General features: G+C 38.7%; 1 protein-coding gene across 1 annotated transcript; it reads right to left on the reverse strand.

Annotated features, from left to right (window-relative positions):
- Window positions 1–40463: 40463 nt before the first annotated feature.
- On the reverse strand, window positions 40464–46441 carry LOC149216526 (uncharacterized). The gene is made up of 3 exons (XM_089389984.1): window positions 46250–46441; window positions 45981–46117; window positions 40464–40860 (listed from the first exon to the last, which is right to left on the reverse strand). The coding sequence occupies exons 1-3, from the start codon at window positions 46439–46441 to the stop codon at window positions 40464–40466; spliced, it is 726 nt and encodes a 241-aa protein (XP_089246110.1).
- Window positions 46442–72089: the final 25648 nt, after the last annotated feature.

Here is a 72089-nt window from a genome sequence, read left to right on the forward strand (position 1 = left end):
AAGTGGTCTCAGAGTTTCCAAGTCAAATTTTGTCATTTCAAAGAGTTTTCAAGCAAAATTTGTTCACTAGGCATTAGGTCTAGGGTTTGCCTTAACTCCTTCTAAAGTTGTCAAAATGTTTGTCCATGTCACCATTCAGCTGAGTCTATCATCATTCATAGGGTTTTCATTGTCATGTCAGTGTCTAATGAGTCATTTTACATCTTGTTCATGCTTCAGTTGTGCCTTGGCAAGGTCATTTCCCTCTCCTAGGGTTTTGAAAGCCAATTTCTCTTGGACAGTCAAATCATCGACAAAACTTGTTTCCTGATGTTAATACACCTTCCCCTATCCTTAAAGTACCTTATCAAATACTTCCCATCCCTTAGATCCGCCAAATTCCTCATTTTTGCACAAACCCTAGTTTCTAGCTACAACCTGGCAATTTTCTAGGTTGGGCCTGTGTTTTGCCCTTTTGGACCCCTTCCCCTCACTCAATCTCTGAGATTCCACTTTCCCCTACTTCCTAACATCCCTCCCTACTCCCCAAAATTTCCACAAGAATTTATAAGCCCCTTATCCCCTTCATTTCGCTTCATTTCGACAAAATTCCTTGTTTCACACATCGGGACAAGTTTCACTCAAATGATGTTTCAGAGCAATCAAAGATGAATTTTGAAAAACGGAGAGAGGTTTCTGTCTAAAACATGCCAAGGAAGAAAAACCTCCGTCACTTTTTGCACAGGTGTCATGGTTTGAGAGAAATGTCAAGAATATCGTTGCCTCATGAGAATCAAAGACACCTCTGAAGTGACCTTGGGAAAATCAAGTTTTCTCATAGCTTGGTTGGCCAAATGATTTTCTTGATGGGTAAAATGATAACTAGATACAAAGAGCTTTCCAATGAGCTATTATGAGCTAAATTTGGGGTTGAGGAAGGCATTCCAAAGTTGACTGCAACAGCACTCTTCCTTGAGGCAGCCTCATTTGGCACTTTTTGACCAGTCTTGGGAGAATTGAGTTTTGACTGGGAAAATGACCTCCAAATTCAATAATTCCAGCTGAGTTGGAAATTAGACTCAAATACCTTTCCAAAGGGCTATCCTGCACCCCATTCTGACACCCGAAAGTGCCCCAAACAAAGCTCCAAAGGGGCGGGACCCGTTGAGCAGGGGGGCGCGACCCGTTGAGCAAACTTTGCCAGATTTCACTGTACAGCTCGGAAAAGCACAGTTTGACTTGGTTTGACTTTTTGGGGTTGAAGATGATTATCTTTGATGTAATTATTGTAACTCTAAGACACTTTTACTCTTGTTTAACACCTCTAGAAGATTCATTCATGTCAAGGGTAAATATTTAATGAATGGATTGGTTTCCTAGCTTATAGAGGCAAGTTGTTTTGACTGCCTAGATTTTAGTGCTCAGTTTAGAATTAGTTGAAACAGCTCCTAGAAGGATGAGCTCAAACCCTAGAGGCAAGGGAAGAGGTTGGCTTGTCTATATTATGTATTTTCTTAATCATTTTCAGGGGTTGGAAGGTTGGACTCTTGAGGGAGAAGCTATCATTGTATATTTTCACTGTATCTCTGCAATTTTTGGCTAAGGAAGACCAGGGTTTTGCAGTCATCTTTGGGATTCTTGTGGACTCATGTGTTGATGGTGTGTTTTCTCAATGTTCTTGTAAGCTTTGTTATGTGATTCATTTCCTTTCTTTACTGCTGCACATTAAACAAATGAAGTGTTAAAGTATGAATTCATGCTAGCCATGATCTGCTTTTAAATTTGTTTAATTTCAATGTTTTCTACTGTCTAAAGGGAATTCAAAGTCATTGTTTTCTCTCTTTAGCTCCTCATATTTCATTCCTGATCATGCATCTCAAGTTAAGGCATCAATATTATTTCCAACCTCGCCCCAAGGAACCCCCTGCAGAAACTGTGTCCAATCCCCGCACCCAAAATTGCAATTCCTCAATTTGCCACCAAAAACCCAAAAAACCCCAAATAAACCCTTTTGATCAGTTTACTAGCCTAATATCAGTGTTACCTTGTTGGTCATCTCATCCCATCGAAGATCTGCCGAGATTGACCGGAGAGAGCCTTCTCCTGCCCCGTAGGGCTAGCTACGAGGCTGAATGGTTTGATGTAGCCTTGAGGTTTACCTTTCTCAGCCTGAGGTGAAATTTCAAGCGCTAACATACTGGTGACCATACTGGGGAAAAACAAATTATTTGTTTGTGGATTGATGTGTTTGTTTCATAAGTCTTAGACGGAGCCTGAAGTTATGCCAGGTAGCCTTCGAAAACGCTCTTGTTTTACATCAGCGTTAGTAGATAAACGCTGCTTCAGTCAATCTCCGTGAGCTTGTGAATATGGCCACTTCATTTACATTTTACCCCAGTACATGTATCAAGTTCAGATCTGATTGTTGATAGTGGACAACGATCAGACACTTGAAAGGCTGAAATCATTCACTGGCGACTCCTTCACTGAAAACTCCAGAGATCAATGCTTCATGGCGACTTCACTGTAGAGAGATCAGTAGCTGTGAGAGTTTCAAGATGGATCAGATTGCAAGAAGATATGCTCCCTTGAGCCGAGATCACATCCCTGGTTTTCCAAATAAAATTCCAAAGGTAGATTGGTCAAGGAATCTGCCTATATTTAATGATGATGGTAAGAAGGATGCTGCTCTACATCTAGTTAGATTTCACATGCATATTCGCAAATTCAAGGTCGATTTTCCTGAAGATTGCTTGATGAAGATATTCTTGGCCACTCTGGAAGGTAAAGCTCAATCATGGTATGAAAGTTTGCCGCCTGCTTGTATTTACTGTTTAAAGGATTTTCATGCTATGTTCATTGAAAGATATAAGGACTCTTATCCATCATTAAATTTAGTTCAAGACTGTTGCAAGCATGCCTATAGTTTTATTGAAATCCTTGAGAAGTTTTATGAAGATGATAATTTCATGGATGAAGAGATCATGGAAGCCCTGTATGAAAATTCGTTTCAGCAGCACATAGAAATCTTAGAGGATACTTGTCAAGATCAGCAGGTTGAAGATGGCCATATGGCTGTAATTGATGAAAGAGAAGAGCTTGTTTCAGATCTGCCCATAGAAGAAGACAGCGTGCAGGGTAGCCAAGATTCAATTTTAGAATGTAATGCAGTCAACTCAACTATTTCAGATCAAAATTCAGATCATGGTGACCAAGAATACCTTGTGTTGAATCCTATAAAGGAGAACTCGACTGTTGAGATTAGCTGGCATGAAGAAAACGAAGTTACAAATCTAAGTGCTCTCACCTCACCGGAACTAGATCTTCATGAGGAGGTCATTCAGTCAGCTCATGAACAACAAGGTGAGATCTTTGCTCAAGCAAGTGAAAAAGTTTTTCTGCATGAATTTGTGGTAGACGATATAAATGATCATCTTGTGCTTCAAGGACCATCTGAAGTTTCTTCTCTTATGATTGATGAATGTAATGAGAATCTGGCTATCATATCATACGAGGATGACTTACCATGTATTAAAACTACAAAAGATCAGATCATTCAGGATTCCATTTCAGATTCTTCCTCATATGTCTCATGTTTTGAAATGTTATTTCAAGAGGAGATCTGCTCATCTACTTGTTCAGAATTTTTTGAGGACCAAGAACATACTCTTTCCGAAGCACATGATGAAGGCAGATCAGAATTTGAATCAAAGGATACCTTGTTCTTTCAGCAGGAGGTGGCAATGGCAAATCTTCATGTTTTTCACGATCCTCTAGCAAGTTTGTTGCAGCCAGCAGTGACAGTGTTTATTGCGATGTTCAGTGATGAAGGAGATCATGGTCAACTATATTTTTGGATGCCCAGTTACTAGTATCTATTGTTGATCATGAGATCTGATCAGGAGAATCAATCAAGAAGCCATCTTCTTGATTGGTTGCATTGGCATTATGATATAGTTTGACGGTAGGTTGTCTTGTAAGAAACATAGGCGGTTATGTACTGCCATCAAGTTTTAAATTTTAAGTTCAGGTCTTGAGTTAGTTTGTTAGAGTCAAGTTTTTCCATCATTTCAATTTGTCATCAAGTCGGTTTGAGTCAGGTTTCAGTTAAGTTTCAGTCGCTTTTTAGTCAAGTTTTCATTCAATAAATGAGTCAAAGTCTTGTGTCGTTTGCCGAAATAATGACTCCATCGCCCAATGGTTGCAAGCACTGGTCTGCTCTCCCAGATGTCTAAGGTTCTTGGCACTTCCAAGGAGCTACCATCCCCATTGGAGCCAATGTTAGTGTCAGTCTTCCCAGCCTTCCTCCAGTGATCAAATATGCTGTTACAAAGTGGTCTCAGAGTTTCCAAGTCAAATTTTGTCATTTCAAAGAGTTTTCAAGCAAAATTTGTTCACTAGGCATTAGGTCTAGGGTTTGCCTTAACTCCTTCTAAAGTTGTCAAAATGTTGGTCCATGTCACCATTCAGCTGAGTCTATCATCATTCATAGGGTTTTCATTGTGATGTCAGTGTCTAATGAGTCATTTTACATCTTGTTCATGCTTCAGTTGTGCCTTGGCAAGGTCATTTCCCTCTCCTAGGGTTTTGAAAGCCAATTTCTCTTGGACGGTCAAATCATCGGCAAAACTTGTTTCCTGATGTTCATACACCTTCCCCTATCCTTAAATTACCTTATCAAACACTTCCCATCCCTTATATCCGCCAAATTCCTCATTTTTGCACAAACCCTAGTTTCTAGCTACAACCTGGCAATTTTCTAGGTTGGGCCTGTGTTTTGCCCTTTTGGACCCCTTCCCCTCACTAAATCTCTGAGATTCCACTTTCCCCTACTTCCTAACATCCCTCCCTACTCCCCAAAATTTCCCCAAGAATTTAGAAGCCCCTTATCCCCTTCATTTCGCTTCATTTCGACAAAATTCCTTGTTTCACACATCGGGACAAGTTTCACTCAAATGATGTTTCAGAGCAATCAAAGATGAATTTTGGAAACCTGAGAGAGGTTTTTGTCCAAAACATGCCAAGGAAGAAAAACCTCCTTCACGTTTTACACAGGTGTCATGGTTTGAGAGAAATGTCAAGAATATCGTTGCCTCAGGAGAATCAAAGACACCTCTGAAGTGACCTTGGGAAAATCATGTTTTCTCCTATCTTGGTTGGCCAAATGATTTTTTTGATGGGTAAAATGATACCTAGATACAAATATCTTTCCAATGAGCTATCATGAGCTAAATTTGGGGTTGAGGAAGGCATTCAAAAGTTGACTGCAACAGCACTCTTCCTTGAGGCAGCCTCATTTGGCACTTTTTGACCAGTCTTGGGCGAATTGTGTTTTGACTAGGAAACCGACCTCAAAATTCACAAATTCCAGTTGGGTTGGAAAGTAGACTCACAGACCTTTCCAACGAGCTATCCTGCACCCAATTCTGACACCTGAAAGTGCCACAAACAGAGCTCCAAAGGGGCGCGACCCGTTGAGCAAACTTTGCCAGATTTCACTGTACAGCTCGGAAAAGCATAGTTTGACTTGGTTTGACTTTTTGGGGTTGAAGATGATTATATTTGATGTAATTATTGTAACTCTAAGACACTTTTACTCTTGTTTAACACTTCTAGAAGATTCATTCATGTCAAGGGTAAATATTTAATGAATGGATTGGTTTCCTAGCTTATAGAGGCAAGTTGTTTTGACTGCCTAGATTTTAGTGCTCAGTTTAGAATTAGTTGAAACAGCTCCTAGAAGGATGAGCTCGACCCCTAGAGGCAAGGGAAGAGGTTCGCTTGCCTATATTATGTATTTTCTTAATCATTTTCAGGGGTTGGAAGGTTGGACTCTTGAGGGAGAAGCTATCATTGTATATTTTCACTGTATTTCTGCAATTTTTGGCTAAGGAAGACCAGGGTTTTGCAGTCATCTTTGGGATTCTTGTGGACTCATGTGTTGATGGTGTGTTTTCTCAATGTTCTTGTAAGCTTTTTTATGTGATTCATTTCCTTTCTTTACTGCTGCACATTAAACAAATGCAGTGTTAAAGTATGAATTCATGCTAGCCATGCTCTGCTTTTAAATTTGTTTAATTTCAATGTTTTCTACTGTCTAAAGGGAATTAAAAGTCATTTTTTGCTCTCTTTAGCTCCTCATCTTTCATTCCTGATCATCCATCTCAAGTTAAGGTATCAATACTGTTTCCTACCTCGCCCCAAGGAACCCCCTGCAGAAACTGTGTCCAATCCCCGCACCCAAAATTGCAATTCCTCAATTTGCCACCAAAAACCCAAAAAACCCCAAATCAACCCTTTTGATCAGTTTACTAGCCTAATATCAGTGTTACCTTGTTGGTCATCTCATCCCATCGAAGATCTGCCGAGATTGACCGGAGAGAGCCTTCTCCTGCCCCATAGGGCTAGCTACGAGGCTGAATGGTTTGATGTAGCCTTGAGGTTTACCTTTCTCATCCTGAGGTGAAATTTCAAGCGCTAACATACTAGCGACCATACTGGGGAAAAGCAAATTATTTGTTTGTGGATTGATGTGTTTGTTTCATAAGTCTTAGACGGAGCCTGAAGTTATGCCAGGTAGCCTTCGAAAACGCTCTTGTTTTACATCAGCGTTAGTAGATAAACGCTACTTCAGTCAATCTCCGTGAGCTTGTGAATACGGCCACCTCATTTACATTTTACCCCAGTACATGTATCAAGTTCAGATCTGATTGTTGATAGTGGACAACGATCAAACACTTGAAAGGCTGAAATCATTCACTGGCGACTCCTTCACTGAAAACTCCAGAGATCAATGCTTCATGGTGACTTCACTGTAGAGAGATCAGTAGCTGTGAGAGTTTCAAGATGGATCGGATCGCAAGAAGATATGCTCCCTTGAGCCGAGATCACATCCCTGGTTTTCCAAATAAAATTCCAAAGGTAGATTGGTCAAGGAATCTGCCTATATTTAATGATGATGGTAAGAAGGATGCTGCTCTACATCTGGTTAGATTTCACATGCATATTCGCAAATTCAAGGTCGATTTTCCTGAAGATTGCTTGATGAAGATATTCTTGGCCACTCTGGAAGGTAAAGCTCAATCATGGTATGAATGTTTGCCGCCTGCTTGTATTTACTGTTTAAAGGATTTTCATGCTATGTTCATTGAAAGATATAAGGACTCTTATCCATCATTAAATTTAGTTCAAGACTGTTGCAAGCATGCCTATAGTTTTATTGAAAGCCTTGAGAAGTTTTATGAAGATGATAATTTCATGGATGAAGAGATCATGGAAGCCCTGTATGAAAATCCGTTTCAGCAGCACATAGAAATCTTAGAGGATACTTGTCAAGATCAGCAGGTTGAAGATGGCCATATGGTTGTAATTGATGAAAGAGAAGAGCTTGTTTCAGATCTGCCCATAGAAGAAGACAGTGTGCAGGGTAGCCAAGATTCAATTTTAGAATGTAATGCAGTCAACTCAACTATTTCAGATCAAAATTCAGATCATGGTGACCAAGAATACCTTGTGTTGAATCCTACAAAGGAGAACTCGACTGTTGAGATTAGCTGGCATGAAGAAAACGAAGTTACAAATCTAAGTGCTCTCACCTCACCGGAACTAGATCTTCATGAGGAGGTCATTCAGTCAGCTCATGAACAACAAGGTGAGATCTTTGCTCAAGCAAGTGAAAAAGTTTTTCTGCATGAATTTGTGGTAGACGATATAAATGATCATCTTGTGCTTCAAGGACCATCTGAAGTTTCTTCTCTTATGATTGATGAATGTAATGAGAATCTGGCTATCATATCATATGAGGATGACTTACCATGTATTAAAACTACAAAAGATCATATCATTCAGGATTCCATTTCAGATTCTTCCTCATATGTCTCATGTTTTGAAATGTTATTTCAAGAGGAGATCTGCTCATCTACTTGTTCAGAATTTTTTGAGGACCAGGAACATACTCTTTCCGAAGCACATGATGAAGGCAGATCAGAATTTGAAGCAAAGGATACCTTGTTCTTTCAGCAGGAGGTGGCAATGGAAAATCTTCATGTTTTTCACGATCCTCTAGCAAGTTTGTTGCAGCCAGCAGTGACAGTGTTTATTGCGATGTTCAGTGATGAAGGAGATCATGGTCAACTATGTTTTTGGATGCCCAGTTACCAGTATCTATTGTTGATCATGAGATCTGATCAGGAGAATCAATCAAGAAGCCATCTTCTTGATTGGTTGCATTGGCATTATGATATAGTTTGATGGTAGGTTGTCCTGTAAGAAACATAGGCGGTTATGTACTGCCATCAAGTTTTAAATTTTAAGTTCAGGTCTTGAGTTAGTTTGTTAGAGTCAAGTTTTTCCATCATTTCAATTTGTCATCAAGTCAGTTTGAGTCAGGTTTCAGTTAAGTTTCAGTCGCTTTTTAGTCAAGTTTTCATTCAATAAATGAGTCAAAGTCTTGTGTCGTTTGCCGAAATAATGACTCCATCGCCCAATGGTTGCAAGCACTGGTCTGCTCTCCCAGATGTCTAAGGTTCTTGGCACCTCCAAGGAGCTACCATCCCCATTGGAGCCAATGTTAGTGTCAGTCTTCCCAGCCTTCCTCCAGTGATCAAATATGCTCTTACAAAGTGTTCTCAGAGTTTCCAAGTCAAATTTTGTCATTTCAAAGAGTTTTCAAGCAAAATTTGTTCACTAGGCATTAGGTCTAGGGTTTGCCTTAACTCCTTCTAAAGTTGTCAAAATTTTGGTCCATGTCACCATTCAGCTGAGTCTATCATCATTCATAGGGTTTTCATTGTCATGTCAGTGTCTAATGAGTCATTTTACATCTTGTTCATGCTTCAGTTGTGCCTTGGCAAGGTCATTTCCCTCTCCTAGGGTTTTGAAAGCCAATTTCTCTTGGACAGTCAAATCATCGGCAAAACTTGTTTCCTGATGTTCATACACCTTCCCCTATCCTTAAAGTACCTTATCAAACACTTCCCATCCCTTAGATCCACCAAATTCCTCATTTTTGCACAAACCCTAGTTTCTAGCTACAACTTGGCAATTTTCTAGGTTGGGCCTGTGTTTTTCCCTTTTGGACCCCTTCCCCTCACTCAATCTCTAAGATTCCACTTTCCCCTACTTTCTAACATCCCTCCCTACTCCCAAAAATTTCCCCAAGAATTTAGAAGCCCTTTATCCCCTTCATTTCGCTTCATTTCGACAAAATTCCTTGTTTCACACATCGGGACAAGTTTCACTCAAATGATGTTTCAGAGCAATCAAAGATGAATTTTGGAAAACTGAGAGAGGTTTTTATCCAAAGCATGCCAAGGAATAAAAACCTCCATCATGTTTTACACAGGTGTCATGGTTTGAGATAAATGTCAAGAATATTGTTGCCTCAGGAGAATCAAAGACACCTCTGAAGTGACCTTGGAAAAATCAGGTTTTCTCCTAGCTTGGTTGGCCAAATGATTTTCTTGATGGGTAAAATGATAACTAGATACAAAGATCTTTCCAATGAGTTATCATGAGCTAAATTTGGGGTTGAGGAAGGCATTCAAACGTTGACTGCAACAACACTCTTCCTTGAGGCAACCTCATTTGGCACTTTTTGACCAGTCTTGGGAGAATTGAGTTTTGACTGGGCAAATGACCTCCAAATTCAAAAATGCCAGTTGGGTTGAAAATTAGACTCACAGACCTTTCCAATGAGATATCCTGAACCCAATTCTGACACCTACAAGTGCCCCAAACAGAGCTCCAAAGGGGCGCGACCCGTTGAGCAAACTTTGCCAGATTTCACTGTACAGCTCGGAAAAGCACAGTTTGACTTGGTTTGACTTTTTGGGGTTGAAGATGATTATCTTTGATGTAATTATTGTAACTCTAAGACACTTTTACTCTTGTTTAACACTTCTATAAGATTCATTCATGTCAAGGGTAAATATTTAATGAATGGATTGGTTTCCTAGCTTATAGAGGCAAGTTGTTTTGACTGCCTAGATTTTAGTGCTCAGTTTAGAATTAGTTGAAACAGATCCTAGAAGGATGAGCTCGACCCCTTATAGAGGCAAGTTGTTTTGACTGCCTAGATTTTAGTGCTCAGTTTAGAATTAGTTGAAACAGCTCCTAGAAGGATGAGCAGTCATCTTTGGGATTCTTGTGGACTCATGTGTTGATGGTGTGTTTTCTCAATGTTCTTGTAAGCTTTTTTATGTGATTCATTTCCTTTCTTTACTGCTGCACATTAAACAAATGAAGTGTTAAAGTATGAATTCATGCTAGCCATGCTCTGCTTTTAAATTTGTTTAATTTCAATGTTTTCTACTGTCTAAAGGGAATTCAAAGTCAATGTTTGCTCTCTTTAGCTCCTCATCTTTCATTCCTGATCATCCATCTCAAGTTAAGGCATCAATACTGTTTCCTACCTCGCCCCAAGGAACCCCCTGCAGAAACTGTGTCCAATCCCCGCACCCAAAATTGCAATTCCTCAATTTGCCACCAAAAACCCAAAAAACCCCAAATCAACCCTTTTGATCAGTTTACTAGCCTAATATCAGTGTTACCTTGTTGGTCATCTCATCCCATTGAAGATCTGCCGAGATTGACCGGAGAGAGCCTTCTCGTGCCCCGTAGGGCTAGCTACGAGGCTGAATGGTTTGATGTAGCCTTGAGGTTTACCTTTCTCAGCCTGAGGTGAAATTTCAAGTGCTAACACAAGCCACGAAAGAAGCTCAATAAACAATGTTGATGGCATATTTTGGCTTCCTTAGATCCAACAAGACTAAGCAAGTAAGTTGAGGAGCTTAGGCCTTCTTTCATTGTGATTTTCATGCATTTTTACCCTCCTGTTTTGCTATGTTTAAGGTCCAATGTGATATTGATGTAAGGCATCAGAGGTCGTTTTTCATTCAATGGCAAAATATGGTTTCCCAAAAAACTATTGATAGGTCATTGTGCATTCAATGGAAAAATACGGTTCCCGAAAAACTATTGATGTTGAAACGAAATTATGTTTCCTATTGAAGTCTCTTATGCCAACATTTCCATATTGATTGCAATTGCAGAAGGCAATGACCAACCACTGAATTAGAATGGTATGCATCGTCCATATAGGCTCTCTAGTCAACCTCAGGGCCAAATGACGCGAATCTAAAATTTCAAGAGACAAATTAGTCTTATAAAGGAAATGTTTTGTAAGATTGTTAAGGCAATGTCTTCTAATATTATTCCTTTTAATTGTAATGTTGTTGTACTTATATGTACAGAAGACTTACTCTATTTTTGTGTCAGGGAATGGTCTCTTGGTTCTTTGCGAGGGATTGTCATTGAATTCTGGGATGCACAATTCAAATTTGTTTCCAGAAGTTATGAATATGGTGATTCCAAGCGTCCTCCACTCCAAATTTATCTCTCTATATCTCCTCTTGGAAGCTGGAAAATATATCTGTTTTTTTCAAATGTTATTCAATTATATACATCATTTCCAAATATTCAATAGATCTAAGAACCGTTGTGTGATTTGATAGGTTTAATACAATGACTATGGAAATTGTAGATACTTTTATGACAAATCAACTTTCCTGAGAAGCATCAGTTAATTAAAAAAGCAAATGGAAGCCATTATAATTCTTTGTATTTCAAATATCGGACTAAATCATATTTGGGCTTCTTAATGTATTTGAATTCTATTACATGTACTTATATAATATATTAATGTGAAACTTCGTCTACTTATGAACAAGGCGGGCCATTACCAATAATATACATCGTATTGAACTAGATTCAAAAGATTTGTAGGCTCCAAGCTATGATATATATTTGGTGCTTTGAGCAGAGACGGGTTTTCAGTATACCTAGCCTCATTTCTTTGGTTCGAAGCGATGCAATTGGGAGTGCAGTCCCATTAATATTCTATAGTTTCACTTCAAAGCTGAACTCCTAATCAATTCTGAGTGCAGACATTGAGGGTGTGTTCAGTCTCATATATCACTGCGTGGTTTATTATATTATTTTCAAATTTTTGTTAGGATCCCATTCAGCTTAACAGTTCTTTCATTCAACATTTCTTTATGAACAATGATAGTTAATAGTTCATAACTTTGTTCAAGGGTGCGCTTTCAAAGGGAAAGATTCCAGAAGAATACCGAAATTAGGACTATTATCTTCTCTCAGGAAATATGGTTTCTAAGAAAGAGTACAATGTACTTATATTCTACTCTTGTATAGGAGGAATTCCTCTTGTATTGTGATTTCATACGGTTCCTTGGATTGAACATCATGTTGCTTCTATTTGGATGAACTTGGCAGAATAATTTGACATGGAGGAGTTGTACTTGTTCTTTGGGTGTAACTAGGGTTATGGCTATGGGTGGTGGAATCACTGGATTTACCTACCAAGAATTACCTGTTTCGCAACTATTAGCAGACTTTTATGATTTTAGGGCCTAAAAGTTATTTTAAATCTAAGAACTGTTGTGACTCTTGGATTGGGCAGCTTTAGTAAGATACTTTCGCAGTGTTGGTGGATTTTAATAAAACTCCAAATTCTTCCTTTTATTGTTTTTTCTGATACCATATGCAGCTTCAAATGGTCATGGTCCTTTAGTTATGGTGGATTTCCATAGTGTGTGACCTTAAAAAATTGTTGCTAAACCTTGTGGATTTATCTGATTTGATGTGTTTAATACAATGACTATGGAAACTGTAGAGTGTGTTGCCAATAGAGTTCCCAAATCTATTTTATATTGTTTTGCATATTGTAGATTAGTAGATTGATCTGGAATTTAATTTTCATTACTGGTCAAAATCATGTACATACTTTTATGACAAATCTACTTTCCTAAGAAGCATCAGTTAGTTAAAAAAACAAATGGAAGCCATTAGAATTCTCTGTATTTCAAATATCAGACTAAATTAGATTTGGGCTTCTTAATGTATTTGAATTCTATTGCCTGTACTTATATAATATATTAATGTGAAACTTCATCTACTTCTAAACAAGGCGGGCCATTACCAATAATATACATCGTATTGAACTAGATTCAAAAGATTTGTAGGCTCCACGCTGTGATATATATATATGGTGCTTTAAGTAGAGACAGGTTTTCAATATACTTGGCCTCATTTCTTTGGTTTGAAGCGATGCAATTGGGAGTGGAGTCCCATTAATATTCTATAGTTGCACTTCAAAGCTAAACTCCTAATGAATTCTGAGTGTAGGCATTGAGGGTGTCTTCAGTCTCATATATCACTGCGTGGTTCATTATATTATTTTCAAATGTTTGTTAGGATCCCCATTCAACTTAATAGTTCTTTCATTCAACATTTCTTTATGAGAATACTAAAATTAGGACTATTATCTTCTCTCAGGAAATATGGTTTCTAAGAAAGAGTACAATGTACTTATATTCTACTCTTGTATAGGAGGAATTCCTATTAGACATTGCAAGACTGTTTGTGGGATATGGAGTTAGACTTACTTGTTTTATTGTATGTTCCTGAACTTGATTAAATGTGCCATTAGAAGACTGTTTGTGGGATATGGAGTTGTACTGTGGCTTTATAGAAGTTTAATGTCATGCAAAATCCGGTATATCTGCATGCGAGACCGTAAATCCTTGCACGCTGTTTTGATTTAATTTTAAGGAAATAGTGTATTCTATAAAAAGAAATACCCAAAAATGGATACAATTTTTTTTTATACGATCTACAGACTTTACAACGATTACATGTCTGCGATATCGGTTTCGGGCCACCGAAAATCTATAAGGGAGGATTTCCTTCATTTTAAAACATTCTGAATATCTCTAAAATGCATAAAATACATTAAATAATGCAAAAAATTCACTTCATTCTAGAAATATTGCAGTCAAAGTAGTTTATCGAGGTCTAAATTCACTTCATTCTAGCAATATTGCGGTCGAATTTGGAGGGAGGTCAAAATATTAGCAAGATTTGCTTTTGAGATGATAACACAATGTTTTTTTTACGACAAAGGCTTTCATTTCAACTTTTCAGAGCTTTAAAAGTTGTCGATATGTCAAAATGCAGCAAATTATTTGTGCATGACCTGGTTTGATAACAAAGCATGTTTCCACAATGAAGTGATCATGGAGAATTGGAGCTGATCACTTTATAAATGTTTCAATTTCTTGTTAAAGAACAAATTCCTGTTGTTCGATTAAGCACAAATTTTAGGATTTAGATTTTGAACATGTACATTTCTTGCCCCGCTGTTTGATTGAAGATAGGTTTTAGGAATCCTTTGGAACATAAATTTTTTTATAAGACTGAAAATTTTGGTCATCCTGATTACCTTTACAAATTTAGTTGATCTGACAGCTGCTGGCCTTTCGATTCGTCTTATTAGGTGTGAAAATATTGATAAGGATTGGCGGAAAAAGTAGATATTAGCAAACAAACTAGAATCATTAATTCGATAAGAAGCCAAAACTACTCTTTCGTTTCTTCGCTTCAGACTACCAGAATTTATGGTCTAGGTCAGTAATCTTCATGCTCGAAATTTGCCATTGAAATTTATAATGGAACTGCACAAAAGGTACAAACAGTAAAAAATAACAATTGATCAACTCTTTATATCTAAAGAGCAGGTTCATATATTTGCCTTGGTGTTTATATCTGCCAAGATTATGTGTCAAAACTTATCCCTGCAGAAGAAATCAATTTTTATTTCTGAATGAGATCTTGCATTCTGATTTCTTTTTCGGTCACTCCATGGACTTGTGAACAAGGGTTTGCTGATTGCTGCCATAGAGAAATCAATACAGTTGAAGTTATCCACAATGGAGGTTAGAGCGGGCGTGGATATCTGAGGGATGGGTTGCATATCTTCCAAGAGGTTTTTAAGAACAACCAGCATCCAAGAGAATCTGAAGCGGCCATTTCCTTCTGTCGCAGCGATACCAATACTAGACGACTTGGTCCTGGCAAACAACCATGAATTTGTTGCTCTGGTTTGCAAGGCCAATAAGTTTGCCAAGAAACTCCCAACTCCATCAGAGCCAGAAAATGTACTTTGTTTTATCAGCAAAGATTCTGAAGGTGAGTCCTTTTCTTGCTTTGCTTGTTGGAATTCATTTCTCTTTGTTTTTCTTCTGAAGAACATTTATTTGTCTATCGACATCTGATCTTAGATTCTTAGTGATCCAAATACAGTATCAAAACTTTAAAGCATTAAAGTTACCTTTCCAATTTTGTTTTTCCTTCTTTGAAAATGCTTTCTGTGAACTCTATATGCATTACACTTGGCCAAATGCATTATGCACCAATAATGAACCCTTTTCACTAGGAAATGGCCTTTTAAAGGTGAACCACTAATTACAGGCATTTTCCTTCTGCAATGCTACTGTTACAGAGCGCTCTTCCATTAAAATTGTCTAAAACTTGCGCTTCCCCATATGCATGTTTTGGTTCAAGCAACCACTGACAACCAACCTCAATATTTGGTTATGATAGTGTTGACAATTTGATGGGCTAGGATGAACCCAGGACCAACCTTTCTTTGGTAGGCCATTCTACCTAGTTTCATCAAACTCTTCTGAATCTGTGTCCTCTTAAGTTCACCTCATTTTTGAGGAAACTAAGTTTAGCTAGCTCCTCGAAGTCTTACACAACCCTTAGTCATAGTTGCAATTTTGAATCACCGGTATGACTCATACTTTCAAGTAAAATGTGATTTGAACAAGATTGAGGGGCCACCTTGTGAGTCCGACTTGGTTGTCTGCCTATAAAATTTGCTGTAAAAAAGAAAACCTACCCATTTAGCTTGCTTTTTTGACCTGATTTTACAGTAGGGTAGAGTATGTCAGCTCTGTAGACTTTAACAGTCAAATTGTTGTGTATAAGTGGATCCCTTGTGCCACTTTGGTGTCTGGCTGATCTTGGCCGTGATCTTATAATTAAATTATTATTATTATTATAATATTTTTCAAATATATATAAATAATTTCCTGAGAACTCTCAAGTCTTACCTCAGTTTTAGTAAACTCTTGTCACTTTAGACTTTGCCATTTTATTATTTGAATAAGTCTAGTGGCTTTGGTTTCATCATCAAGTTTTCTACGACCATTGAATGATGGCATAGCCTCATTGGTTCTATTTCAAGGCGGGGATTGGTATCTCGAACATCTTTAGAATTATTCTTATATGGAATAAATTTTTTGTTTCTCAAGTCAATGACCTCCAATTTTAATGAAATTGGCTAATGAAGGCATTAAAATGAGGCAAAAAACTGAAGATTCCTAATCAGTGGTTTTGGCTTTAGTTAAATGTATATTTTTAAGAACGTCATGATAGATCTGTTCAATAGTTAAGACCACCTACATCAGGGTACAGCAGCGCTTGGTGCTCTTGATGATCCAACTGCATTCCTACTTGGAGGAGTTTCTGGACATGCTGGCCTATTTTTCTCAGTAAAAGATGTCTGCAGGGTATTAAATACTGATCCCTGTAGATAGAAACACAGTTCCTACAGAGGCTTACCCATACACAGCAAAGACAGCTAGCTTAACAGGCCTTCAAAAAAGCACTCTACCCATGTACAGGAGGAGGTGGTGGTTGTTACTGCTTTTCTTTCCACCCTGCCCAAGAGGTGTTACAATTTGTGTGACCCACCATGCCCAGTTCGACGTGAACTGTTCTCGATACACCGTTCCCAAGAGGTGAATGGAACTAATAAGTGCATGGACTAAGATAGTAGTCCTATTAAGGCTTATTGCCGCCATGGGCCAAGCAATGGACTTCAGCTAGTGGTTTTCTTATTCAAGTCAAATGTGATTTGAGCAAGATTGAGGGGCCACCTTGTGAGTACGACTCGGTTGTCTTCCTATAAAGGTTGCTATAAAAATGGAAACATACCCATTTAGCTTGTTTTTTTGACCTGATTTTATAGTAGGCAACTAACAGTGTTTTCCACTGGCCAAAATCCTTGCGGTTTTATAATATGCAGTACAATCTATAGATTTTAAAATAAGTCATTTTTGAAAATTTGCATTATATGGGCATTGCAAACACTCTTATTAAAATTGAAGAATAATTAGCTGGGGTCATATTTAATTGAGTCAATCTGCTGACCATGCTTTTCTACAGGCTGCATTACTACCAAAGAATTGGGTACTGTTATGCGCTCTCTAGGACAGAATCCATTTGAAACTGATCTGCAGGACATGGTCAGTGAAGTTGATGCTGATGGAAATGTGACAATTGATTTTCTAGAGTTCCTGAATCTTATGGCTCGAAATATACAAAACTACAAATGGACAAGTATGATTTCTCATAAATAAAGCTGAGTAAAAAACCAACCTCCAACATTCCTCCGATTTTATCATGGACACTGGAAAGCTTGGTAATTTTTTTCTTTCAAAGTTGTCCGGACTTGAAGCTATAGGCTTAATGTAGGTTGGGTTGGTCTAGCATATGTACACCAGATGATTGCACTATCCATTTCTTTTCATCAGCTGTGAGAGATCTTCATCTATTTACTTTATCATTCTTTTCTGCGTATTATTTTATTATTTTGAACATTTCTGGTTGATTGATTTTTATAGATTCTTTTGGCATTCACCCATTTTGCAGTACATGATCCAACTGCATTCCTACTTGGAGGAGTTTCTGGACATGGTGGCCTATTTTCTAGGGTAAAAGATGTCTGCAGGGTATTAAATATTGATCCTTACCTCGATCGTTATTTATGTAGTAGGTTGCGCTGAAATAATGGCATACTGCCATGGCCCATATGTATGGTTGATTTAGGAACCAACTACACTATGGAGCTTTGGCTTGCCAAGGATGCATATTAGCTACCATCTATCCCATTGTTCCTAGTTAATTTCTTAGTTGCAAGGTATCGAAAAATATCTTTAGTAGTAACCTTAATGTTGCCTGTAGTAGCCTCTCTCTCCTCCATGCACTCTTTCAAGCCTAGCCTTTTAATCCTTAATGCAGACCTTCGGAGGCCCTCCACAGCTCAACGTAAGCCTATTTGGCCTAATAGGTTTCCTCACCCAGATTTAACCCACCTTGTATTTGCTAAAAGTGGTATGTGCCTGAGTTTCTTCTCTAGGCAAATCTCTTATCTCATTAAATGAGATTAACAGTATGCTTATCATTTTACATTACATACAAATATGCACATCAACACAACTAGATATCATATGGTTGGCTCAGTTGGCAGTATTTATTGTTTCTGACATTGATCATTAGGTGGCATGTGTTTCATGTTCTAAAGGATTTTCTTGGATTAATGCAAGACTGCAGTAGTGCAATAGACTAACTTGCTGGTTCTTCCACAGATTGTGATTCAGTTGTTTGCTGCAGTAACAATTCTGATCATCTTCTTGCCATTGCTGATAGTCATACGAAAATTGAAGCTCAATGAACAGTGGCTTTCAAGGCTATTGTTGCTTTACTTACTTTACCTTTGTGGTGGTGTTTCTTTTCAACACTGGCTTTTAGGGCTATTGTTGCTTTACTTACTTTACCTTTCTAGTAGTGTTTCTTTTCTTAAAGCCCGCTCATGGCAGGGACTTGCTCCCATGCAGCTTCTCCTGTTTACCCATAAAATTAATAAGCATAATAATTTAATTCTAAAATTCCTTCACAACTATACCTCAATTAAAGAAATATTTTATAGGAATAAGAACGTACATTGATTAAGCAAACTTTTATTACGAAACCTTTTATTTGTATAAGACTTTATCATTTATAAAACAATGAAAAAGTGTGACCTCCAGGAAGCAACATATGTTATTAGTATCACCACTCAAGTCTACTCAAACCCCCAAAATGATACCTACCCATCAAAGTATAGTTGAGATACAAGAAGGTCATCTGTATTCCATCTTTCTTAGGATGAAGTTGCATACTTAGCTTTGTAACCTTTCCAAAGTTTATCAACAGATTTACCAGTGATGTCATGGAAGAAACCCACGTCCCATCCATCGCGCAGTTTCGAATTCATCTTCGCAACGAAACCAGAGGCAGCGGTGTCACAATACTGGAGGAAGTAGGCAGTCACTTCATAGCCCTTGTCCCAGTCGTCACCACTGTCGGGCTTAGACCAGTGCGATGGGGCAAAACCCGTGGTGAGGTGAATATAATCCGCAATGCCTGTGAGCAGCCCTGAGGGCGCAAAGCCCATGTCATCCCACTCCCAAACGCGGGTCACCTCATGGTATAGAACACCGGTGATCTCAAACTTTACGTCGCCTTGGTAACTGGCAACATACTCGGCGCTCAAATCACTACTACACCAAGGGCACTTTTGAGACAAAAGAAATCTTTTGTCTCAAAAAAAATCTTTTGTCTCAAAAAATCATTTTTTTATTTTAGTTATTTAATATTAAAAATTAATATCAATTGATTTGTCTTAAATATAAACTTTAAGACAAAAATAGGTTGAGACAAAAATATTTTAAGACAAAACGTTATATTTAAGACAAAAATAGTTTAAGACAAAAATATTTTAAGACAAAACTAGTTTGAGACAAATATATTTTAAGACAAAACTTTATATTTAAGGCAAAAATAATTTAAGACGAAAATATTTTGAGACAAAACTTTATATTTAAGACAAAAGTAGTTTGAGACAAAAATTTAAAGACAAAACTTTATATTTAAGACAAAAATAGTTTAAGACAAAAACAGTTTAAGACAAAACTTTATATTTAAAACAAAAGCATTTTGAGACAAAAATATTTTAAGACAAAACTTTATATTTAATGCAATGACCACTTTTATCTTTTAATATTTATAAGAACTACTGTTGGTTTGAAAAAGTATTAAGAATGAATATATAGATATGAGAATGTGAATATTAAAAAAACTATTAAGAATGAATATATGGAGATGAGAATGTGAATATTAAAATACACTAGAAATAAAGAAAAAAATGATTTAAAAGAAGAAATATGAAGAAAAAATCATTAGGCGTATATTAGTAGGTAACATATTTGTAATGATAATGAAGCTTGAAAAGAAAGAGGTATTCCTGTTGCTTAAGAGATGCATTTCTAACATTTAAGGCCATAAAGAAAAGTGTAATGATCATGATGTTAAGGGAGTAATTTAGGCTTTTGAAATTTTGTTTATGTAACCTTTGAAGTTAGCCATGGGGCCTCTTCCTAGTAGTGTTGGAGGATTGGATGTAAGAGGCAAGCAACTTGGTGTATGTTAATCTCTAAGAAGGTAGTTAAGTATACTTGTTACTCAGAAGTTACCAGTGTCTCGAGAGAGCTAAGTGAATATTTGAAGAAATAAAATAATATCTCTGATATCACAATAAGGTGGAGCATTTGAATACAAAAATACCAACATTTAGATATGGCATATGCATTTTTCTCCAAGAAGGTGGTGATATATCTCAATGTAAGTTAGGTATGATCAAACTCTAAGAATAATAATTATAGACAATCCCCTTCCTAATCGTGAATCATGAAGCTCATCTCATGGAACATCAGAGGGCTCAACAGCCCGGGGAAGGGACGATTAATAAGGACATGCTACAACAGGAAAAGCCTCAAATTCTCTTCTTACAGGAGACCAAGTGTAATTCCACAACGTTGGACCAGATCCTTGCCAAAGCATGGCCATGAAGCAAAGAAGTGGCGGTGGAATCCATGGGAGCCTCAGGAGGACTAGCCATCATTTGGGATGATAGAGCTATAACACTTACCAACATACATGCCATTAAGCACTTTATTTAGGCCAAGTTTCATTTAACAGGGACAAATGTTCATGGACACTTAACTAATGTCTACTTGCCCCGGGAAGCAACAAACTAAGTAGACACATTGAACACCCTTACTCAGATCAACTCAGAAAGATCCCACCCACTTTGAATCACAGGAGGGGACTTCAACATGACTACAAGATTGGAGGAAAGAAGAGGAAGACGGATCAAGCTAGACTGTGAAAGCACGCACTTCAAAAACTACATTCATAACAACAGGTTTATAGATATGGAATTCAATAATGGCATTTATACTTGGAACAACAAGCGTGAAGATGCCCACCAAATTGCATCTCGGTTAGATAGATTCCTGATCTTTGATAACGCAATACATATTGGCGGGGATCTCTTGGCCTCTATATTGCCACTCTCTAGCTCAGACCATTGGCCTATTAGGCTTCACTGGCAAAGAATGGGAAACAATGTTCGCAGGCCCTTTCGCTTTGAAGCCTTTTGGCTGAATCACCCCGATTTTCATAACCTGATAACAGAGACATGGAGAAATTTCACACCACCAGAAGGTGCAAAAATGTACAAGCTCCAACAAAAGCTAAAACATATCAAGGAAAAAATAAAATAGTGGAATCGCTTTACCTTCGGAAATATCTTTCAGGCGCAAAACACTCTTGAACAAGAAATGCAAAAATTACAGTAGAGAATCATAGCTGAAGGCAGATCCGAAACCATAGCAGAACAGGAACGTCAACTACAAATGTAGATCTCAGAAAGAGCAAGAAAGGCAAAGATTCTTTGGAGACAAAAATCGAGGATCCAATGGCTTAAAGAGGGCGAACGCAATACAAATTTCTTCCACCATACCACTATCCAACGGAGAATGCACAATAGCATTACTCTCCTCCAAAATCGACAAGGGGAACATCTAGAGAAGCATGAAGATATAGAATAGGAACTCCTCACCCACTTTTGGAGGGTGCATCAAGAAACGGAGACTGATCGGCTGCCAGCTATAGAGAATATCATCAAGATTATTCCTAAGATCGTAATTGAGGAACATAATCAAATACTCCTCGGGCCTATTTCTTTACGGGAAGTGGAGACAACTATGCGACAACTCAAAGTTGGGAAAGCACCCGGACCAGATGGGTTCCCTTCGGACTTCTTTCACAACTTCTGGGATCTAATCAAGGAGGAAGTCTGGCAAGTAGTAGAGGAGTCCAGACTTAACAGATGGATGCTTCCATCCTTGAATGCCACCTTCATCACCCTCATCCCTAAGGAGGAGAACAGCCAGACTCCGACAAATTCCGACCTATTGCGCTATGCAATGTATTGTATAAAATTGTCTCCAAAGTGATCGCCACATGCCTCAAGCCCCTGCTTCCTCTTCTTATATCACTGGAGCAATAAAGTTACATGGAAGGAAGGCAGATCATCGATGGCATAATTCTCACTCATGAAATCATTCACTCCCTAAAGCAAACCAAAAAGGCAGGTATGCTCCTAAAATCGACCTCTCAAAAGCTTTCGATACTTTAAGCTAGAAATATATTCAAAAAATACTGCTAGCCTTTGGCTTTACCCCCCTCGGGTAATATGGATTATGAGTCTCATCACTTCTACCTTTTTCTAAATTCTTGTCAACGGGACCCCCTCCACCCCCTTCCACCTGTCCAGAGGTATCCGAAAATGGGACCCTCTCTCACCCTTTCTATTTGTTATTATGGCGGAAGGTCTTGGACGTTACATCAAAGATTCCCTTCAAAACCAGCAATTACGTGGCCTTTCTTTCCAGAATACCCTTGCTTTCACCCACCAGCAATTTGTGGATGACAATATGTTATTTGGTCATCCTTCGGTCCAGGAAGCCCGTAAGCTGAAATCAATTTTATCTGACTTTTCGGATGCCTCTAGCGCTTGCATTAACAAATCAAAATCTCAAGTCTTCTTCTTTCACACACCTCCCATCACTCAAGTATCCATAGCCAGAATTTTGGGCTTCTCGATTGCATCTCTGCCCTCCAAATACCTGGGAGCTCCAATGACAGCCTCTGCCTTAAAGCACTCATCCTAGAAAATTCTCCTAGAAAAATTGGAAGCCCATATATCTTCATGGACCTTCATAGCTCTCAATATGGTGAGTGGCCTAGTTCTAATCAAGGCAGTGCTACAATCTATGCTGCTCTACCTCTTCACGGTCTTGGCAGCACCCAAATGGGTTCTTAAAGCAATAAAAAATCTTCAACGGGATTTTTTATGGGGGAATACGAAACAAAAAAAGAAAATGGGCTTTGGTAAAGTGGGAAATAGTTTGTCACCTAAAATCCTCTGGAGGCACTGGATTACAGGATCCTCAGCACAGCAACGAGGTCATGGGAGTGCACATCTAGTGGAGATGGCTCTCGAACCCATATACTCCTTAGGCAATCCTCTGGACAGCTAAGTATGCTCATAATAGACCAGTGGATGAAGATGGCTCTCCGGTCAATTCAAAAGATAAAAACTACAGATCTCTCAAATCCAAGACCAGTGGATGATTTAATTCGGCTCAAATAAGTTGGCACAAGCTCTCTAATTTGGAATGCTGCTAAACAACATAAAGATCTAATCCAACAACAACATTTTTGGGAAATCAGGAATGGAGATAATGCGAGGTTTTGGGAGGACTCCTGGCAGCAAAGACCAAAATTGAAGGACCTACTCAAGCCCCACCAGCTTCAGGATTGGGTAGAGCAACCGACGATCAACGTAAATCAACTTTGGGAGGAAGTTCAAAACCAAGGTTATAGGCAATGGCTATGCTTGAACCTCACTCTTGGGCAAGCCACGCAATCCATCAAAGATAGCCTGGATACGGAACTCTCAAACAGGAAAATTCACCAATCAGATAAGAAAGACATCATCAGATGGGGTTATGAAACGAGAGGTACCTTCACTTCCCGGGAAGCATATCATATAATACTAAGGGACCATACTGTCAAGGATAGCCTTTGGCACAAAGTTTGGGAACCACCAATTTGGCAAAAAATATCCACCTTTCCCTGGTTGCTGTACCAAAATAGAATCCTTACCTGGGATAATCTAAGGAAACGGAGTTTTCACAGACCTTCCATCTGCTCAAATTGTAAACAGGCAGAAGAAACTAAGGAACATCTCCTAAACTCATGTCTATTAGCAACCCGACTTTGGGAGAAGGTTAGCTTCAGATGTCAAAGAGATGGACGAAATAAGGAGGATTTAACCAGTGCTATTCATTCTTAGGCACCTCACCCTTATAAAAGAAAAATCTTAAACATCTTATGGAAGCTAATACCAGGTTTCCTCATGTGGACAATCTGGAAAGAGAGAAATAGCCGCATCTTCAAAGACCATTCCTCTCCCATAGAAGTTATATGGATCAATATATGTCAAAACATACGAGAAACCTTGATGCTCCAAACGTGGCTTGATGATGATTTCCCATCCACACCACAGGAACAAAATATATGGCTGAACTGGAACCTTCAGTGGAACCATGAGCAGGTACACCTAAGGAAAATCCCTCCCTCTGGAGATACACCTAACAAATGGACTCCACACCCACCACACATGGTACTGCTCAACTTTGATGGAGCATCAAATGGAAATCCAGGTAAAGTAGGATTTGGGGGAATATTTATAAATCACAAGGGCAATGTTCTCCAAACATTCATGGGGTCAATAGGTTGGGATACAAACAACTCAGCTGAATTAGAAGGAATTTGGCAAGGACTTCTCCTGGCTCAAAACAATAGATTCTTCCCACTCATAATTGAAGGGGACTCTCAGATCTTAATTAACATGATCAACCAGATCTTACAGGGAACTCTAGCACATAAAGTGGGTAGCAGTTGGAGATTGGCGTAAAGGCTGGAACAGATTGAACAGTGGATACTCATTCATATAGCAGTTACCATCAGGCACACTCGTTAGAATGGTAACATAGTAGCAGACCTCCTAGCAAACATTGGCATTGAAAGTGGTAAGACTCTTCATGTAGGAGCTCTTAGCACTATAGCCAATACTCATCAATTGCAGGATTTCAATCATCTAGTGCAAAAGGAAAGGGAAAATGCAGAGGAAACGCACCCGGATGTGGGTGTCAACAACAACATTTAAATGACAAGACGGATCGCCGGTGGGTTGGGAAGCCATCTGGCTAAGTGCTTCGTCTTGAGAGCTCACCGCAGATGGATTAAAAACACCTTGCAGGTGACATTTATTAACTCCCAAAGCTGTGACGAGCTCACCTCGTTCAACACCATGGTCCCTGCAAACCATTTTGTTACTCCTCCCCTTCTCCATGGCATTTGTCCTCTGCAAGCGACTGAACCGTGTTTCAGAACTGCTACAGGCAGTCGCTGCCTAATTCTCCCTTGTCAGAATTATGGTAATGGTTTTCATTTTTCGCATTCCTGTCATTGTTTTATTGATTGTGGTTCGCCCACCCCTGCTCCCGCTCATCATCGCCTTCATTCCAATTCTTTCGCTGTCAATTCAGCCGTGGCTCACCTCAGGCACCACATGCGTAGTAGGCGTGGAGGTTCGCATGGAGGTTTTAACCGCTCGTGAGCTTCTACCAGTTCCACCTCTAACTCCCTGGACTCAACTACTGAATTTCCCAACTCGCTCATTAACCCCACTCATAGCTACCCGAATACCAGAAGTGGGAGAGGTTGGACGGAAAATGTTGTCCACACTGTGGATCTCCCACTTCCTCCTCTTTTTGGCCCTCACAGCACACAATTTCATTTCTGCAGTTCACTAAACAGGCCTACAATCACTGCTACCATCACAATTTCTTTCAAGGAAGATTCTACGACACAAGCTACTCTTTCCAGTCGTGGGAATAAGCAGAACAGGGAAGAGACAGGTAGTCATGGGATCAACAACAAGCATCAAGGTGAAAGCAGTAAGGTTCTGCATGACAAAGATAAAGTTGGGGACGTTGGTAAGAGACAGATGGATGTTGAAGGCACTGTATATTATCCAAGTGTTCAAGATCGCGGCGCGTCTGAAGAGGATGACGATTGGTATCAGTTTGCCTACCAGATTGAGGAAGAGCCAGCTCTGGAGGAACCACCAGCCTAACATGTGGCCTCATGCAAAGGCCTCCATCTCCCAGGTAGATTCGTCTAACTTTTTGTGGTTTTTGGTCTCTCGCAAAGGTGTCTGACTTCCAGGCAGATATTTTTCTATGATTCGTGGTTTTGTGGTCTGGATGTGTTCTGTCTTCACGCCAAGTGTCTTGAATTCTATGGTTGACTCTCTGCTAGGTGGAAATGGCATACTGTTACTTGGTTATGTCCCTATCTTTTTGGTTCAGGATTGCATTCCTCTTTGTTCATTTTGGAAAACCAAGGTCTACGTTGAAATAGTTATTCTGGTTCAATGGTTGGTTTCCCCCATAACAGGGGTAGTCTTCAAATCTTCTTGGACTGGTTTCCCCTCTGTTGGGGCAGTCCAATACCAACAGTTGCATTTTGTGATGATGACTGATGCTTAACATCTCTGAGATCAGGTTTCTTTGTAACTTTTTTGTATTATATTAATAGATTAGTACTACTTAGAAAAAAAAAAAACCTATGCTTAATACAATTAACAATTAAGACACAAACATATCAATTTAAGATGATATTATCTAATTACAACTGAAAAATTGATTGCGACAGTGCACCCTAAGTCGGCCAGCTTGTAGACAGCTATTGTCTTGCACCTATATCGAGGTTGTTATTTTAATTACCATTCATGTTATCTTATATAAAGACAACGATTTGTTGGGCTCTTTGTTTTGTGGGGGTAGTCGACTAAGAAGAATGCGACAAGTTTTACTAACAAGATTTCTCGAACATCAATTCCTCTTCTATCCCTTTCATATATGCTGATATGATTAGAGACAACTTGTTTATTTTTGCATTTGGCACTACTACACGAAGGGGGACTTTAAGACAATTTTTTAAGAGAAAATAAATATTTTGTCTTCAAAATTTCAATATGAGGCAATATTAAAAAAAGGTAAAGGTAAAGGATTAGGGGTTTGTCTACTAGCATTCACTGAGTGGTTGGTTTACCATGGTTGTGAAGTGATATTCAACAAAGGAAAAGCATTCCTGAGAAACATAGCCACGGGCCAGGTGAAGCAGATCAGGGTTTATGTGAAGAACTTGTATAAGCTAGATGTGGAAGAATTTGCTACATTAAGCACTAAGGCGGAGAAAGTGAAGGTCGCAATGTCGACGAACTTTGGCACAAAATACTTGGTCATTTGTATCATGGTACCTCCAGTATTATAAAACAAATAACCACTCGCCTCTCTAAAGGAGCACTTAAGCAATAGGATATATGCAAAGGATGTACATTACAAAAGTACATAAAATCCACATTCCATGATCAGGACAACAAAGCACATGCAATCCTAGAAAGGATCCACTATGATGTTTATGGAACTTTCTTGACAAACTACACTGTCAGACACAAATATTTTGTCACTTCTATTGATGACTTCTCACGGAAGTGTTGGATATTCTTCACATGGAATAAAGATATTCTCTGAGCTCGTAGAATTCAAGACACTAGTTGAAAACGAAGCTAGCAAGAAGGTGAAGGGTCTGTTGTAGAGGCTGCAACACCCTCCAAAATTTTGGCCTGCACTTAAATTTCAGAGCCTACTATGGATATTGTGATCAATTGTTCCTTAGTCACTGATTGGTAAGTTGATGATCTCAAGCTCCCCTTTTCAATCTTAAGAGTCGTTTATGCTTTTATCTTTACATAGAATGTGTCATCTTTGGGCATGGGGGTAATCGCTTGTCATGCAAAGGGAGGTTTGTTTTGCTTCAAGGGGAAATATTTATGAGAATGATAAATGTTTAACACTCATTTCACACAATCTTACACAAGTTTCGCCTTTATCCTCCCGAAGTCTATAATCGAAGCCGCACTTGCCGTAAGCTACCACAAAGGTTGTTGCATTAAGTTAAGTATGTGTTATATGTTTTGGATGGTCTATGTTGTATCGATAAGTTTTCAAGTGTGTGATCGTAGTGAATTTTTATCACTATTCACATAATTTCCACTGATCCCACACTTAGCTAAATTTCGGAGTTTCCTTAGCATCCTAGCCTCATCCAACTTTCCTAAACTACATACTTTACATATGTAACCCTCAAGATTTTCCGTTGCTTGTTCGAACCATGCAATGCGTAGAAATCCCAACCTCCCTTACCATTTAAAAATGCACAGTGGTTTCCTCCAGTGTCCTTCCCTCAGCCAGAACCCGCTGTCTCCAAAAACTGTCTCCAAATGATGAAAAATGAATTTGGGGTAAGGCCAAAACCCCTTTCATATCAATATTCAACCCTGATACCTGTGGGTTTTGGCCCACAAACTTATCAGAAGAATTATTCGTGGCCTTAGCCTTTAGAAACCAGGACCATACGACTTAGTCGATTTTTCTTTATAAATCGGGACCACAGCACTTTATTCGAAATACACAGGAATACATGGGAAAGCACACAGTCGAAAGCATGGCCAGACTTCAAAAAGAATGAACCCGCGTTCATAAATCATCAGGTCCCCACATCCAGTCCATTGGCATCCTGCTGTGCTCTCTATTCACCAATCTTTGTCATCCATTACTTTCTCGGATCCAACGGTCAACATTCACTCTAAATATTCAAACTGGCACATCAATCCTCCACCGTCGATCTGCACTTAGTGGATCTGATGGTCCACATTGATTTCAGGTGGACAAATAGCACGAGGATTAACCGCCTGATAAAGCGGTTTCCTCTCTCCTCCTCGCTACTACGTGTCAATCACTAAGTGGAATTGGGTTCTCACCCTTCAATATCACTTACCACTTTTCGCTCACCCAAAATACCACTTACACTGTTTCGAAACCACTTTTTTTCACAAAATAACTTCCGTGCTCTTCCACCATGTGATGACCGTCGATCTGTTCCATCAGAAACGGAGACTGGGTGATATTCAAACTGGCACATCAATCTTCCACCGTCGATCTGCACTTAGTGGATCTGATGGTCCACATTTATTTCAGGTGGACAAATAGCACGAGGATTATGGACCTCCGTTGCTTGTTCGAACCATGCAATGCGTAGAAATCCCAACCTCCCTTACCATTCAAAAATGCATAGTGGTTTCCTCCAGTGTCCTTCCCTCAGCCAGAACCCACTGTCTCCAAATAGAGGGTTGTCTCAGAGGAGGACCGTCGAGCTCGTGGCAATAGTTTGAGACAACCCTCTATTTTTGGTTGTATGTTTCATATTTGTCTTGTTTTTCTCTCTCCTCGTTTCTTGATTGTGAAATCTCCAAACTCCGTTTCTCGTCTCGTTGTCGTTTTTCATTTCGTTTCCCCTTTCTGATTTCTAGTAACATAGATTTCAAGCCCTTCCTTCTAGCTTTGGTTGAATTTCTGCATTGCTCTCAACTCCAAAGTTAGGTGATAGAAGGGATGGCTAGAAATATCGGTACCTAAGATAGAGTTAAAAAACTAATCTTTATTATTATAAAGATTAGTTTTTTATTATAATGGATTAAAGATAAATTTTTGAAAGTTTTCTCTTTAGATTTTGTCTTCAAATACATGTAGTATTTATGGTTCTGCAAGTGGCAATAATTTGAGACAACCCTCTATTTTTGGCTCTATATATCCTCGTGCTAAATTATTCAAATTTCTCTATAGCACGAGACAACTGCGTGACATTCTCTATAGCTGGCAGCCGATCAGTCTCCGTTTCTTGATGGAACAGATCGACGGTCATCACATGGTGGAAGAGCACGGAAGTTATTTTGTGAAAAAAAGTGGTTTCGAAACAGTGTAAGTGGTATTTTGGGTGAGCGAAAAGTGGTAAGTGATATTGAAGGGTTTAGTTTTGGGCATATGGTTTTAGGAATAATCTTGATGATATTCTCTATAGCTGTTGCAAGCACTGGTCTGCTCTCCCAGATGTCTAAGGTTCTTGGCACCTCCAAGGAGCTACCATCCCCATTGGAGCCAATGTTAGTGTCAGTCTTCCCAGCCTTCCTCCAGTGATCAAATATGCTCTTACAAAGTGTTCTCAGAGTTTCCAAGTCAAATTTTGTCATTTCAAAGAGTTTTCAAGCAAAATTTGTTCACTAGGCATTAGGTCTAGGGTTTGCCTTAACTCCTTCTAAAGTTAAGGAATTTAGACTTCTGTGATCCATAATATGTTAGATAATCTTCGGCATAATCACATAATCAATCTTGTGTCGACGCGTTTCGAACCAACCAGTGTGGTTCATCGTCAGGACAAGTTGAGGAACTAATCTGGCTTAGCGTGAATAAATAGCGTGTGCAGAGACTCCAACGGCTATAATGCTAACGGCTACTTTTGACCGAATGAACTTGGTCAAACCACCAACCTCGGTAATAGGTATAATATTATTATTATCCAAAAATCAAATTCCGTTGGTCATTATATATAGTAATTAATCTATATTTAATTCCTATAAAATACAAGAACTAATCTATATTTAAATAGGATGGTCCTTCTAAAGTTGTCAAAATGTTGGTCCATGTCACCATTCAGCTGAGTCTATCATCATTCATAGGGTTTTCATTGTCATGTCAGTGTCTAATGAGTCATTTTACATCTTGTTCATGCTTCAGTTGTGCCTTGGCAAGGTCATTTCCCTCTCCTAGGGTTTTGAAAGCCAATTTCTCTTGGACGGTCAAATCATCGGCAAAACTTGTTTCCTGATGTTCATACACCTTCCCCTATCCTTAAAGTACCTTATCAAACACTTCCCATCCCTTAGATCCACCAAATTCCTCATTTTTGCACAAACCCTAGTTTCTAGCTACAACCTGGCAATTTTCTAGGTTGGGCCTGTGTTTTTCCCTTTTGGACCCCTTCCCCTCACTCAATCTCTGAGATTCGACTTTCCCCTACTTCCTAAAATCCCTCCCTACTCCCAAAAATTTCCCCAAGAATTTAGAAGCCCCTTATCCCCTTCATTTCGCTTCATTTCGACAAAATTCCTTGTTGCACACATCGAGACAAGTTTCACTCAAATGATGTTTCAGAGCAATCAAAGATGAATTTTGGAAAACTGAGAGAGGTTTTTATCCAAAGCATGCCAAGGAAGAAAAAACTCCGTCACGTTTTACACAGGTGTCATGGTTTGAGAGAAATTTTAAGAATATCGTTGCCTCAGGAAAATCAAAGACACCTCTGAAGTGACATTGGAAAAATCAGGTTTTCTCCTAGCTTGGTTGGCCAAATGATTTTCTTGATGGGTAAAATGATAACTAGATACAAAGTTCTTTCCAATGAGTTATCATGAGCTAAATTTTGGGTTGAGGAAGGCATTCAAACGTTGACTGCAACAGCACTCTTCCTTGAGGCAGCCTCATTTGGCACTTTTTGACCAGTCTTGGGCGAATTGAGTTTTGACTGGGCAAATGACCTCCAAATAAAAAAATTCCAGTTGGGTTGAAAATTAGACTCACAGAACTTTCCAACGAGATATCCTGCACCCAATTCTGACACCTTCAAGTGCCCCAAACAGAGCTCCAAAGGGGCGCGACCCGTTGAGTAGGGGGGCGCGACCCGTTGAGCAAACTTTGCCAGATTTCACTGTATAGCTCGGAAAAGCACAGTTTGACTTGGTTTGACTTTTTGGGGTTGAAGATGATTATCTTTGATGTAATTATTGTAACTCTAAGACACTTTTACTCGTGTTTAACACTTCTAGAAGATTCATTCATGTCAAGGGTAAATATTTAATGAATGGATTGGTTTCCTAGCTTATAGAGGCAAGTTGTTTTGACTGCCTAGATTTTAGTGCTCAGTTTAGAATTAGTTGAAACAGCTCCTAGAAGGATGAGCTCGACCCCTAGAGGCAAGGGAAGAGGTTGTCTTGCCTATATTATGTATTTTCTTAATCATTTCAGGGGTTGGAAGGTTGGACTCTTGAGGGAGAAGCTATCATTGTATATTTTCACTGTATCTCTGCAATTTTTGGCTAAGGAAGACCAGGGTTTTGCAGTCATCTTTGGGATTCTTGTGGACTCATGTGTTGATGGTGTGTTTTCTCAATGTTCTTGTAAGCTTTTTTATGTGATTCATTTCCTTTCTTTACTGCTGCACATTAAACAAATGAAGTGTTAAAGTATGAATTCATGCTAGCCATGCTCTGCTTTTAAATTTGTTTAATTTCAATGTTTTCTACTGTCTAAAGGGAATTCAAAGTCATTGTTTGCTCTCTTTAGCTCCTCATCTTTCATTCCTGATCATCCATCTCAAGTTAAGGCATCAATACTGTTTCCTACCTCGCCCCAAGGAACCCCCTGCAGAAACTGTGTCCAATCCCCGCACCCAAAATTGCAATTCCTCAATTTGCCACCAAAAACCCAAAAAACCCCAAATAAACCCTTTTGATCAGTTTACTAGCCTAATATCAGTGTTACCTTGTTGGTCATCTCATCCCATCGAAGATCTGCCGAGATTGACCGGAGAGAGCCTTCTCTTGCCCCGTAGGGCTAGCTACGAGGCTGAATGGTTTGATGTAGCCTTGAGGTTTACCTTTCTCATCCTGAGGTGAAATTTCAAGTGCTAACACAAGCCACGAAAGAAGCTCAATAAACAATGTTGATGGCATATTTTGGCTTCCTTAGATCCAACAAGACTAAGCAAGTAAGTTGAGGAGCTTAGGCCTTCTTTCATTGTGATTTTCATGCATTTTTACCCTCCTGTTTTGCTATGTTTAAGGTCCAATGTGATATTGATGTAAGGCATCAGAGGTCGTTTTTCATTCAATGGCAAAATATGGTTTCCCAAAAAACTATTGATAGGTCATTGTGCATTCAATGGAAAAATACGGTTCCCGAAAAACTATTGATGTTGAAACGAAATTATGTTTCCTATTGAAGTCTCTTATGCCAACATTTCCATATTGATTGCAATTGCAGAAGGCAATGACCAGCCACTGAATTAGAATGGTATGCATCGTCCATATAGGCTCTCTAGTCAACCTCAGGGCCAAATGACGCGAATCTAAAATTTCAAGAGACAAATTAGTCTTATAAAGGAAATGTTTTGTAAGATTGTTAAGGCAATGTCTCCTAATATTATTCCTTTTAATTGTAATGTTGTTGTACGTATATGTACAGAAGACTTACTCTATTTTTGTGTCAGGGAATGGTCTCTTGGTTCTTTGCGAGGGATTGTCATTGAATTCTGGGATGCACAATTCAAATTTGTTTCCAGAAGTTATGAATATGGTGATTCCAAGCGTCCTCCACTCCAAATTTATCTCTCTATATCTCCTCTTGGAAGCTGGAAAATATATTTGTTTTTTTCAAATGTTATTCAATTATATACATCATTTCCAAATATTCAATAGATCTAAGAACCGTTGTGTGATTTGATAGGTTTAATACAATGACTATGGAAATTGTAGATACTTTTATGACAAATCAACTTTCCTGAGAAGCATCAGTTAATTAAAAAAACAAATGGAAGCCATTATAATTCTTTGTATTTCAAATATCGGACTAAATCATATTTGGGCTTCTTAATGTATTTGAATTCTATTACCTGTACTTATATAATATATTAATGTGAAACTTCGTCTACTTATGAACAAGGCGGGCCATTACCAATAATATACATCGTATTGAACTAGATTCAAAAGATTTGTAGGCTCCAAGCTGTGATATATATCTGGTGCTTTAAGCAGAGACGGGTTTTCAGTATACCTGGCCTCATTTCTCTGGTTCGAAGCGATGCAATTGGGAGTGCAGTCCCATTAATATTCTATAGTTGCACTTCAAAGCTGAACTCCTAATGAATTCTGAGTGCAGACATTGAGGGTGTGTTCAGTCTCATATATCACTGCGTGGTTTATTATATTATTTTCAAATTTTTGTTAGGATCCCCATTCAGCTTAACAGTTCTTTCATTCAACATTTCTTTATGAACAATGATAGTTAATAGTTCATAACTTTGTTCAAGGGTGCGCTTTCAAAGGGAAAGATTCCAGAAGAATACCGAAATTAGGACTATTATCTTCTCTCAGGAAATATGGTTTCTAAGAAAGAGTACAATGTACTTATATTCTACTCTTGTATAGGAGGAATTCCTCTTGTATTGTGATTTCATACGGTTCCTTGGATTGAACATCATGTTGCTTCTATTTGGATGAACTTGGCAGAATAATTTGACATGGAGGAGTTGTACTTGTTCTTTGGGTGTAACTAGGGTTATGGGTGTAACTAGGGTTATGGCTATGGGTGGTGGAATCACCGGATTTACCTACCAAGAATTACCTGTTTCGCAACTATTAGCAGACTTTTATGATTTTGGGGCCTAAAAGTTATTTTAAATCTAAGAACTGTCGTGACTCTTGGATTGGGCAGCTTTAGTAAGATACTTTCGCAGTGTTGGTGGATTTTAATATTACTCCAAATTCTTCCTTTTATTGTTTTTTCTGATACCATATGCAGCTTCAAATGGTCATGGTCCTTTAGTTATGGTGGATTTCCATAGTGTGTGACCTTAAAAAATTGTTGCTAAACCTTGTGGATTTATCTGATTTGATGTGTTTAATACAATGACTATGGAAACTGTAGAGTGTGTTGCCAATAGAGTTCCCAAATCTATTTTATATTGTTTTGCATATTGTAGATTAGTAGATTGATCTGGAATTTAATTTTCATTACTGGTCAAAATCATGTACATACTTTTATGACAACTCTACTTTCCTAAGAAGCATCAGTTAGTTAAAAAAACAAATGGAAGCCATTAGAATTCTCTGTATTTCAAATATAAGACTAAATTAGATTTGGGCTTCTTAATGTATTTGAATTCTATTGCCTGTATTTATAGAATATATTAATGGGAAACTTCATCTACTTCTAAACAAGGCGGGCCATTACCAATAATATACATCGTATTGAACTAGATTCAAAAGATTTGTAGGCTCCACGCTGTGATATATATATGTTGCTTTAAGTAGAGACAGGTTTTCAGTATACTTGGCCTCATTTCTTTGGTTTGAAGCGATGCAATTGGGAGTGGAGTCCCATTAATATTCTATAGTTGCACTTCAAAGCTAAACTCCTAATGAATTCTGAGTGTAGGCATTGAGGGTGTCTTCAGTCTCATATATCACTGCGTGGTTCATTATATTATTTTCAAATGTTTGTTAGGATCCCCATTCAACTTAATAGTTCTTTCATTCAACATTTCTTTATGAGAATACTAAAATTAGGACTATTATCTTCTCTCAGGAAATATGGTTTCTAAGAAAGAGTACAATGTACTTATATTCTACTCTTGTATAGGAGGAATTCCTATTAGACATTGCAAGACTGTTTGTGGGATATGGAGTTAGACTTACTTGTTTTACTGTATGTTCCTAAACTTGATTAAATGTGCCATTAGAAGACTGTTTGTGGGATATGGAGTTGTACTGTGGCTTTATAGAAGTTTAATGTCATGCAAAATCCGGTATATCTGCATGCGAGACCGTAAATCCTTGCACGCTGTTTTGATTTAATTTTAAGGAAATAGTGTATTCTATAAAAAGAAATACCCAAAAATGGATACAATTATTTTTTTATACGATCTACAGACTTTACAACGATTACATGTCTGCGATATCGGTTTCGGGCCACCGAAAATCTATAAGGGAGGATTTCCTTCATTTTAAAACATTCTGAATATCTCTAAAATGCATAAAATACATTAAATAATGCAAAAAATTCACTTCATTCTAGCAATATTGCAGTCAAATTAGTTTATCGAGGTCTAAATTCACTTCATTGTAGCAATATTGCGGTCGAATTTGGAGGGAGGTCAAAATATTAGCGAGATTTGCTTTTGAAATGATAACACAACGTTTTTTTTACGACAAAGGCTTTCATTTCAACTTTTCAGAGCTTTAAAAGCTGTCGATATGTCAAAATGCAGCAAATTATTTGTGCATGACGTGGTTTGATAACAAAGCATGTTTCCCCAATGAAGTGATCATGGAGAATTGGAGCTGATCGCTTTATAAATGTTTCAATTGCTTCTTAAAGAACAAATTCCTGTTGTTCGATTAAGCACAAATTTTAGGATTTAAATTTTGAACATACATTTCTTGCCCCGCTGTTTGATTGAAGATAGGTTTTAGGAATCCTTTGGAACATAAATTTCTTTATAAGATTGAAAATTTTGGTCATCCTGATTACCTTTACAAATTTAGTTGATGTGACAGCTGCTGGCCTTTCGATTCGTCTTATTAGGTGTGAAAATATTGATAATGATTGGCGGAAAAAGTAGATATTAGCAAACAAACTAGAATCATTAATTCGATAAGAAGCCAAAACTACTCTTTCGTTTCTTCGCTTCAGACTACCAGAATTTATGGTCTAGGTCAGTAATCTTCATGCTCGAAATTTGCCATTGAAATTTATAATGGAACTGCACAAAAGGTACAATCAGTAAAAAATAACAATAGATCAACTCTTTATATCTAAAGAGCAGGTTCATATATTTGCCTTGGTGTTTTTATCTGCCAAGATTATGTGTCAAAACTTATCCCTGTAGAAGAAATCAATTTTTATTTCTGAATGAGATCTTGCATTCTGATTTCTTTTTCGGTCACTCCATGGACTTGTGAACAAGGGTTTCCTGATTGCTGCCATAGAGAAATCAGTACATTTGAAGTTATCCACAAATGAGGTTAGAGCGGGCGTGGATATCTGAGGGATGCGTTGCATATCTTCCAAGAGGTTTTTAAGAACAACCAGCATCCAAGAGAATCTGAAGCGACCATTTCCTTCTGTCGCAGCAATACCAATACTAGACGACTTGGTCCTGGCTCCTGGCAAACAACCATGAATTTGTTGCTCTAGTTTGCAAGGCCAATAAGTTTGCCAAGAAACTCCCTACTCCATCAGAGCTAGAAAATGTACTTTGTTTTATCAGCAAAGATTCTGAAGGTGAGTCCTTTTCTTGCTTTACTTGTTGGAATTCATTTCTCTTTGTTTTTCTTTTGAAGAACATTTATTTGTCTATCGACATCTGATCTTAGATTCTTAGTGATCCAAGTACAGTATCAAAACTTTAAAGCATTAAAGTTACCTTTCCAATTTCGTTTTTCCTTCTTTGAAAATGCTTTCTGTGAATTCTATATGCATTACACTTGGCCAAATGCATTATGCGCCAATAATGAACCCTTTTCACTAGGAAATGGCCTTTTAAAGGTGAATCACTAATTACAGGCATTTTCCTTCTGCAATGCTACTGTTACAGAGCGCTCTTCCATTAAAATTGTCTAAAACTTGCGCTTCCCCATATGCATGTTTTGGTTCAAGCAACCACTGACAACCAACCTCAATATTTGGTTATGATAGTGTTGACAATTTGATGGGCTAGGATGAACCCAGGACCAACCTTTCTTTGGTAGGCCATTCTACCTAGTTTCATCAAACTCTTCTGAATCTGTGTCCTCTTAAGTTCACCTCATTTTTGAGGAAACTAAGTCTAGCTAGCTCCTCGAAGTCTTACACAACCCTTAGTCATAGTTGCAATTTTGACTCACCGGTATGACTCATACTTTCAAGTAAAATGTGATTTGAACAAGATTGAGGGGCCACCTTGTGAGTCCGACTTGGTTGTCTGCCTATAAAATTTGCTGTAAAAAAGAAAACCTACCCATTTAGCTTGCTTTTTTGACCTGATTTTACAGTAGGGTAGAGTATGTCAGCTTTGTAGACTTTAACAGTCAAATTGTTGTGTATAAGTGGATCCCTTGTGCCACATTGGTGTCTGGCTGATCTTGGCCGTGATCTTATAATTAAATTATTATTATTATTATAATATTTTTCAAATATATATAAATAATTTCCTGAGAACTCTCAAGTCTTACCTCAGTTTTAGTAAACTCTTGTCACTTTAGACTTTGCCATTTTAATATTTGAATAAGTCTAGTGGCTTTGGTTTCATCATCAAGTTTTCTACGACCATTGAATGATTGGCATAGCCTCATTGGTTCCATTTCAAGGCGGGGATTGGTATCTCGAACATCTTTAGAATTATGCTTATATGGAATAAATTTTTTGTTTCTCAAGTCAATGACCTCCAATTTTAATGAAATTGGCTAATGAAGGCATTAAAATGAGGCAAAAAGCTGAAGATACCTAATCAGTGGTTTTGGCTTTAGTTAAATGTATATTTTTAAGAACGTCATGATAGATCTGTTCAATAGTTAAGACCACCTACATCAGGGTACAGCAGCGCTTGGTGCTCTTGATGATCCAACTGCATTCCTACTTGGAGGAGTTTCTGGACATGCTGGCCTATTTTTCTCAGTAAAAGATGTCTGTAGGGTACTAAATACTGATCCCTGTAGATAGAAACACAGTTCCTACAGAGGCTTACCAAAAGACAGCAAAGACAACTATCTTAACATGCCTTCAAAAAAGAACTCTACCCATGTACAGGAGGAGGTGGTGGTTGTTACTGCTTTTCTTTCCACCCTGCTCAAGAGGTGTTACGATTTGTGTGACCCACCATGCCCAATTTGACATGAACTGTTCTCGATACACCGTTCCCAAGAGGTGAATGGAACTAATAAGTGCATGGACAAAGATAGTAGTCCTATTAAGGCTTATTGCCGCCATGGGCCAAGAAATGGACTTCAGCTAGTGGTTTTCTTATTCAAGTCAAATGTGATTTGAGCAAGATTGAGGGGCCACCTTGTGAGTACGACTCGGTTGTTTGCCTATAAAGGTTGCTGTAAAAATGGAAACATACCCATTTAGCTTGTTTTTTTGACCTGATTTTATAGTAGGCAACTAACAATGTTTTCCACTAGCCAAAATCCTTGGGGTTTTATAATATGTAGTACAATCTATAGATTTTAAAATAAGTCATTTTTGAAAATTTGCATTATATGGGCATTGAAAAAACTCTTATTAAAATTGAAGAATAATTAGCTGGGGTCATATTTAATTGAGTCAATCTGCTGACCATGCTTTTCTACAGGCTGCATTACTACCAAAGAATTGGGTACTGTTATGCGCTCTCTAGGACAGAATCCAATTGAAGCTGATCTGCAGGACATGATCAGTGAAGTTGATGCTGATGGAAATGGGACAATTGATTTTCTAGAGTTCCTGAATCTTATGGCTCGAAATATACAAAACTACAAATGGACAAGTATGATTTCTCATAAAGCTGAGTAAAAAACCAACCTCCAACATTCCTCTGATTTTATCATGGACACTGGAAAGCTTGGTAATTTTTTCTTTCAAAGTTGTCCGGACTTGAAGCTATAGGCTTAATGTAGGTTGGGTTGGTCTAGCATATGTACACCAGATGATTGCACTATCCATTTCTTTTCATCAGCTGTGAGAGATCTTCATCCATTTACTTTATCATTCTTTTCTGCGTATTATTTTATTATTTTGAACATTTCTGGTTGATTGATTTGTATAGATTCTTTTGGCATTCACCCATTTTGCAGTACATGATCCAACTGCATTCCTACTTGGAGGAGTTTCTGGACATGTTGGCCTATTTTCCAGGGTAAAAGATGTCTGCAGGGTATTAAATATTGATCCTTACCTCGATCATTATTTATGTAGTAGGTTGCGCTGAAATAATGGCATACTGCCATGGCCCATATGTATGGTTGATTTAGGAACCAGCTACACTATGGAGCTTTGGCTTGCCAAGGATGCATATTAGCTACCATCTATCCCACTGTTCCTAGTTAATTTCTTAGTTGCAAGGCATCGAAAAATATCTTTAGTAGTAACCTTAATGTTGCCTGTAGTAGCCTCTATCTCCTCCATGCACTCTTTCAAGCCTAGCCTTTTAATCCTTAATGCAGACCTTCGGAGGCCCTCCACAGCTCAACGCAAGCCTATTTGGCCTAATAGGTTTCCTCACCCAGATTTAACCCACCTTGTATTTGCTAAAAGTGGTATGTGCCTGAGTTTCTTCTCTAGGAAAATCTCTTATCTCATTAAATGAGATTAACAGTATGCTTATCATTTTACATTACATACAAATATGCACGTCAACACAACTATATATCATATGGTTGGCTCAGTTGGTAGTATTTATTGTTTCTGACATTGATCATTAGGTGGCATGCGTTTCATGTTGTAAAGTATTTTCTTGGATTAATGGAAGACTACAATAGCGCAATAGACTAACTTGCTGGTTCTTCCATAGATTGTGATTCAGTTGTTTGCTGCAGTAACAATTCTGATCATCTTCTTGCCATTGCTGATAGTCATACGAAAATTGAAGCTTAATGAACAGTGGCTTTCAAGACTACTGTTGCTTTACTTACTTTACCTTTGTGGTGGTGTTTCTTTTCAACATTGGCTTTTAGGGCTATTGTTGCTTTACTTACTTTACATTTCTAGTAGTGTTTCTTTTCTTAAAGCCCGCTCATGGCAGGGACTTGCTCCCATGCAGCTTCTCCTGTTTACCCATAAAATTAATAAGCATAATAATTTAATTCTAAAATTCCTTCACAACTATACCTCAATTAAAGAAATATTTTATAGGAATAAGAACGTACATTGATTAAGCAAAATTTTATTACGAAACCTTTTATTTGTATAAGACTTTATCATTTATAAAACAATGAAAAAGTGTGACCTCCAGGAAGCAACATATGTTATTAGTATCACCACTCAAGTCTACTCAAACCCCCAAAATGATACCTACCCATCAAAGTATAGTTGAGATACAAGAAGGTCATCTGTATTCCATCTTTCTTAGGATGAAGTTGCATACTTAGCTTTGTAACCTTTCCAAAGTTTATCAACAGATTTACCAGTGATGTCATGGAAGAAACCCACGTCCCATCCATCGCGCAGTTTCGAATTCATCCTCGCAACGAAACCAGAGGCAGCGGTGTCACAATACTGGAGGAAGTAGGCAGTCACTTCGTAGCCCTTGTCCCAGTCGTCACCACTGTCGGGCTTAGACCAGTGTGATGGGGCAAAACCCGTGGTGAGGTGAATATAATCCGCAATGCCTGTGAGCAGCCCTGAGGGCGCAAATCCCATGTCATCCCACTGCCAAACGCGGGTCACCTCATGGTATAGAACACCGGTGATCTCAAACTTTACGTCGCCTTGGTAACTGGCAACATACTCGGCGCTCAAATCACTACTACACCAAGGGCACTTTTGAGACAAAAGAAATCTTTTGTCTCAAAAAAAATCTTTTGTCTCAAAAAATCATTTTTTTATTTTAGTTATTTAATATTAAAAATTAATATCAATTGATTTGTCTTAAATATAAACTTTAAGACAAAAATAGGTTGAGACAAAAATATTTTAAGACAAAACGTTATATTTAAGACAAAAATAGTTTAAGACAAAAATATTTTAAGACAAAACTAGTTTGAGACAAATATATTTTAAGACAAAACTTTATATTTAAGAGAAAAATAATTTAAGACGAAAATATTTTGAGACAAAAATATTTTAAGACAAAACTTTATATTTAATACAATGACCACTTTTATCTTTTAATATTTATAAGAACTACTGTTGGTTTGAAAAAGTATTAAGAATGAATATATAGATATGAGAATGTGAATATTAAAAAAACTATTAAGAATGAATATATGGAGATGAGAATGTGAATATTAAAATACACTAGAGATAAAGAAAAAAATGATTTAAAAGAAGAAATATGAAGAAAAAATCATTAGGCGTATATTAGTAGGTAACATATTTGTAATGATAATGAAGCTTGAAAAGAAAGAGGTATTCCTGTTGCTTAAGAGATGCATTTCTAACATTTAAGGCCATAAATAAAAGTGTAATGATCATGATGTTAAGGGAGTAATTTAGGCTTTTGAAATTTTGTTTATGTAACCTTTGAAGTTAGCCATGGGGCCTCTTCCTAGTAGTGTTGGAGGATTGGATGTAAGAGGCAAGCAACTTGGTGTATGTTAATCTCTAAGAAGGTAGTTAAGTATACTTGTTACTCAGAAGTTACCAGTGTCTCGAGAGAGCTAAGTGAATCTTTGAAGAAATAAAATAATATCTCTGATATCACAATAAGGTGGAGCATTTGAATACAAAAATACCAACATTTAGATATGGCATATGCATTTTTCTCCAAGAAGGTGGTGATATATCTCAATGTAAGTTAGGTATTATCAAACTCTAAGAATAATAATTATAGACAATCCCCTTCCCAATCGTGAATCATGAAGCTCATCTCATGGAACATCAGAGGGCTCAACAGCCCGGGGAAGGGACGATTAATAAGGAACATGCTACAACAGGAAAAGCCTCAAATTCTCTTCTTACAGGAGACCAAGTGTAATTCCACAACGTTGGACCAGATCCTTGCCAAAGCATGGCCATGGGAGCCTCAGGAGGACTAGCCATCATTTGGGATGATAGAGCTATAACACTTACCAACATACATGCCATTAAGCACTTTATTTAGGCCAAGTTTCATTTAACAGGGACAAATGTTCATGGACACTTAACTAAAGTCTACTTGCCCCGGGAAGCAACAAACTAAGTAGACACATTGAACACCCTTACTCAGATCAACTCAGAAAGATCCCACCCACTTTGAATCACAGGAGGGGACTTCAACATGACTACAAGATTGGAGGAAAAAAGAGGAGGACGGATCAAGCTAGACTGTGAAAGCACGCACTTCAAAAACTACATTCATAACAACAGGCTTATAGATATGGAATTCAATAATGGCATTTATACTTGGAACAACAAGCGTGAAGATGCCCACCAAATTGCATCTCGGTTAGATAGATTCCTGATCTTTGATAACGCAATACATATTGGCGGGGATCTCTTGGCCTCTATATTGCCACTCTCTAGCTCAGACCATTGGCCTATTAGGCTTCACTGGCAAAGACTGGGAAACAATGTTCGCAGGCCCTTTCGCTTTGAAGCCTTTTGGCTAAATCACCCCGATTTTCATAACCTGATAACAGAGACATGGAGAAATTTCACACCACCAGAAGGTGCAAAAATGTACAAGCTCCAACAAAAGCTAAAACATATCAAGGAAAAAATAAAATAGTGGAATCGCTTTACCTTCGGAAATATCTTTCAGGCGCAAAACACTCTTGAACAAGAAATGCAAAAATTACAGCAGAGAATCATAGCTGAAGGCAGATCCGAAACCATAGCAGAACAGGAACGTCAACTACAAATGCAGATCTCAGAAAGAGCAAGAAAGGCAAAGATTCTTTGGAGACAAAAATCGAGGATCCAATGGCTTAAAGAGGGCGAACTCAATACAAATTTCTTCCACCATACCACTATCCAACGGAGAATGCACAATAGCATTACTCTCCTCCAAAATCGACAAGGGGAACATCTAGAGAAGCATGAAGATATAAAATAGGAACTCCTCACCCACTTTTGGAGGGTGCATCAAGAAACGGAGAATGATCGGCTGCCAGCTATAGAGAATATCATCAAGATTATTCCTAAGATCGTAACTGAGGAACACAATCAAATACTCCTCGGGCGTATTTCTTTACAAGAAGTGGAGACAACTATGCGACAGCTCAAAGTTGGGAAAGCACCCGGACCAGACGGCTTCACTTCGGACTTCTTTCACAACTTCTGGGATCTAATCAAGGAGGAAGTCTGGCAAGTAGTAGAGGAGTCCAGACTTAACAGATGGATGCTTCCATCCTTGAATGCCACCTTCATCACCCTCATCCCTAAGGAGGAGAACAGCCAGACTCCGACAAATTCCGACCTATTGCACTATGCAATGTATTGTATAAAATTGTCTCCAAAGTGATCGCCACATGTCTCAAGCCCCTGCTTCCTCTTCTTATATCACCGGAGCAATAAAGTTACATGGAAGGAAGGCAGATCATCGATGGCATAATTCTCACTCATGAAATCATTCACTCCCTAAAGCAAACCAAAAAGGCAGGTATGCTCCTAAAATCGACCTCTCAAAAGCTTTCGATACTTTAAGATGGAAATATATTCAAAAAATACTGCTAGCCTTTGGCTTTACGCCCCTCGGGTAAGATGGATTATGAGTCTCATCACTTCTACCTTTTTCTAAATTCTTGTCAACGGGACCCCCTCCACCCCCTTCCACCTGTCCAGAGGTATCCGAAAATGGGACCCTCTCTCACCCTTTCTATTTGTTATTATGGCAGAAGGTCTTGGACGTTACATCAAAGATTCCCTTCAAAACCAGCAATTACGTGGCCTTTCTTTCCAGAATACCCTTGCTTTCACCCACCAGCAATTTGTGGATGACAATATGTTATTTGGTCATCCTTCGGTCCAGGAAGCCCGTAAGCTGAAATCAATTTTATCTGACTTTTCGGATGCCTCTAGCGCTTGCATTAACAAATCAAAATCTCAAGTCTTCTTCTTTCACACACCTCCCATCACTCAAGTATCCATAGCCAGAATTTTGGGCTTCTCAATTGCATCTCTGCCCTCCAAATACCTGGGAGCTCCAATGACAACCTCTGCCTTAAAGCACTCATCCTAGAAAATTCTCCTAGAAAAATTGGAAGCCCATATCTCTTCATGGACCTTCATAGCTCTCAATATGGCGAGTCGCCTAGTTCTAATCAAGGCAGTGCTACAATCTATGCCGCTCTACCTCTTCACGGTCTTGGCAGCACCCAAATGGGTTCTTAAAGCAATAAAAAATCTTCAACGGGATTTTTTATGGGGGAATACGAAACAAAAAAGAAAATGGGCTTTGGTAAAGTGGGAAATAGTTTGTCACCTAAAATCCTCTGGAGGCACTGGATTACAGGATCCTCAGCACAGCAACGAGGTCATGGGAGTGCACATCTGGTGGAGATGGCTCTCGAACCCATATACTCCTTAGGCAATCCTCTGGACAGCTAAGTATGCTCATAATAGACCAGTGGATGAAGATGGCTCTCCGGTCAATTCAAAAGATAAAAACTACAGATCTCTCAAATCCAAGACCAGTGGATGATTTAATTCGGCTCAAATAAGTTGGCACAAGCTCTCTAATTTGGAATGCTGCTAAACAACATAAAGATCTAATCCAACAACACAATTTTCGGGAAATCAGGAATGGAGATAATGCGAGGTTTTGGGAGGACTCCTGGCAGCAAAGACCAAAATTGAAGGACCTACTCAAGCCCCACCAGCTTCAGGATTGGGTAGAGCAACCGACGATCAACGTAAATCAACTTTGGGAGGAAGTTCACAACCAAGGTTATAGGCAATGGCTATGCTTGAACCTCACTCTTGGGCAAGCCACGCAATCCATCAAAGATAGCCTGGATACGGAACTCTCAAACAGGAAAATTCACCAATCAGATAAGAAAGACATCATCAGATGGGGTTATGAAACGAGAGGTACCTTCACTTCCCGGGAAGCATATCATATAATACTAAGGGACCATACTGTCAAGGATAGCCTTTGGCACAAAGTTTGGGAACCACCAATTTGGCCAAAAATATCCACCTTTCCCTGGTTGCTGTACCAAAATAGAATCCTTACCTGGGATAATCTAAGGAAACGGAGTTTTCACAGACCTTCCATCTGCCCAAATTGTAAACAGGCAGAAGAAACTAAGGAACATCTCCTAAACTCATGTCTATTAGCAACCCGACTTTGGGAGAAGGTTAGCTTCAGATGTCAAAGAGATGGACGAAATAAGGAGGATTTAACCAGTGCTATTCGTTCTTAGGCACCTCACCCTTATAAAAGCAAAATCTTAAACATCTTATGGAAGCTAATACCAGGTTTCCTCATGTGGACAATCTGGAAAGAGAGAAATAGCCGCATCTTCAAAGACCATTCCTCTCCCATAGAAGTTCTATGGATCAATATATGTCAAAACATACGAGAAACCTTGATGCTCCAAACGTGGCTTGATGATGATTTCCCAGCCACACCACAGGAACAAAATATATGGCTGAACTGGAACCTTCAGTGGAACCATGAGCAGGTACACCTAAGGAAAATCCCTCCCTCTGGAGATACACCTGACAAATGGACTCCACACCCACCACACATGGTACTGCTCAACTTTGATGGAGCATCAAATGGAAATCCAGGTAAAGTAGGATTTGGGGGAATATTTATAAATCACAAGGGCAATGTTCTCCAAACATTCATGGGGTCAATAGGTTGGGATACAAACAACTCAGCTGAATTAGAAGGAATTTGGCAAGGACTTCTCCTGGCTCAAACCAATAGATTCTTCCCACTCATAATTGAAGGGGACTCTCAGATCTTAATTAACATGATCAACCAGATCTTACAGGGAACTCCAGCACATAAAGTGGGTAGCAGTTGGAGATTGGCGTAAAGGCTGGAACAGATTGAACAGTGGATACTCATTCATATAGCAGTTACCATCAGGCACACTCGTCAGAATGGTAACAAAGTAGCAGACCTCCTAGCAAACATTGGCATTGAAAGTGGTAAGACTCTTCATGTAGGAGCTCTTAGCACTATAGCCAATACTCATCAATTGCAGGATTTCAATGATCTAGTGCAAAAGGAAAGGGAAAATGCAGAGGAAACGCACCCGGATGTGGGTGTCAACAACAGCATTTAAATGACAAGACGGATCGCCGGTGGGTTGGGAAGCCATCTGGCTAAGTGCTTCGTCTTGAGAGCTCACCGCAGATGGATTAAAAACACCTTGCAGGTGACATTTATTAACTCCGAAAGCTGTGACGAGCTCACCTCCTTCAACACCATGGCCCCTGCAAACCATTTTGTTACTCCTCCCCTTCTCCATGGCATTTGTCCTCCGCAAGCGACTGAACCGTGTTTCAGAACTACTACAGGCAGTCGCTGCCTAATTCTCCCTTGTCAGAATTATGGTAATGGTTTTCATTTTTCGCATTCCTGTCATTGTCTTATTGATTGTGGTTCGCCCACCCCTGCTCCCGCTCATCATCGCCTTCATTCCAATTCTTTCGCTGTCAATTCAGCCGTGGCTCACCTCAGGCACCGCATGCGTAGTAGGCGTGGAGGTTCGCATGGAGGTTTTAACCGCTCGTGAGCTTCTACCAGTTCCACCTCTAACTCCCTGGACTCAACTACTGAATTTCCCAACTTGCTCATTAACCCCACTCATAGCTACCCAAATACCAGAAGTGGGAGAGGTTGGACGGAAAATGTTGTCCACACCGTGGATCTCCCACTTCCTCCTCTTTTTGGCCCTCACAGCACACAATTTCATTTCTGTAGTTCACTAAACAGGCCTACAATCACTGCTACCATCACAATTTCTTTCAAGGAAGATTCTACGACACAAGCTACTCTGTCCAGTCGTGGGAACAAGCAGAACAGGGAAGAGACAGGTAGTCATGGGATCAACAACAAGCATCAAGGTGAAAGCAGTAAGGTTTTGCATGACAAAGATAAAGTTGGGGACGTTGGTAAGAGACAGATGGATGCTGAAGGCACTATATATTATCCAACTGTTCAAGGTCACGGCGCGTCTGAAGAGGATGACGATTGGTATCAGTTTGCCTACCAGATTGAGGAAGAGCCAGCTCTGGAGGAACCACCAGCCTAACATGTGGCCTCATGCAAAGGCCTCCATCTCCCAGGTAGATTCGTCTAACTTTTTGTGGTTTTTGTTCTCTCGCAAAGGTGTCTGACTTCCAGGCAGATATTTTTCTATGATTCGTGGTTTTGTGGTCTGGATGTGTTCTGTCTTCACGCCAAGTGTCTTGAATTCTATGGTTGACTCTCTGCTAGGTGGAAATGGCATACTGTTACTTGGTTATGTCCCTATCTTTTTGGTTCAGGATTGCATTCCTCTTTGTTCATTTTGGAAAACCAAGGTCTACGTTGAAATAGTTATTCTGGTTCAATGGTTGGTTTCCCCCATAACAGGGGTAGTCTTCAAATCTTCTTGGACTGGTTTCCCCTCTGTTGGGGCAGTCCAATACCAACAGTTGCATTTTGTGATGATGACTGATGCTTAACATCTCTGAGATCAGGTTTCTTTGTAACTTTTTTGTATTATATTAATAGATTAGTACTACTTAGAAAAAAAAAAAACCTATGCTTAATACAATTAACAATTAAGACACAAACATATCAATTTAAGATGATATTATCTAATTATAACTGAAAAATTGATTGCGACAGTGCACCCTAAGTCGGCCAGCTTGTAGACAGCTATTGTCTTGCACCTATACCGAGGTTGTTATTTTAATTACCATTCATGTTATCTTATATAAAGACAACGATTTGTTGGGCTCTTTGTTTTGTGGGGGTAGTCGACTAAGAAGAACGCAACAAGTTTTACTAACAAGATTTCTCGAACATCAATTCCTCTTCTATCCCTTTCATATATGCTGATATGATTAGAGACAACTTGTTTATTTTTGCATTTGGCACTACTACACGGAGGGGGACTTTAAGACAATTTTTTAAGAGAAAATAAATATTTTGTCTTCAAAATTTCAATATGAGGCGATAGTAAAAAAAGGTAAAGGTAAAGGATTAGGGGTTTGTCTACTAGCATTCACTGAGTGGTTGGTTTACCATGGTTGTGAAGTGATATTCAACAAAGGAAAAGCATTCCTGAGAAACATAGCCACGGGCCAGGTGAAGCAGATCAGGGTTTATGTGAAGAACTTGTATAAGCTAGATGTGGAAGAATTTGCTACATTAAGAACTAAGGCGGAGAAAGTGAAGGTCGCAATGTCGACGAACTTTGGCACAAAATACTTGGTCATTTGTATCATGGTACCTCCAGTATTATAAAACAAATAACCACTTGCCTCTCTAAAGGAGCACTTAAGCAATAAGATATATGCAAAGGATGTACATTACAAAAGTACATAAAATCCACATTCCATGATCAGGACAACAAAGCACATGCAATCCTAGAAAGGATCCACTATGATGTTTATGGACCTTTCTTGACAAACTACACTGTCAGACACAAATATTTTGTCACTTCTATTGATGACTTCTCACGGAAGTGTTGGATCTTCTTCACATGGAATAAAGATGAGACATTCTCTGAGCTCGTAGAATTCAAGACACTAGTTGAAAACGAAGCTAGCAAGAAGGTGAAGGGTCTGTTGTAGAGGCTGCAACACCCTCCAAAATTTTGGCCTGCACTTAAATTTCAGAGCCTACTATGGATATTGTGATCAATTGTTCCTTAGTCACTGATTGGTAAGTTGATGATCTCAAGCTCCCCTTTTCAATATTAAGAGTCGTTTATGCTTTTATCTTTACATAGAATGTGTCATCTTTGGGCATGGGGGTAATCGCTTGTCATGCAAAGGGAGGTTTGTTTTGCTTCAAGGGGAAATATTTATGAGAATGATAAATGTTTAACACTCATTTCACACAATCTTACACAAGTGTCGCCTTTATCCTCCCGAAGTCTATAATCGAAGCCGCACTTGCCGTAAGCTACCACAAAGGTTGTTGCATTAAGTGAAGTATGTGTTATATGTTTTGGATGGTCTATGTTGTATCGATAAGCTTTCAAGTGTGTGATCGTAGTGAAGTTTTATCACTATTCACATAATTTCCACTGATCCCACACTTAGCTAAATTTCGGAGTTTCCTTAGCATCCTAGCCTCATCCAACTTTCCTGAACTACATACTTCACATATGTAACCCTCAAGATTTTCCGTTGCTTGTTCGAACCATGCAATGCGTAGAAATCCCAACCTCCCTTACCATTCAAAAATGCACAGTGGTTTCCTCCAGTGTCCTTCCCTCAGCTAGAACCCACTGTCTCCAAAAACTATCTCCAAATGATGAAAAATGAATTTGGGGTAAGGCCAAAACCCCTTTCATATCAATATTCAACCCTTAGACCTGTGGGTTTTGGCCCACAAACTTATCAAAAGAATTATTCGTGGCCTTAGCCTTTAGAAACCAGGACCATACGACTTAGTCGATTTTTCTTTATAAATCGGGACCACAACACTTTATTGGAAATACACAGGAATACATGGGAAAGCACACAGTCGAAAGCATGGCCAGACTTCAAAAAGAATGAACCCGCGTTCATAAATCATCAGGTCCCCACATCCAGTCCATTGGCGTCCCACTGTGCTCTCTATTCACCAATCTTTGTCATCCATTACTTTCTCGTATCCAACGGTCAACATTCACTCTAAATATTCAAACTGGCACATCAATCCTCCACCGCCGATCTGCACTTAGTGGATCTGATGGTCCACATTGATTTCAGGTGGACAAATAGCACGAGGATTAACCGCCTGATAAAGCGGTTTCCTCTCTCCTCCTCGCTACTATGTGTCAATCACTAAGTGGAATTGGGTTCTCACCCTTCAATATCACTTACCACTTTTCGCTCACCCAAAATACCACTTACACTGTTTCGAAACCACTTTTTTTCACAAAATAACTTTCGTGCTCTTCCACCATGTGACGACCGTTGATCTGTTCCATCAGATGGTTCTGATGGTTCCTTCAGGTTCCTCTGTATTTTGATATGGACCATTGATCTCTGAGATCCAACGGATCCTGTGCATTCTCTCATTCGTCTGCCATTTGATGGATTCTGCGCTTAAAACACAGTTCTGCCACCGACTCTGTCTACACACGACACACCATATATAACAATATTTTTGTTAATCAATTTATCGCCATCGATCGTTATAGTGATCGATGGTCGATCAACAATCTTGTAACACAGGAATTAAGCCATCATCGCATATATACGGATAACACGAAAAGGCATTATTACATATACACACACTGAAATCCACACAATATCAACACTGAACACAATTTATATTATACACAATATGATTACAGATCTAAGGCATTTCAACCTTGGGAGAAAATTCCCCTTCAACTGCATTTTGATGGATCTGTTCTCAGAAATTTAATTTGTTCTCACTCTTTCCTATTGAACACGCAGGTTCATCATTTATAAACACATTCGATCAGATCACTGAAAGGATCCGATCAAATCCTCTCCATGAATCACTCAACTGTCCCTAATTCTCTCTACATGCATACATACATATGGTAGATTACATTAAATAAGTCTTCTAGAGACTTTATCCATTCTATCAAACTAGCTTTATTTTAATACAAATGTCCCATGTTTACTCCGATGGTCCACGTCGTCGTCCTTTCTTCGCTTTTGATTCCTTGTTTGATTAAGAGTTTCGAATGCTCCTGCATTAGGCTCAAGGATGTCATGTTTGTTCTAGGCCTAAAGAAAAATCTCATCTTTGTTGCAATTTTGGAAGACCATGGTTGTGAAGTGATATTAATCAAAGGAAAAGTGTTCCTAAGACACATAGCCACGGGACAGGTGAAGCAGATCAGGGTTTGTGTGAAGAACCTATATAATCTAGATGTGGAAGACTATGTTGCATTAGGCACTAAGGTGGAGAAATTGCAGGTCGCGATGTCGATGAACTTTGGCACAAAATACTTGGCCATTTGCATCATGGCACCTCGAATATTATACAACAAATAACCACTAGCCTCCCTAAAGGAGCACTTAAGTAGTAGGATGTATGTGTAGGTTTTAATCCCGTAAAAAAATTACCTGCATATGAATTCTAAAACACAGAAAATAAACAATGCGAGAGCATTGTTGGCTACTTGAATTGTTTATTGATTAAACAGTCGAGTACCACATTAATTTGTCAACCCGGGAAAGTCCTTTTATTTCAAAGGTGACCTCGTACTGTATGTACTTAATTCTAAAAGCATTAAAAGTTGTAGTATACAGAATTCTATCTTCTGTCAAACTCCTTACTCTAGTTAAAATATGTTGCAGAGATGAAATGAAAGCAGTTAACTAAGAATACAATTCTGCAAAGAAAAATAATGGCTGCTCTGTTAGCAGAGGATCAAGACCCTATCCTCAAGGTAAGGATGTTCAGCACCTATCCCTATAACCAAATTGCCAACACACACTGCAATTTCTAATCACTGGTGAAGTATTCTTTTGCAATATCAAGCAATTAACAAAACAGAGTATCAGCAAAAGGAAATTATTAGAGGTAATGCTACAGAATCCAAACAGAGTATCAGCAAAAGGAAGTTATCAGAGATAATGCTACTGAATTCAAAAACACTCACACACTAACAGAAAATAAATGGGTGAATCTTGTGAAGAAGGTGGGCCCTGTCCCTCTCACAAGATTCCCCAGAACACAGATGCCAGATTAGATGCTCATAACAACCTTTTATTCATCTGCCAAAATGTCCAGTTACAATGAAGATTCAGACTTGCTTTTGTTTTTCAAAATTTCCCTTACAACTTGTTTTCTTTCTTCCCCTTTCTAATGTAGATGTCTCATCTTTATAGAGGAGACATCTATTACAATAGACTGCCATGGTTCATTCAGTTTAACCTTTTTGTCAAAAATAAGAAATCCATCGTTGTTACAAGATGCCGTTACAACAGTGTGACGGTGTATTCTTTCTTGGGTCTCTTACTGTTACACAGCTGGTAAACAAACCTCAACCGTCTTCTTGGAATCCTCGTACTATCCTTTGCCGCTTCACCATTGTTGCTGATTTAGTAAACTCATGTTGTTCCTGGTGTTTCAGCAACTGTAACTGTGTTTTACCCTTTCTGGACAGTTGCTGATCGTGCTGTGTCAGCATGGAACTCTGCCGATCTTCTGATAGTTGCTGTTTGTCATTTCCGGTATTCCAGTTGTTGCAAAATAACGTTTTCCCTGCTTTAGATAGTTGTTGTTGCTGGTGTTGCAGCAACTGCGTAGTTGCTGTTTCTAGTGTTGCAGCAACTACGTAGTTGTTGTTTCTGGTGTTGCAGCAACTATGAACTATAATTTCTGCAAACTTTAGACAGTTCAACGGTTACTTAGCAACTTGGTTAACTTCTCCAAAGATTAATTATAAAGATAACATGAATATGTAATGAATGATTAAACATATAGTAATGAGGAGAGTTGCTTCATACCTTGGAATGATTAGGTCATTATATAATCAAAAGCTTTCAAATTATGGATTGAAAAGGGTAATATTATAGCAAAAATACAAGGTCAAAAGTGCTCAATTTGGAGTCCTAACATCCCCCCCAACTGAAAGGGTTGCATGTCCTCATGCAATGCTTACTCTGAATCTGAGTCGGAGTACTGGGATGAACAGTGTAAATTACTGATACAGTAGCTATGGAAAGTGTTATCAAACCTGTCTCTGAACCCACAGACACTCTCTAGTTGCCTCCATGCTGCCACCTCTTCCTTTTTGGATGATCCAAACTGACCCTTGTATTGCTGACCAGATAACCATAAGAGGGGAAATTTAAATTTGTAGCCAATCCATTTTTCAGCACATTGTTCCATACATCTAACATAGTAAGGTACCCTTGAAATTGCTGCTTGTAGATTAGGGGGATTGTAGGGATGATACTCCTGTCTTTCCTTGGGACAGTTTTCCCAGAATAGGTTGTTGGCTTTAATAGCCATAGGTGCCTTTGTTTTCACATAGTGTTGGCAATCTCGCAAGACCACTGCTTGTAGTTGCCTAATGTGATCAGTCATCCCAGGTTCACTTAACATTCTTTGGTGTTGTGCAATGAAAGTAGCTACATTTTGGGGTTCAGCCCTAATCCAAAGGAGGCAGTTCTGTTCATTGTGTTGTGCTGAGATGAAAGCATTTTGCCAAGTGAGTTGGTTGGCTAGAAAGGAAATGAAAGCTCTGAGTTGTATGTTGCCAACCAGAGGAGTATATTCATTTTTCTGTCTTCAGACATAGCTTCGTTGTGGAGATAAAACTCACACAACAAATTCTGATCATTCTTGGGTGCTTCTGCAAAGGTTTCAATAAATTGTTCTGATGTAATCACCTGATGAGGTCTGCCATCTCTAACTGCCTTTATTTGTAAGAATGTTAGTCGTTCCCTCAAAAATGCTACATAGTTGAAGGAAGGTTTTCTTGTAGCAAGTATTCTTTGAACCAAATCAAAGATCTGGGACAGTCTGGCTTTTAGTTCCTTAATTTCTTTGTACTGAGCTCTAGACTGCTAAAGTGCTTCCCAATTCTTATATGCATAATTGAACCAGATTCCCTTTTGCTGTTGGAATGCTTTCCCTTGTGACAACTCATATTCTTTCCACCATATTCCCTTTAATTCCTGAAAACTAGCGGTCTCTATGCATGCATCACTGACAGAGGGAGATTCAGTTTGTGTAAAGGCATCAACAATAATTTTCTGTTCTGTGATAATTGGAGTAGGCCGGGGTGGTTCGATGTCTTCTTCTCCATTTCCTGCTGATTCCTGTGTAACAGCCAATGCTTCTTCTTCTTGTTCCATAACAGTTAGGGTAGGCCGGGGTGATTTTATGTCTTCTTCTCCATTTCCTGCTAATTCCTGTGTAACAACCAATGCTTCTTCTCTTTGTTCCATAACAATTTGGGTAGGACGGGGTGATTTTATGTCTTCTATAACAACAAGTTCTTCTCTTTCTTGTTCTGTAATTTTTGGGGAGCCTGCTGGTTCTTGTGTTACAGCAAGTTCTTCTACTTCTTTCTTTACACTTTTTGGAGATCCTGTTGGTTCTTGTGTTACAGCAGGTTGCTCTGTTTCCACTTGCACTGTTCTTGGAGAGCCTGCTCGTTCTTGTGTTGCAGCAGGTTGCTCTGTTTCCTCCTGCACAGTTTTTGGAGAGCTTGCTAGTTCTTGTGTTGCAGCAGGTTGCTCTGTTTGCTCCTGCACAGTTTTTGGAGAGCCTGCTTGTTCTTGTGTTGCAGCACGTTGCTCTGTTTTCTCCTGCACAATTTTTGGAGAGCCTGCTGGTTCTTGTGTTGCAGCAGGTTGCTCTGTTTCCTCCTGCACAGTTTTTGGAGAGCCTGCTGGTTCTTGTGTTGCAGCAGGTTGCTCTGTTTGCTCCTGCACAGTTTTTGGAGAGCCTGCTGGTTCTTGTGTTGTAGCAGGTTGCTCTGTTTTCTTGTGCACAGTTTTTGGAGAGCCTGCTGGTTCTTGTGTTGCAGCAGGTTGCTCTATATCAGTAGAGGGTTGTGGTGGTTCTGTGTTTGCTTCTGCAATTTGTGCAACAACAGGTTCTTTCATTTCAACTACAACAGCAGAAGTTTCTGGAATGGCTCCAGTCACTGGTACTGCAACTATCTTGTATCTTGCTTGAGAGTATAGTTCACAACACTTGGCGCACATATATTCACTCTCTTTACTCTTCTCCGCTGCAGATGCTACCTGTGCTAAAATGTGTAGGTTGCGTTCATTTTGATAAGCTTCTTTGACCCTTATTATTTCCTCCTGATAATCCTGAATTTGGGATTTCAGAAATTCAATTTCTTCCTGCAGGGCAGATATGGTAGGCTGAGCTTGTGGAACTGCAGGTTCCAGTGGAGGCAGAGGTTGTGTTTCAACATTCATTTGAACATTTATACCCCAAACAGGTGGTTCTTGTGTGTCACCTGGTGGGGTAGTGGCTGTTTCTTGTGTTGCAGCCACTTGGCCAATATTACCTTGAGTGTCGGCAGCTGGTTCTTGTGTGACGGCTGCCTCAAAAGATAATGTCACGACACTGTGAACACTCTGCATTTCAGCCCCAGAGGGTGAGGAAGAGGAGTGTTCACGGCTGGTGGGAGTACGGGTTCTTAAGATGATGGGTGGAGAGCTGGGGAGAGTGGGGCTAGGGGGTTCAACTGTTACAGACGACCAAGTCCTTTGCTTGGGTAGAGAAGCACGGAATTCATATATTTTTATTTTTCGGCTAGCTTTCTTTAAAATAGGGGTAGTGGCGGAAATAGCAGCTGCCTTGACCGAAGCCCTAATTCTTCTTCTTTTCGTTGGGGTTTCATTTTTCTGCTGCTTCTTTCGTTTGAGAAGGGTAATAGGGATGTTATCATCAGAGTCGTCGGTAGAAATACCAAGTATGGGAGTGGATGGGTCGGTTTTATTGGGGGATGGGGTTGTTTGCATGGGTATTTCTACTGCTGATTGTACATTTTCAGCAACTTGTGGGGGAGTTTGCTGGGGAATTTCTTCGGGTATTTGCTCTGAAATATCCTTTGTTTGCTGAGGAATTTCTTCGGGTATTTGCTCTGAAATATCCTCTGTTTTCTGAGGGATTTCTTCATCCTGCTGAGGTATGTCCTCAACTTGGTGAGGAATTTCCTGCTCTCGCTGAGGGATTTATTCCTCTTGGTGGGGATTAATGAGGGGAGGGGGGTTATTTAAGGCAAGGCCTTTATTTATCAATAATTGAGCTAGACGGTGGTGTTTCAAGGAATGGAGCGGACGCTTTGCGTTGACAGTGTAATGTGACATATTTTTAAGACATCCCAATAGATAGTATGGCATATTTATCAACTGACCATGCCTCAAGTGATTCAACAAGACGAAATCGTGCTGGTAAATTACCTGGTACTGGCCTTCGCACGTCAGGTATTGCTTTACAAACTTAGCAACTTTCGGCCATGGTTGAGGCAGTGATTGAAGTGCTACGCCTCTGCCCTTGGGTTCCACCTGCTCGCCTAGTTGAAGAAAATCCTGCTGCGCGTTGAGGATCAGGTGCTTCCTACTGAACTAGCGTGTGCCATTAGCTGGTAGCCCGGTAGCTTAGGTTATAACTTCCTCTGTGACTAGAATTTGTACTCCCTGAACGACAGAAAACCCCCTTGTTAAATTGCATGCAAACTCAAGGACTTGCTGTGCGTCGAAATTTGGAAGTCTCCTAAAATAATCTAGCCATCCCGCTTGCAGGAAGATTTGGTAGGCCTCGGGATAGAGATCAAGAAGTGCTGTTGTGCCAGGTTCGTATGTGATGAGATTTCCTCCCATAGCTGTTGTTTCAGTCAGAATTCTCAGTACAGAGCCAAGTTTCCGAGTTCAGTCCAAAGTAAACTGTTACAAATGGTAACATGACACGATGAGGTGACTTTTACATATTACCGGGAGAGTTAAGGGCAGCGGCAGTTGGCGTGCTATACAATTATGACAGCGCTTTGGTAATCCCCCCCCAAAAGCTACGAATAAGTGATATGATTGGAAGTACAATTATTCGGTAGTCCTATCAACGTCTCCGCATTAACTATTATTTAATATCCATGCATAATCATGCGTACCTTTATATTTTACCTTTTTAGTTGCTGCGTCGAAAAGTCTTGTCTTGTCTTTTGCTGGATTAATAATGATTAAAGCGGGTCTAAAAGTATGATAATACCAACGGTTTTTATTACTGACGGGAAGTAATAGTGGAGGATTGTAATCATCATAGTGTATGGCTGGTTCTTTTGGTAGGAAATGGTATGTTTTATGCAAATAATAATTCATTTCTTGGGAACTGAAGTGGAGAAATTGGTGCTTTGTTTTTTAGTATAAATGAGAGAAATACTGAAAAAGGCATTACGGCATCGGTAAGTGGTATTGCAGCAACGAGAGTTGGTGTTGCAGCAACGGGAGTTGGTGTTGCAGCAACAGGAAATGGTGTCGCAACAACGGGAAATGGTGTCGCAACAACGGGAAATGGTGTTGCAGCAACGGGAAATGGTGTTGCAACAACAAGAGTGGTGTTGCAGCAACCTGAAATGGTGTCGCAACAATAGGAAATGGTGTTGCAGCAACAAGAGTGGTGTTGCAGCAACGGGAAATGATGAAAGACTGATTTATGGTCCAAAAAACGTTCCCAAGTCCGCAAAGTGATTCTTTTGAAGTTTTTGTTCTCAGCCATTTTCCAAAACTAAGATTTGCAAAATAATGAATTGTAATATGGCAACCCTTGGCAAGGATTATTAGTTGAAAAGAATATCTAATCTAAAAAATAAATAAATGAACAGAGATTTAAGTGCCTTGAGGGACAACAAGTTCCCCCAGGAAAGCATAGTGTATATCCGTCATGCAAGTAGCTTTAAAATCTTCTTTAGAAACAGGCCGCTGATACAAACGGAGTCGATACCCATTCACTAGTAGTGGTGTTCTGCTATCATCAATCGTTAAAAGTCTAACTGTCCCATTTGGAAAAACAACATCTACTTCATAAGGCCCTAACCACCTTGTTCTTAACTTACCTTGGAAATTCTCAAAACGGTAGTCATAGGTAGAGCCCAGTTACCTTTCTGGAACTGCTTTTGCTTGATGGTTCTGTCATGCCACCTACTTCTTTGTTGATGTATCATGGTTGTTTGATGGATGGCATCCAGTCTCTTCTCGTCCAATTCCTGAAGCTGCTGCAACTTGGCTGTCTGTGCATCAGTCAAGTCAAGGTTAACAGCTAAAGCAGTTCTTAAAGTTTTGATTTCAAACTCTACAGGGAAAACAACATTTTTTCCAAAAACTAATTCATAAGGTGAAAAGCCCATAGTATTTCTCCACGTAGTTCTATAGGCCCATAATGCCTCAGGCAACCTTTGAAACCAATCCCTTCTATTCTCCTTTATTTTTTTTGTCAAGATGGCTTCTATGACTTTATTGGTGCTTTCTACCTACCCATTTGCCTGGGGGTGATAATGTGTAGTCAGTTTGTGCTTAATATGATATTTCTGAAGTGTATCCTTGAAGCCATGAGAGTTGAAAGGAGGTCCTCCATCCGTGACTAGTTCTCTAGGCAATCCAAACCTAACAAAGATCTCTTCAAATAAAAATGTTAGTACTGATTCTTCATTAGCTTTAAGGAGTGCCTTAGCTTCTACCCATTTAGTCATATAATATGTGCACACTAGTATGTACACTCTTTGATTGGATGGGGGATTAATGGGACCTATAAAATCTAATGCCCATTTCTCCAAAGGTTCGAGAATTACCTGGGGTTTGAGTGGCATTTCATCCCTGTGATTAGGCTGGCCCATTCTTTGACAGCTATCATAGGCCTTCCAATATTTCTTTGCATCTTTGAAGAGTGACGGCCAATAATAACCCATTCTGAGTACCTTGTGTGCTGTTCTTTTATCTGCAAAATGCCCTCCACAAGGGCCATCGTGACAAGCTTTTAACACATCATAAATTTCATCTTCACCAATGCATCTCTGGATTTCTTGATCGAGTCCTGTGTGTAAAAGGCCCCCACTTATCCAGCTGTACCTAGCACTTTGCTGAATGATCTTTCTTTTTTCCTTGTGTGATAGGTGCGATGGTAATTTTCCTGCAACTAAATAGTTGGAAATGTCTGCATACCAAGGTGAGTGAGTAGATACTGCAAATAAATATTCATCAGGAAAAAAATCATCTACTGGAATATTTTCATCAGTTTTTAATCGAGAAAGGAAATCAGCAACTACATTTTCTTTTCCTGGCCTATCTACAATTGTGATGTCAAATTCTTGTAATAATAATAACCATCTGGTAACTCGAGCATTTGTAACTGATTTATTCATTAGATATTTAATGGCCGAGTGATCAGTATGCACAAAAGTAATGTAGCCAGTAATATAATGTCGAAACTTATTGATAGCATAAATGACTGCTAGGAATTCTTTCTCAGTGACTGTATAATTCAGTTCAGCTGGTGTCATATTCTTACTGATAAAATAAATAGCATAGGGAAGACTATTTTCTTCTTGGCCCAAGACAGCTTCAATTGCAGTATCTTGAAGCATCTGAAGATATATGAAAGGGTAGTGCCCAATTAGGTCCTCTCAAAATGGGAGCTGTAGACAACTGATGTTTAAGTTCATTAAATACTTTTTCACAATCATCAGTCCACTTAAATTCAGCATTTTTTGTTAATAACACAAATAGAGGAGAAGCTATTTTGGAAAAATTCTTGATAAATCTTCTATAGTATCCAACATGTCCTAAAAAGCTTCTTACATCAGTTTGTGTTTTGGGGATAGGGAGGGTCTGAATTACCTGTATTTTGGCTGGATCGACTTGAATTCCTAGGAATGAGATGAAGTGACCCAATACAATACCTTGATTCATCATCATATGACATTTTTCAGTGCTTAAGGCAAGGTGTGCTTCTATACATCGCTTAAGTACTTTTTCAAGGTTCTGCAGTGCATCCTCAAAAGTCACTCCATAAGGAGTAAAGTCATCCATAAATATTTCTAAGGAATCATTTAGCATATCAGAAAAAATCCCTATCACTGCTCTTTGAAATGTTGCTGGAGCATTACATAGCTCGAATGGAAGAACCCTGTAAGCAAAGGTCCCCCATGGGCTAGTAAACGTGGTCTTGTCTTGGTCTTGGGGTGCAATCTTAATCTGATTGTATCCACTAAATCCGTCCAAAAATGAAAAGAATTTCTTACCTGCCAAATTATCTAATACCTGATCAATGAATGGTAAAGGGAAATGGTCTTTCTGGGTGGCTTTATTTAAGGCTCTGTAATCCACACATACTCTCCATTTGCCATTTTTCTTGGGTACAATTACAAGTGGGGAAACCCACTCACTATTAGATATAGGATATATAAATCCTGCATTCAACAGTTTTTGAAGTTCTTCCTTCACAATTTCCCTTAAATTGGGATATCCTTCGCTGGGGTTGACAGACTGGGCGGGATCCTTCTTTAATATAAATGCGGTGGGTGCATAGCTCAGGAGAAACCCCCTTCATGTCTGTATAATCCCATGCAAATGCTTCTTTATTCTCCCGGAGTAACTTTATTAACTGTTGTTTTTCATTATTAGTTAAGTTGGGATTTATATTTAATGTTTTGCTAGGCTCAATTTCTATTGTTGTACTTTTGGAGGAGCTGCCTGCTATTGTGTGAGATAAATTTTTAGTTTTCATGTTCTGCTGAGATTCAGATTCCAAGATTGCAGTGAAGTGATTATAAATTTCTGGGCTGACCGAAAAAGGTTTAGAAATGAAGCTACTGATTAATTCATCTTCGGTAGAATCTTTGAAAGTTAAAGCTTGTCCGATAGTCAGGATAGGTTGGGTTTCTTCATCCTCATAATCTACCCATACAAAATTGTCATTATTAATCATGGGTGTAGCATGAGGATAAAGGGTAAGTTGTTTGGTTTCCTGCCCATTAGAGATGGTCATTGATCCTGATCTACAGCTGATGAAAGCATCTGCTGTAGCTAGCCAAGGTCTTCCTAGAATCAGTGGATGGCCCCCCAACTTTGTTTTAGTTTGTAACACCACAAAATCAGCTGAGTAATTCGAGGATTCTACAGAAATTATTAGGTCTTCAATGACTCCTTCAGGTTTAATTGTAGAGCGATCAGCCAGCTCTAGAATAGTTGGAGTTTCCCTAATAAAGTTTTTTAACTGCAGCAATTGTGCTGTTTCAAGTGTCACAATGTTTATTGCAGCACCCAAATCTACTAGAACTTTAGAGACGAAGATTTTTCCAACCTGAACTGTTACTGTAGGGTGACCAGGGTCACCATATTTCACAGGAGGATCTTTTTCTGTCATTAAAGCAGTCAGTTCTCCCATCACATGAACTGTGAGGGGGTCCTTAGCTTTTCTTCCAGGTTTTTTTATACAGATATCTCTAATAGTCCTAGCATAAATGGGAACATCTCTTAGCGCTTGCAACAATGGAATTTTAACATATAAATTCTGTAGTTCACCTAAAAGGTTAAAAGCAGGTTGCTCAAGCGTTTTGGTGGGAGCTAGACGTTCAGGGAATGGCGGATCTGCTGTTTGAGCATTGTTGTTAGATGCTGATTCAACTGTTTCAGCATTATTGTTAGCCATTTTTTCTTTTCCAACTTCCTCTTTATGAGAGTCAGTAATGTCATCAATGATGGGTTCAAAAATTCTCCCTGAACGAAGATGGATATTGTTACATTGCATAGGGGAGACAGGCTGATTTTGAACATCAATTACTTGCAGAGCTTTATTATTATTTGGGTTGGGGTTAGGTTGCACAGGCAGCTATGGTCTAATTGCTTGGTTATTCGGAGGAGTGTTGGATGGTAAGGAAAGAGATTGTTGATGCTGAGGAAATGGCATCTGCTGGGCTGCCCAGTTCAGATTCCATTGATTAAAATACGATTGCTGGGGAGCCCAAGGATTCCACATGGTAGGATCAGGAAAAGGAAGACTTGGTTGCTGCATGGGTAGAAAATTCATCGTATTAAAGGGTGGGTACTGCATTTGGTTCATGGGTGGGTAATTCGTTTGAAAAGGAGAATGATTATTCCAACGACTAAATGCTGTGTTAGAATTCATACCTTGTCTTTGTGGCCATTGCCTCCTCTGTGTCATCAGGTACACTGCTTCAGCTTCTTCTTCAGTTGACTGCAGTGCTACTTTTATTCCTGGCAGAGAGGGGCATTGCTGGGTCTCATGGTCCTTTTCACAGATCGTGCAGACTGGTACCTTATCTAGTGGGCATTCCCTGAGTGGGTGTTTTTCTCTGCATTTAGAACAAAAAATAGCTAGGGCAGCTTCTGCTTCTGCCTGTTTCTTTTTTACCTGCACAGCATCAATTTGTGAAGCAAAAGAGCTTAACATTTCAATTTTAAATTCTTCCAACAAATTACCTATTTCAGCGCTTATTGCTCCTCCACTTACTGACTTCTGGACTCTTGAGTATACGTTGTCGCTGATTTTTGGTCTGCTTACTGCTCCTCTTGAACATCTCATATAGAGGTTGATAATTTCATCAAATGGTTCCTTAGAAATATCCCCTTTTCCAAGCATATTTAACATGTCCAAGCAGTCACCTCGTACCCCTTTCAACAGTATTGTTTTCAGAATATCTTTACTCATGGTAGGGTGGTCAGACTGCTGCAGATTATACTGCAGTCTTTCCACAAAGTCCTCTAGATTCTCGTCCTCTTTCTGAACCATTTTAAACAACTCTTCCTTCCTCTCTCTTGTTCGGCAGTAATCCTGATATTTGGCCAGAAAAATTTCTTTCATCTGATCCCAGGTAGTGATTGCCTGAGCTCCTAAGCTCATAAACCACCTTAACGCATTCCCTTTCAGTGTTGCTGGAAACAGTTTTAGTTTCTGATTAGGGCTCACATAATCATAACTCCTACATAGTATATCAAATTCAAAGAGGAATTCATCCGGGTCTTCAGAGGATAACCCATGAAAGTTGGGTAATGCTGAAAGTGGAATGTTCTTCATAGGGGTTGCCCCTCTCGGGAGCTCCCCAATAGGGAACTCCAGGGTAGAGAGTGAGTTTTCCCCCCTTCCTTCTGCTCTGTTATCCTCCATTGGTCTTTTTCCTGAATCGCTTGCTCTATCTTTAGTATCTTCTATCTCTTCAGGTTCTTCTACCGGTTCCTCAGTGTGCTCTGGTACTTCCAGCTTCCTTTCAAGTCCTAGTACCTCCTTCGTCTGTCGATTTGTTTGTGAGGAATACTGGATCTGAGGTCTCTAGGAACTCGTCCTCTGTGATGTCTCGGCCTTTGAAAGAATTTCGTCAATGAAGGTCTTTCTTCCTCCCCCGCCTTTGCCACCTGTGAAATTAGGTTTCCTGCGTCCTCTCATGCACCTGTTATTTTTAAAAAGAAATCATTAATGCTTTTAAAATCTTTAGTCGCCTTCCCCGGCAACGACGCCAAAATGTTGGCTACTTGAATTGTTTATTGATTAAACAGTCGAGTACCACATTAATTTGTCAACCCGGGAAAGTCCTTTTATTTCAAAGGTGACCTCGTACTGTATGTACTTAATTCTAAAAGCATTAAAAGCTGTAGTATACACAATTCTATCTTCTGTCAAACTCCTTACTCTAGTTAAAATATGTTGCAGAGATGAAATGAAAGCAGTTAACTAAGAATACAATTTTGCAAAGAAAAATAATGGCTACTCTGTTAGCAGAGGATCAGGACCCTATCCTCAGGGTAAGGATGTTCAGCACCTGCCCCTGTAACCAAATTGCCAACAGACACTACAATTTCTAATCATCGGTGAAGTATTCTTTTACAATATCAAGAAATTAACAAAACAGAGTATCAGCAAAAGGAAATTATCATAGGTAATGCTACAAAATCCAAACAGAGTATCAGCAAAAGGAAATTATCAGAGATAATGCTACAGAATTCAAACACACTCACACACTAACAGAAAATAAATGGATGAATCTTGTGAAGAAGGTGGGCCCTGTCCCTCTCACAAGATTCCCCAGAACACAGATGCCGGATTAGATGCTCATAACAACCTTTTATTCATCTGCCAAAATGTCCAGTTACAATGAAGATTCAGACTTGCTTTTGTTTTTCAAAATTTCCCTTACAACTTGTTTTCTTTCTTCCCCTTTCTAATGTAGATGTCTCCTCTTTATAGAGGAGACATCTATTACAATAGACCGCCATGGTTCATTCAGTTTAACCTTTTTGTCAAAAATAAGAAATCCATCGTTGTTACAGGATGTCGTTACAACAGTGTGACGGTGTATTATTTCTTGGGTCTCCTACTGTTACACAGCTGGTAAACAAACCTCAACCGTCTTCTTGGAATCCTCGTACTATCTTTTTCCGCTTCACCATTGTTGCTGATTTAGTAAACTCATGTTGTTCTTGGTGTTTCAGCAACTGTAACTGTGTTTTACCCTTTCTGGACAGTTGCTGATCGTGCTGTGTCAACATGGAACTCTGCCGATATTCTGATAGTTGCTGTTTTTCATTTCTGGTATTCTAGTTGTTGCAAAATAACGTTTTCCCTGCTTTAGATAGTTGCTGTTGCTGGTGTTGCAGCAACTGCGTAGTTGCTGTTTCTGGTGTTGCAGCAACTACGAACTATAATTTCTGCAGACTTTAGACAGTTCAACGGTTACTTAGCAACTTGGTTAACTTCTCCAAAGATTAATTATAAAGATAACATGAATATGTAATGAATGATTAAACATATAGTAATGAGGAGAGTTGCTTCATACCTTGGAATGATTAGGTCATTATATAATCAAAAGCTTTCAACTTATGGACTGAAGAGGGTAATATTATAGCAAAAATACAAGGTCAAAAGTGGTCAATTTGGAGTCCTAACAAGCATAACACATAAAACACATATACACAGAGATTTTCCCCTGGATCCCAAAACCAAGACTACCAGCTTGATTTTTTCATTATGTTCCTTTCAATGTTATAATACATATTTCTACATTGCGAAGCATCCAATACCATGGACCAAAAATAATCGCATCTAATACCATGGACCGAAAACCATCACGTCCAAAAACATGTGTGAAAATCATGCAAAAAACCATAGGTGGGTCCGCCCATCCTAACATAGGGTCCAAAACCAAAATTTTCCGGGGTGCTGCCCCGGACCCCATAAAGTGGGGTTACAGGTATGCCTCAAACCCCCCGTGACTCCCCCCCCCGGACCCCATAAAGTGGGGTTACAGGTATGCCTCAAACCCCCCGTGACTCCCCCCCACTACACAATCGGTGCAACAAAGGCGGGCTCCTCCCTCCCTCTAACCCGCCGGTTAACTACGTGGGCTAGTTGTGGAAAGAATATAACACAACCCAACAGTATGCAAAGGATGTACAATGCGGAAGTACATAAAATCCACATTCCATGATCCTGAGAACAAAGCACATGCAGTCCTAGAAAGGATCCACTGTCATGTTTATGGACCTTTCTCGACAACCTCCACTGCCGTATACAAATATTTTGTCATTTTTATTGATGACTTCTCACGAAAGTATTGGATCTTCTTCATGTGGAAGAAAGATGACACATTATCCAAATTCGTATAATTCAAGGCACTGGTTAAAAAAGAAGCTAGCAAGAAGGTGAAGGCTCTATTGTAGCAACTGCAACACCCTCCAAAATTTTGGCCTGCACTTAAATATCAGAACCTACTATGGATATTTTGATCGATTGTTTCTTAGTCAGTTATTGGTAAGTTTATGATCTCAAGCTGCCCTTTTCGATCTTAAGAGTCGTTCATGCTTTTATATTTACATAGAATGTGTCATCTTTGGGCATGGGAGTTATCGCTTGTCATGCAAAGGGAGGTTTGCTTTTCTTGAAGGGGAAATATTTATGAGAATGGGTTGTCCTCACCAAATAGACGTGTTTCACACTCATTCCACACACTCTTACACAAGTGTTGCCTTTATCCTCCCAAAGTCTATCATCATAGTTACACTTATTGTAAGCTGCCACAAAGGTTGTTTCATTAAGAGAAGTATGCGTTATATGTTCTGGATGGTCTATGTTGTATCTCTAAGTTTTCAAGTGTGTGATTATAGTCAAGTTTTATCACTGTTCACATCAGTTTCATTAATCCCACACTTCGCCAAATTTTGGAGTTTCCTTAGCAACCTAGCCTCATCCAACTTTCCTGAACTCTGCACTTCACATATGTAACCCTCAAGACTTTCCCTTGCCTGTTGGAACTGTGAAATGTGCAGAAATTCCAACCTCCCTTAGCATTCAAAACTGCAAAGTGATTTCCTCCAATCTCCTTCCTTCAGCCGGAACCCATTGTCTCAAGAAATTGTGTAGATTTGTCGCTTGACTACCCAGTCAACTCCCTCTCATCTTCCTTGTCACGTTTTCTAGGACTTGCGTATCCAACAATAAATTTGGGATATGAATTCTATCAAGGTAGAAAATCAAGGGGTTTTCAAGTCATTTTTTTAGGGTTGCCACTAGCATAGTCTCACAGTATGATCCACCTAGTCCCTAAATTGGGGTCTAGTGCTATTTCAATTAATTATTAGATGATCATGGTGGGCCATAATTCCAAGTTAAATGTTATGACTCTTCATAGGATATTATTGGAGATACTTGAGGAGACACCTCTTTGGCTAAAGGGTTAAAGATTTTGACTTCAATATCGAACCATCAACCATATCCTCAACATATTGAACCAACAACCAAGAAGATAACTGAGGTGAAGCATGGGCATCCTCTATTGCCCACGTTGTTCAGGATATATATAAATCTATGAATGCCTCTACACTCCACCAATTGTGCATCAATAAAATTTTGGGTTGCCCCACTATCCACCAAGATGGATACACATTGTCCCTGCAATGTGCCTCTGATTCCCAAAATTTTAAAATTGGGATTTTCCATGTCAAAATTTTAATTCGAGACTGACCATGCATTGGAAGACAATTAACACATTATTAAGACATTAAAAATGAATAATTGACACAATACCAAATACAATACATGCATTTATTTTTATCTCACAAGGTATTTAGACACTAATTGAGCAAGTTCACACGAAGAGAGAAAGGAAATATCATGATACATTGTTTAATTTGTAATCAAGAGCATTATATTGGATAAGGAAGAAGTAACATTTAATATCTTTCTCATATACAAAGGAAAAATTACGAAGCAATGTAAAATGCCTTTCGTGAAGCAATGTTGTTGTAAAGGGTGGGGATTTTGGGTAGAGGGTTATAGGTTTTGGAGGTATTAAAATAAGTATTTGGTAAAACTAGGGGATATGTACTAAACTAGGCATGAAGTAGTATTGACTATTTAGTAATAGAAATAAAAGGGTATTCTAAATTGTGAACACACTAATGGTTGTTTATCTCACCACTTGAAAGGATGTTATGAGTTCAATGAACCACATGAGGGAGAAGATTATACACTAGTAGTACTTTTTTGCAACATTCCAAATCAGATGTGAATGGAGAGGACTTTGCAAAGGTTTTTTTGCAAGGGTCAAGGGTTTCTAGGCTTTGATAGTTGATCAAAATGGTGGAATGAGGACGAGTTATCCAATGCAATGTGATCAGAGGAGGTGGATTCAGTTGTATGTTTGGATGTCATGAAGATGCTAAAGGTTGCGAGGTTCGTTCTGGCAGGTGGAAAGGACAATGGCAGTTGTTCTTTGCCAAGGAAGAGTAGATTAGACTCCTCTTCTTTGGAAAGAGATATACACAACAAGGGGTAACTAACAAATTCATTTGCGCATTTTGACATCATTGTTGATGACATTTATTGTGAATGGGTTGTCATGTTGGTTAGCTAGTGTTGGGGCATAATATGATGGAGACAATTAGGAAATCTACTTTCACTACAAAAAAGGGGCAAACAAGAAGTTAATTTTTTTTGCAAGGAAATTTTGAATACATTAACACATTATTTTAGTGGTTGTCATTTATTAATATGATCATGGTGGGTCATACTTTCTAAGCTAAATGCTATGACTCTTCATAGGATATTTTTAGAGATACTAGAGGAGAGACCTCTTTGGCTCAAGGGTTCAAGAAGGATTTTGACTTCAATAGCAAACCATCAACTATATCTTCAACACTTGTGCCATCATGGAGGAGGGGAGACATTTCTCTTCAAAATTATTCCTCTACTTTGTAGATTTTTCGAAGTTTTTTGATGTTATCTTCAGGGAGGCATTGTTCCATGGATGAAATTTGCATTTCAAAGATTTTGTTTACTTTTATTATATGTCTACTAGTTTCTCTAGGAATTTTTTCTTCTTCCTTGTTCCCATTTAAAGTGGGCAAGTCTCCGCTTTAAAATGCCCTGATATTGTTTTGCAGTTACCCAAATCCACTTCCTTGTTGTGTTTGTTGAGGAAATTTTGACTTGGCCCAAATGATTTGTTTCCACAAAATATGAGATTTCCTTGCCATTTTTAACATTTACTATTGATTTGTTTTCCATTTTGGGATGAGGCCACTCACTAAATATCCTCAATGAAAATAACGCATGAACCTTGATGAAGCCCTAAAAGAACAATCCCTCGTTCATCCGTAAAAATCGTCGAATTTTGCTTTGAACAAAACAAAATATGCTCAATACTAAGCTACCCACATAAATGGTATTGAGATTTAATAAAATCTACTGGAAGTCTAAGTTTTCGATTCCTTCTCGAGTCGGAAAAACCACTGGCGGTATCGAGTTGGTAAAAGAAAGTAGGATCTGTTATCCAAAATCCTAGCTTAGTGCCCTGAATCCCTAATGTGACTGATACTTTGATTAATTGAGCTGATGTATCGATCCTTTGTCTCATGGCTAGCTGTGACAACTCGATTTATTGATTTAGCTGATCTAATCTCAGGGTTAATTGTGGCAGCCAAATTTGAATCCATGATCCATTTTCCGTTTGTAGAAAAACCACGAGTTCACTGAAACCATCAAGAGAACATGGACAATTCTTCATGTTCTTCCGCTCCAACATAATTATATTATCAACATTATAAAACATATAAAATATGTATCAATTTGTACCACGCAAATCCACTTGAAAGGATCATAACCTATAAGCTCGACCATGACGTCTTACTCCAATAACGTCAAGATAATTAAACAAGTGACCTTTTAATAGAAAAGATTTTTTAACAATGGGAACTCAACTAACTAGGTTGACCCTTAAGACTATGTATTTGTACCATTCACTTTGAAATTTGAGAAAAATAGTTTTAAATTTATAAAATTACTAGCATTATAAATGAAATATTTATAATAAACTCATTTTTGCATTAAAATAAAACTTTTATTAACTTAAAATTAAAAATTTGTATTACCAAACTCTTCCAACAAAAAAAATAAAAAATATATATATATCAGAAATAATAGTACTCAAGGTGTAAAGAAGCAATAAATGTAAAAGACACTCATACCGATGAGAACACACTTAACATAATATCAATGGATTTTATGGTTAAAGACTTACGTAATTACATTAGCGTAAGTTTTAGCGTAGGTTCTAGATAGAGCCACATTCCACGGAGGGGGTCTTATGCCTCCCATCCTACCCTACCTTTTCAGTTTCAAGAACAAATCTCTTTCTTCCGGAGCATTCCGCGCATTCCAATAGTGAGCCACATTCCACGGATGGGGTCTTATTCCTCCCATCCTACCCCGCCTTTTCAGTTTCAAGAAAAAATCTCTTTCTTTCGGAGCATTCTGCGCATTCCAATAGTGAGCAAACTTCGGAGGTATTAAATCCCATTACCACACTCCAATAGCGGGCAGACTTCAGAGGGATCGAATCCCATTACCTCAGTTCAAGGTAAGAATTCTTTGAATCAAAATTATCCTCCACTTCCTTGTCGGAGCTTGATTATATTTCTCCTTCCGGCCTGGGTTTTAATGCTCTGAAAATTTACAGGTGTGCTCTGTTTTTTTTGATATTTTGATATATGTCCCTGTATAGGTTTGGTGTATAAATCGGTGACCTTCTTTGCCAATCTGTTTTATATCCTAGGCATTTTGTTCAAGTAAATCCTGTATTTGGTGTGTCAGTCCCTACTGCTTCCCAGTATGCATATGGTATCCAGGTTTTCGCCCTGTCTTTGCTACAGATTTCAAAAGCTCTTGGATGTACTATATGTTTCTCTTGATATTGCCTCAATATAATACAATTATGATTTTTCGTTCTGACAAAAAAAAAATGTTGCTGGAAGTTGTTCAAAGAAGAAATTTTAAAGAATTTATGCTTGTATTGTGAAAGTTTATTTCTTTTCATGATCGAAATGATTTTGTCCAGCTGATTGTGAATGTAATTTTACAAGCTCTAGGGTTTTTAGTGAGGGTTTATGGTTTTGGTGGTAATTTTGGAGAATAATGTTTATATCCTATAGAGCATTATTAACGCCTTTGATTTGGCTTTGGCCGATGATTGTTTTGTGCTCGTTTTGTATTTTTCCAAAACAGAAGCTTGATAGTTAACACCACCTGCCTACCTAGGATTCGAATCAGGGATCTTGGATGAGGATAAATCTAAATGATCAACGAACACTCGCATACCATGGGATTCAAATCCAAACCCTACGATGTTTTTTTTGAATTTTTCCCAAACTGGAAATTGATTGATAGACAACGACACCCGCCTAGCGTGGGGTTTGAACCCACTACGCGAGATGATTGTTTTTTGTTAAACTTAGTGATTGTTGTTTAGTATTTTTCCAAAATAGGGGCTTGAGAATAATAAATCCCGATGGTTCTAACAAACAGGAGCTCAGAGAATAAGAAATCCAGAGACATAAATATTTCATTTCAAAATATGCATTAAATGAACAAAACACGCCAAACGTAGGGTTTGAACCCACGACTACAAGATTAGGAACCTTGGGCTTTAACTACTGAGCTAGATGGGTTACTCCTTTTGACTTCCCACTTAAATCAAACTCCAGAATTATTACCTTCAACGAATTTAGGTTAAATTCAACACAAGTAGTTTACTATTAATAATTCCACGTTGTGGACATGCTCTTGAATTGCAGTAACATCAACTTTTAGCTTGTTCTCGGTTTTGAGTGACAGGCATAACAAAAATCTGTTATCACCACTGTCAAGTGAAATTATAAATAGTAGAAGAGAACTTAATTTCTTCAGGTTCCATCATCCAAAACCATAACACGTGAATGAAATTTACAATCTTGTTGACCTTAATTTTCTTACTTGTTAAACAATTACAATGTTTTTCCCATTTAATGGTAATGGTTTTTAAAATAAAATTATCATGTTGTCTCACAATTATTTGATAGTAGGCTCTACCTGCAAAATGGAGAGTGTACTTAATAAAGTATGGAATATCTTTAGCCATAAACGATGACTAGGGTCTTTGAAAAAATTTGCTATAACCGACAACCTTTCCATTTGTTTCTACGGTACATTTATCCATTTTGTACCGTCCTGTCCAAATGAATTGAAAAATACAAATTGAAACACCTAATACAAATTCCGTTGAAAATAAATCCTTTGGCTTCAAGATGGTCTTCGTTTGATGTTTTTTTGTTTGCGGTTAAGATCCACCAGGATCACTAAACAATCCAATTCATATGTCCATGAATCCAGCAATTTATTCCTATTGCATAAGCAATGATCCTAACTAGTGTCCACAAACTTTTCTTTGCAGATTTCTATTACATTATTCTATACAAAATGGCAGACCAGGTATTTATGTTGCTTTTGGTATTTGTATTACTTATGTTATTGATTTAGTTAGAGGTTGGATTTGTTTTTAGAAATAACTTTAAAATGATACTTCAAAAGTTTGTTTGTGACTAGTTAAATTCTTGTTGGAACACTTTGATAAGCTTGCCTCAAAGTGTTGGACAGGTCTTCAATGCTCACTCAACACATTGGTAGAGTTTTGTTCAGGGTTTTGAACCTAGTTCTCAATTTTTTTTCATATCTAATTCCTACAGAAGCACTAAACACTACCTTGAAACAACAAAAAAACAAAAGTACAAACAATCAAGTGATAAAAGAGCCAAAAAATGCATTGAAAAACTACATATTAATAGATTCACTCCCTATGTTTATTCATTGGTCATGTTCTCTTGAAAAATAAGTAATACCCAAGTTAAAAATTGCAGTCTTATTGTTTAAAAAACGTGGTGCATTTAGGGAAATAGCACATCGTCATCCGAATATTCAGATGAACAGGAAACAAGACCTACTCAAGGTACAGATGAATACTTCAATGAAATGATATATTGCAGTTTCAAAATGTGCCAAAATAGGAAAATAAAGAAGCGAAGGCTTGTTGGTATCCATAGATTGGAACATGGTGTTTATATAGAAGAGGTACATTATAAGTAACAAATTGTTATTCTTATAATAAATAAATATGCACA

Source organism: Pinus tabuliformis, chromosome 1_1 (assembly GCF_031772625.1).
Source record: "Pinus tabuliformis cultivar Carrire ecotype Pingquan chromosome 1_1, CPIR1, whole genome shotgun sequence".
Lineage (NCBI taxonomy): Eukaryota > Viridiplantae > Streptophyta > Pinopsida > Pinales > Pinaceae > Pinus > Pinus tabuliformis.

Excerpts from the sequence above, each read along its gene's own strand:
- LOC149216526 (XM_089389984.1), bottom strand. The coding sequence starts at position 46,441 with ATGGTTTGCAGGGGCCATGGTGTTGAAGGAGGTGAGCTCGTCACAGCT. Across the intron at positions 46,118-46,249 it reads TTGTTGACACCCACATCCGG|GAGGTCTGCTACTTTGTTAC; the intron begins GTGCGTTTCCTC and ends AATGTTTGCTAG. Across the intron at positions 40,861-45,980 it reads TTTATGTGCTGGAGTTCCCT|TGATTTGAGCGCCGAGTATG; the intron begins GTAAGATCTGGT and ends TTGGTGTAGTAG.